A 72,089-nucleotide genomic window follows, 5' to 3' on the forward strand; every position below is an offset into this window, starting at 1 on the left:
TCCGGCTGTGATCATCAATGAATGTTACGAAGTACTGGGCTCCACCATGTGACTTCGTTTCTACCTGACACACATCAGTGTGCACCAACTCCAATGGTGCGCTACGTCTCGTCGGTGGCCTTGAGTGGAAGGAGGTTCGGTTCTGCTTACCGGCCAGGCAATCGGTGCACTTCTCCAGGTGCACATGCTTCACTGGAATAAGGTTGTCTTCTGCAAGCCTCTTCATCCCCTTCTCACTCATGTGGCACAGTCTTTTGTGCCACAGCTCACCGGCAGTGTCGGCTGCCACATTCAGCTCTTCCGGACATAACCGGGCATTCATCAGGTACAGCGTGTTGTCTTTCCGGGCCCGAGCCACTATCAGGCTCCCCTTGCTGAACTTCATTACGCCGTTCCGGATGCTACCTGTGTAGCCTTCATCGTCTAGCCTCCCAGCCGAAATCAGGTTCAATCGAACCTCCGGAACGTGTCGGACATCCTTCAGCAGCATTTTGCATCCGGTCGGGGTTGTCAACCACACGTCTCCTATGCCGGCAATCCGGCACGTACCTTCATTTCCCATTCGAACACAGCCATGCTCACCGGCTGTGTAGGATGAGAAGTATCTTCTCTCCGGGGTCAGATGGAACGATGCTCCGGAATCGACCACCCAGGTCGTCTCATCGCCGGCAATGTTTAGTTCACCTTCTTCGGTGATGAGCATGATTTCTTCCTCACTTGCCGCAAGTGCCGTTGTTCCTTTCCGGTCCTGCCCTCGCCGATCCGAACCTCTCCGGTCCGTGGCTCCCCGGTATGCATCGTTTCTCTCCGGTGACTTCTTCGAATCGGTGTCGTCGGCTCCGTTGTCTTTTCGGTAATGCCGACAATTCTTTCGGAAGTGCCCCGGCTTCCCACAGTGGAAGCATGTGGGCCTTCCTCTTGACTGCGACCGGGTCCCCGACTTCTCCCGTCTTTGCGGACTCCGGTTCCATTGTCTGCCCCGATCCGATTCGGTAAGCAGCGCCTTCGAGTCGGAGGCCGGTTCTTTATCTCTCCGACGCGCTTCTTCGTTCAAAATACTTGTCTTTACCGTTTGTAAGGACAAGTTATCTTCTGTGCAGGAGGTGCTGAGAGTCACCACCAAGTTCTCCCAGCTTTCCGGCAATGTACACATCAGGATGATGGCTTGCATTGCATCCTCCAACGGGAACTTGATCGCCGCAAGCTGATTCACGAATCCCATGAACGTGCTTACGTGTTCCACCATACTCTCGCCGTCCCGGTACTTGAGATTCACTATCTTCCTCATCAGGGAGGTCCGGTTCAACGCATTCTTCCTCTCATAGAGGCCCGACAGCTTCCGCCACATCTCATATGCGTTGGTGTCGTTCGCCACATGTTGTAGAACGCTCACGTCGACGTATTGCCGAATGGTTGCAACGGCTTTCCGGTTCAGAAGCCTCCATTCCGACTCAAGTACCCCCTTCGGTATTTCCGACCTGTCAATCGGTTCGTACAGGTCCCGAACAATCAGAAGATCCTCCATCTTGATCTTCCAGTCGGCGTAATTTTGCGCATTCAGCACCATCATCCCCGGCTGCCCGCTGCCGCCGCCTTCCATTTTCTGCAGCAGCTCGCTCTGATACCAGATTGTAAGGAATCGACGCTTCGATTCACCTTCACCACTCGGCCACAACCGAGTAAGCGCGAATCAATGCAGCAGAAAATAGGAACCACAGAGAGAAACACACGAATACACAGGGATTAACGTGGAAAACCCTAGACGGGAAAAACCACGGGAGTACAAGACTCCAAACCAAAACTATACAGAGAAGTATACAATGGCGAGCTGCAAGGCGACGACCTTGAGCTCGTTGTCCTCGCCACAGGTGGCGGAAATACACAGAGGCGTCGTCCTCTTCCTCTCTCACGCTCTATCTCTCTCTCTCTCTCACGGCTGCTCCCTCTTCACTCCTCTTGAGTGGAAAAACAGAAAAATGATCAGCAGCAATAAAACAGTTTGCCCTAAGTCATATTTATACATATATGACTTTGGGGCTATTTACAACTATAGCCTCAAGGGCCCTTAGCAAACATATTCACGGATATGTCCCCGCATCCGGATCTCTCTCCGGGTACATTCGTCATCCGGCTCCGAAGCCGGGGTCTTCATCATCCGGTTCCGAAACCGAAACCGGGCTCGTCGGCATTCATCTCCGACATCCGACCATCCCATCCGAAGGGACCGTAATCCCAACAATTTCTGCCCGTGGACCACCCTGCTGTCCTGGTTCCCCTTGCGCTTCTTCTTGGTTGGCCGAGGGAGGCTGTATTGACCTTTCCGGCTCTGGCGGAATGGGACTTGCCGGTGCTGCCGGTGGTGCAGGGGCTTTTGATTCCGGTGTCGTGCGCACCGGTTCCGGTTCCTCCCTTGGCGTGGGAGTCTCAGTATGGGGAGCCGGTGTTCCCTCCGTCTAAGGGTCCGAACGTTTCCCGGCTGCCTCAACGGTCCTTGCTGACGACCGTCGCTGGAGGTGCTCCGTAGGCTCCTCCTTTATTTCCTCTGCCTGAGTCCCGGCATTGAGTTTTGCCGCCAAGGGGTCCGCTTCTCTATTCATCGGTCGGCGGAGTGTAACCTTTACGGACCGTACCGGTGGTTCCTCCTACGCATCCGTTGGCCGCTTCCAGCTGGCGCTCTCCTTTCCCGCCTGTTTTGCGTCCGCCGCCTTCCCCTTAGTGGCCTTAGAGGCCAACATCTGTTGTCTTTTGGAAGCCGTCTTTGGGGTGCCATCCGCCACTCTTCCCCGCTTCTTGGGCTCGACAGGCTCGACAGGTGGCACAAGCAAGGTGAGCCACTACGTTACTGCGTGCCATATCCTCCGTCCTTCTCGGCCTTCTTTGTCGTCTTTTCCTCTGACGATCTCGATCACCGCACACAAACCGTATGCGATCAATACCGGCCAATCCACCTTGATCCCTTCATAGGTGGCGATGATCATCCCTGCCCGGTTCTGCGGCATGACAAGGGGTCTGGGGTACACATGGCCGTATTCGTGGAGCACACGGGCAATCTCGCGGAACAACATATCTCCGCCGCCCTGTGTCCGGTAGCCCTTGCTGGCTAGGGAGTACTCACCAAAATACTTGATGAGTTGCTCCGAGGTTGGATTGTTAATCGTGAATATGCCTCCCGTCGGAAGGCCTGTTAAAGCACGGATCGCCTCATTCGTTATGACCTCTGTGTCGATTTCTTTGATCACCTTGTCGGCTTCTTTGTGTGGCGGTACCTCCATAATCGTCAAGAAGCCCTCGAGCCCGTGTTGCTTTAGCCATTTCTTAGCGGCTTCCGACAACGTTTGCGGGTCCATGTCTGTGTCGAGGTCAGATTGTGGTGGTGAGGTTGGCTGGTGATGAGAGTGAGAGTGAGAGAGAGAGAGAGTTCAGAAGGCGGGGGTTCTCTGTGCGTAGGTTCTGGTCTGATGATCTTCCAGCGCCTTGGTGCTTCTGTGCTCTTGGGTTCGCGAAAGTAGAGGGTCTCCACGCGTAGTGGTTTTTCTCTGTGCATTTTGGCGCCTTTTTCAAGTGTGTGCACGTCGTGTACTAAAATAGGATTATGTCCTGTGGTGGCGCTTAAATGCCCACTACGTACCTTTTCGCTCCTCGCTCTCTCGTCCATTCATACCTCGCTTTTGCATGATTACTTTGCTTTTCTTTTTTTTCTTTTTTCTTTTTTGTGCTGTGAGGTTAGTTTTCCGGTGGTCCTATCGGACCCTTACCGGCCTCATTACGGTTTGCCATCGCCTCATTCTCCCCTGTTACCGGCTTGCCATCTCCTCCGTCTTGGTGGTTGCCGTTCCCCTCACAGGTTGTCGTTTCCTCACCGGTGTCGGTCCTTTGCTCAAATTGGTTCTTGGGCATCGGTCCTCTATATGGCTTCAATCGGAATCCGTTGACCCATTTGTCTAGCACTTCGCCGGCAAGTGTCCCTAACTGGTAGGACCCATTATACTCATGTGTCAGCCAATACGGACCGGTCCATCTAAACCGTAGTTTACCCAGCATCTTGCCCATCCGGGTCTGAAATACTAACACCGGCTTGCCGATTGTGAACACTTTTTCATTTCCTTTCCTATGCCGGTTGACAAATGCTTTCCGTCACCGTTGTTCCAATTCTAAGTGCAGGATGCTTGCCAGTCGTTGTTCCTTGGGTTCACACAACGTTGTTAACCGTATTGCCTTTGACTCCTTCTCGTTCAGCCGTTCCCATAGCTGGATCCGTAAGCTTGGTACTTGGAATTCCACCGGCATGACCGCCTCTAGTTCGAACGCTAACCGGAATGGTGTTGTCTGGATGCTCGTTTTGTATGTTGTCCAGTATGCCCAAAGCGCGCTATGTAGCTTGGTATCCCAATCCGTTCGGTTTTCGTTGACGATCTTCCAGAGGATATTCTGGAGCGTTTTGTTCTTCGATTCAGCTAACCCATTCGCTTGCGGATAGTATGGTGTGCTCCGTTTATGGACAACGACATAGAAGGTCGTCAGGCTTTCAACTACTTGGCCGAGAAAGTGTCCCCCTTGGTCGCTTATTAATTCGATTGGGCATCCGTAACGGCACCAGATGTGCTCGTATAGAAATTTTGTCGTTGACGCAGCGGTGTTGTCTCTTAAGGCTTTGGCCTCCACCCATTTCGTGCAGTAATCCTCCGCGACGATCATGTACCGATTACCTGTTCTTATTGCCGGTGGTTTGAACGGTCCAACAAAGTCCAGCCCCCACTTCTGGAATGGTTCGTGTGGTAGTACAGGCTGGTGTGGCATCCAAGCCTGCTCCGTTGGCTGGCCCATTGGCTGGCATAGGTCACATTCTTTTGCGTACCGTACAACATCTCTTAATGTCGTTGACCACCATAGGCCACTTTGCCATATTTTCCTAGCCGTCGCATCTCCGGCATAGTGACCTCCGGCAACTCCGCAGTGGGCTTCCCTCAGTATGAGGTCCTTTTCATCGTTGTGCACAGCCCGTCTCCATATGTCGTCCACGCCCTTGTGGTAAAGTGTGTCTCGCAGTAAGCAGAAATGTCGGCTTTGCACCGCCAGGCGTTTCCTTTCGTCCCGGTTCATCTCTTCCGAAGGCAGTCTTGTGCTCAGAAACTGGTGCATATTTGTGAGCCACTTGTCTTCCTGTGCCACTGTCTCATCTGTTGTCGTTTTCATAGTGACTCGAAACAGCTCCGCATCCAGAAACTCGTCCGCTACTCCGTCACCCGTCTCTCCGGACTCTAATCGGCTTAAGTAATCTGCCACGGCATGCTGTATACCGGGTCGGTGGAATATTTCAAACTCGAATTCCTGTAATAGTAAGGTCCACCGAGCCAACTTACCTGTGAGTGATGCCTTGGACACCAGGTAAAGGAGTGTCGAATGATCTACATGGAAGGAAAACTTCCTTCCCAATAAATAATGCCGAAACTTTGTCACATTGTAGGTCATCCCTAGAGCTTCCCGTTCCGTGGTAGAGTAGTTCCGTTCCGCTTGGGATAGCTTTCGGCTGGCATAGTACACTGGCCGGTACCACTTTGGCTCCGTAAGCTGCATCAGTACGCTTCTGATTGCGATGTCGGAGGCATCCACGAACACATGAAATTCTTTACTCCAATCCGGAGGTTGCACTACCGGTGTTTGCGACAATAGTACCTTGAGGGCCCTATACGCCCTATCCTCGGTGTCGGTCCACTGGAATGGTGTCCGATGTACGGCAACATGCAACGGTGTAGCCAGGTCGGCCAAGTATCGGAGCATCCGGTTGTGCCACCGGATCTGGCCTAAGAACCGGCTCAATGCCTTTGCCGTTGCCGGCGCCGGTGCTTCTAATATGGCTTTCACTTTGTCCGGGTCGACTGCAATACCTTCCTGGCTCCAATATGTCCTAATAAGGTTCCACTAGACACGCCAAATACACACTTTGCCGGATTCAAGCTTAGCCGGTACGCTCTACACTTTTCTAGACAAAGACGGAGGTGTTGAAAATGGTCCTCCTCCCGGCTATAGATGGCGAAATCGTCAAGGAAAACCTGCATAAAAGCCGAGATATATTCACCAAAGATTTCCATGATGATTCGTTGAAATGTTGCCGGTGCCGTTTTGAGTCCGAACATCATCACCACGGCCACAAACACCCCCCATTCGGTGACGAAAGCCGTTTTCTCTTGGTCATCGGGGTGCATCTGGATCTGATTATACCCGCTGAATCCGTCTAGAAAGCTATAGACCTGATGGCCGGCGACGGCATCCAACACTCCATCTGTGAACGGAAGTGGAAGCACATCCGTTACCGTAGCCGCATTGAGTTTCCGGTAGTCCACACAAACTCGAATTTTTCCGTTCTTCTTCGGTACGACTACGATCGGGCTCAGCCATGTCGCTTCTTTACCAGACGGATAAAGCCCACTCTTAGCAGTTTGTCGATTTCCTCCTTGACTTTTGCGGCATAATTGGGATTCATCCAATACCGTCTTTGTGCCACCGGTTTTGTGTCCTTGCTCAAGTGAATCTAATGCTGGTATAACTGAGGGTCAAGCCCTCGCATGTCTTCGTAAGACCAGGCAAACACGTCACGAAATTCCGTGAGAAGTGTGATCATCGTCGTTTTGTCTTCGGACTTCATCTCCTTGGCGATGTGCACCGGTTTTGCTTCGTCCGTGGTCCCTAGGTTCACCTCTTCAAGTTGCGACGCTTTTACGCGCTATGAAACGGCCATTTCCCGTTCCAACACTTCCTGCGCTTGCCGTAACTCTCGGATTGTGTCTTTATCCGGTTCTGCTTCAGTCTCTTCCGGCTGCGGTAAGTATGGTGCTACTGCTTCGGCAATGTCAATTTCGAAGAGGGGTACGATCTTCGGGTTTTCCTGCAAGTACTGAGCTTCTTCTTCGTCAGCTAACCCTTCTAGCATGTTGACGCACTCTACATACAACGGTGTACATTCCTTGCCCGTGCTCGTCCTTGGTTGTGTTGGTATGCGTACCTTAGCTTTTCCTCGCCGGAAGGTAATTATATTTTTCCTCCAATTCTGTTTGATATGTGTCGTTTTCAACCACGGCCGCCCCAGCAATAGCGGGTATGCGCCTTGTGCCTGTAATTGTAGCACTACTGCCGAGATGTGAAATGTATGACCACCAACGGTGACTTCTAATTTTCGTATTAATCCTGTCGGCCACACTGAGCTTGTATCGGCCATCCGTAACCAGAACGGACACGACTCCCACTCATGGATTCCCAGGGCATCACACGTCCGAAGGCTTATTACATTCACCCCGGAGCCTCCGTCTATTACTGTGTCGGGGAGTTCTTTCCCTTTTACAATCGCAGTAATTACTGGACTATTGGTGTCCACCACCGTTGGTCCCTCCTTCAGATTCGAGAAGAGTACCGGTGCCGGTGATGATTCTCCTTCCGTCATCGTTGTCTTCAGTCCTTCCACGAATCTCGGCATGAGCTGAAGGAGTCTTCCTAGTGGCAGCGTAATCTGGCATTCTTGCAACGCCTGCCATGTCTCGTTTCCGGCGTGATTGCCGCCGGCAAGCCCTACGGTTCTCCTTTTGCCGTTGTAAGTCTATTACGTTTTGCTCGTTTGCTTTCTTCACCCATTCCGTCGCTTGCTTCCGAATGGTCTCCTGCGTCTCCCATTCCTTGGCCATGTCCTTCGACCTTTGTGGTCACCTGCTGCAGATCTGCCACTTCAGGGACTACCATATTTACTGTCGGTCGTTTGTCATAGCTCTTCGCCGGGCATTGATTACTATAATGGCCTTCCTGTCGGTAGTAGTAGCAGTAGGCTTTCCGAGTATTGTTGGATTCGGCATTGTCTGTTGTACCCGAGGCCGGTCCTGTGGTAAGCGCGGGGTTTTGGGCCGGTTGGCTGTTTGAAGCTCCTTGTTCTGGATCCCATGGGTAGCCGCCTTTTTTGAAATGCCATTTTTTGTTATAGTTCTTCTTATTGCGGTACTCTTGACGAGGTTGGTCGTTATATCTGCCGTATTCCTCCCGTTGCTGACGATACCCGGGGGAGTGCTCCCGGTTGTAAAGTTCGTATCGTCTATTGTAATCCCGGTACCGATCATATCTATCATGTCGGTCGTAGTTATCCCGCCGATCACCGTACCGGACATCATTCTCCCGTCAATCGCCATACCGGACATCCTGTGTCGGTCGGTCGCGGTCCATTCGCCGCCAGCGTTCCTCTTCTTCATCCCGACTGCTGCGTGGCTCTATTTGTCGGACGGGCGGTGCTTGCTAGTTCAATAGATTATACTCGCACCTATCCGTGGTATGGCCCTTGGATTGACAAATTACACATTGCGTCCTCATAGTGCATTCTAGTGCCGAGTGTCCGGAATTCAAGCAGGTTGTGCACTGTATTGCTTGCCGAAACCGGAGGTCTTCATCGGACGGTAACGCCCGTTGGAGTGCTCCCAGTGTGAGCCAGGAGCTTGTCTTTTCCATCTCTCTCACTCGGTCAATGACCTGGTCGATGGTACTTGCGCGGAAGTCAATTACTGTGCACACCGTGCGTAGGGGTTCCCGGAGTGCATTTAGAAATATAGTCCGTAATTCCTCCTTCGGGGGTGCGCGGGCAAGCTGACTATGCATCCGTTGAAACCGGATGACAAACTGGGGAATGCTCTCCCCTGCCTCCTGTCGGATGGTATAAAACAAGCCCACCATTACTATTTGGTCCACCTCCTTTTGGAAAAAATGCAAGAATTTAGCTTTTAAATCTCCGAAGGTGGTGATGTTAGACGGGTTCTGCGTCCGGCGCCATCTCGCTGCCAGTCCTTCCAATGTGATGCCAAATTCCGCTATCTTAGAGCGTTCCTCTTCCTCCGGGGTCAATCGCTGGGACACATGGTTTGCTTCCCATGTCTATTCAAAGGCGTGAACATGAGCTTCCGCGTCCGGATCATCTCTATACTTGGAGTATTGGAACGGCATGTCGTCGTCCGATATCGGTGCGCGGGCTAGCGGTGTTGGTGGTCGTTCCTGGTTTTTCTCCAGCGTCGGTGGTCTTTCCTGATTTGTTTCCTGCGTCGGTGGTCTTTCCTCTTCTTTTGGTGACGGAGGCCTCTCCTCCTCGACTTCCGGTGTCGGAGGTCGCTCTTCCTCTACTGGTTCCGGAGGTTCCAGCCTTAGCACTTCCGATTCCGGTGTCGGTAAGGTGTCTGATCCTTCGTCCTCCGGTCCGCCCGGGGTGTCGTTACTGCTACGGTAGTTCGTGTGCACGTTGTATCCGTCTTCGGAATCCGATTCATACGCTGAAAAGGCTTCTGCTTCACCTTCTCTGCTTGCCAATGCCTGGGGGAGGGATTTGGTTTCCCGGAGGCTACTTAGGCTGCTGCCGTCGTCCGGGTGCGATGTTTGCTGTAACCGGAGGGACTCCTCTGCTACCCTCCGGATTACGTTGGAAAACAAGCGATCCGCTCTAATTTCCTACGCCGCTTGCTGGAAAGCCTCACGTCTCCTTTGCCTTTCGGCAAGGCGTCGAGTTCGATCTGTAACCAGGTCGTGCATTGATCTAGTCATCCATTCGTGCCGTCGTTCGCTGCAAAAACAGGAATCGTGGTCACCAAAAACTGTGTTAACTCTTAGGGCCAGACAATGGCCTAACACAGGATGTCTACGAAAGACACTTCACCAAAGGGGTGTTACGGACTCAACGATTAATCCGACTTAATTAGGCTACTTAACAAGATCGTCCTTAATAATCACACGCGTAAGATATAACAATGAATGCAGAACGGCAATTAACATAGAGAGATAACAACACTAAGCTTTATTAATTAACCGCTCCTCATTACATTGTATCCGGGCCTTTAAATAGGTTTTTGGTCTGTAGTACAAAACGGTGCCATCCGCACCTGTTCGGGATCGGTCCGGATCCGGAACGGCATACCGATTCTGGTCCGTCCATCCACACTCATAACTTACATACAACCATTCCTAATAATTAAATAACTCCTTCGTTTCACACTCTGGACTCCTTTGCCGGCCGGTAATAACAAATATGTATTACCAAATTCATGAAGCTACGAGGAGAGGCACCATACCATCCACTAGCTCTTACCATAGATGGGTAGGTGTTTTTCAAGATCTGAAGTGCTCTTAATTGTAAAGGGGTATTTAGAGGATACAACCTTTCGCCCTTTCGTCTTTTCGTCTTTTCGATGTGGATAACACAAATCAATTGTCTCATTCATTGGAAATGGTAATCAATTATCCTTATGCTACAGAACACAAGATAAGGTTAATAGGATATGTTGATCACAAATGGTATATTGACCCACCGATAGAGGACATAGGGTCACATTGGAAGTTGTGGGTGTTGGGTAACAACCTTTGTGCAGATTGACATGGAACCCAACTGGTTATCAATGGATGGATACATTTACTGTTAAGAACTTTAAAATATTCCAATATTCTATATAGTTGGAAATACATGTTTTGTCGAATAGACGGAATGTGTTACCAACTACATTTCAATGATGGCGTTAGCAAGGTATTACTCTAAAGTTTCTTGCTAAGTTATGGGTCAACCTATGTGAAAGAAAACAATCACGATAAATACTTCATGTACAGTGGTTACTTGTGCATCGAGCCTTGCCAAATGGCAAATGACTGCATAAGATGGGCATTGTCACGAATAGATAATATGCACAAGAAACTAGAAGAAAATTGAATGGATGAGTTGATGAATTGAAAGACTCCATAATTGGTACACATATTTATATAAGTTCCGAGATTGAATATCTCTAGAATATACCTGTTGAGAATATTTTGGAATGTACTATATGCTAGGTTATACAATACTAAATCATATACAAATCCACATATAACTCAAGAGTTTCTATATGGTTTATCTAACACAACACTATGTATTGGGTGTGTTCCAAGCATATCCTCTAGTTGTGCTCCTTGTCATTTGCAAGTTGAAACTCAAAAACATTGTCAATTAGACTTGAGATTTGAGTCTCAACCGGTATAGAAATGCCTCCTAAGAATATTTCCTAGCTACTTTGCCCCAAAGATATTCACATGAGACATGGTGGTTTGGACATTGCTTGCCCACTCTATTTTCCATGATGACGCTGAATCTATGGACCATAGTTTTGACACTAACTTTGGAATAGTTCGAGTACTTCCATTAGTGTCTATGCAGTTTTTAGGGAGAAGGAAGGAGGTACAACCATTATGGGAGATATTTAGTACAACTATCTATTACATGTGGACGGTCCGTTGATCTCTGGTTTTCATGAAGTTAGAGCCTCACCAATTGAATTGGTAAGTAACATTTGGTTGGACATGGTTCATACTTTAAAGGGACAATGGGATTGTATTATTGGAGGTTCCGACGATAAAGCTCCTCAGCGTCAACAATTTCTTACTCTGTGGAAAGCTACTCTCCACTTATGTCCTCGAATTTTTGGCACTTCCAAGCACCAAGATGGCTGTTCCCTCCGCCGATCATTTAAGATTCAAAACTATGTAAAATGAATGGATATCTTTTATAAACCCGAAAATCTGAAAACCAAAAACCGAAAACAAAAACCAGAAAACAAAAAACAAAAAACCAAAAAACCAAAAACCAAAAACCAAAAACCAAAAATATACGTACATTTTTGGAAGAAAAAAAATACTACATACATACATACATACATACTCCAAAAAGACATACATACATACATACCATACTCCAAAAAGACATACATACATACATATGAAGCAAAGATGGAGTGTCAAACGTAAATTGGGATCTGTCTGTCTGCTCTTCTGTGTCTGATTTTGGATTCATTCATGGACTGTGTGAGGAGGTGGTGTATCGGGAATTTCTGCTCTCTGTTCTGACCATAACGACGACGACGAAGAAGAAAGTGGCTGAAGAAGAAGAAGAAGAAGAAGAAGAAGAAAGTGGCTGAAGAGACAGACACGAAGGAGGTAGCGATGGCGGGTATCTTGCCCCGAACAGGGAGCGCCACTGCTCCCCGCATGCTCAAAAAACCTTCTCAGGAGCTTCTCGACGACTTGTGCAGGTTAGACCAATACCACATACTTCCTTCTCAACCTTCTCTCTCTCTCTCTCTCTCTCTCTCTCTCGTGTGCGCTTCTCTTTGAACAAGTTTCCAGCGCCTCCTTCCATTGTCTTTCTCCCACAGTTCCTTTCTTTCTTTCTTTCTTTTCTTTATTTCTCTGGCGTTTTCTTTCTTTCCCGTTTCTTTCTATGCTTTCTCGCTCCCGAAATTTCTTTCTTTCAGTTGCGTTATTCCTCTGGAAGTTTCTTTCCTTTTTATGCATTGTTTCTTCGTTGACATTCTCTCTCTCTCTCTCTCTCTCTCTTCTCTGACAGTATATTTGTTGATTTCTGATAGCCGATTTGTGCTCAATGCGCCTGAAGAAGAGCTTCAGTCTTTTGAACGGATCCTTTTCCTCATTGAGCAAGCTCATTGGTTCTATGAAGATAACACTAGAGAACAGTTTCCTTCACTAAAGTCACTGAACCTTCGAGAATTTACATCACTGAGTATCCTCCTTTTCCATTTCCTTGTAGAACTTAAAAATAGGCTGATATCATATATTGAATAGAGCTTTTACCTTGATTCTTCACTAGTGTTTCAGAGCTGCGCAGTATTGCGTCCTTACATTGCACACATTGATGGCATTTACAAAGATTTCACTTCATACAAAGTTCGTGTTCCTGTCACTGGTGCTATCATTTTGGACAACTCCCGAGAGAAGGTTAGTCTTTTGGAACAGTGATATCAGTCTTTTTGTTATTAATTACATATTTTTTATGATGGTTGTGTTATCTCCTTTAGAGTTGGTAGTATATGCATACTGGTGAAATCTCCTTCACTGTAATGATTGTATGATATCCTTTAAGTTGAAACTAATGGAATATTGGCTTAAGCTCCCTCATTGTCATGATTGAGTTATCTCTTTAATATTGAGATTATTTGCAAACCGGTTAAAGCTCATTCCTTGTATTGATTTTGTTATCTATCATCTTCATGATACACCACCTAAATTATCATTATCATCATGGTTGACATGCAACCCAGTTAAAGTGGCCTTAATTACCATGATTGTCTTATCTTTAAAGTTGAGCTGATATGTACACTGGTGAAATTGTCTTTTGTGTTACAAGGAAACACCATGTCTGTGTGTTAGTCTTGTCGCGTTCAGATTTTGTGAGGCAAAGTTGTAGAAGACTTTTCGAGTATCACAGGGTTTAACTTTTAAGAATAAAGACAATCTCACATTCTGATTATATTCTCTGTGACTGCGAGGTTGATTCAGCCCGTTCACATATAGATGTTATTGCAAAAATACTCAATGATAACCAGCTTTTGGAAATATTTACTTTTTAAAATCTCTCTTAAACTGAATTGAGATATCCTTGCTACAACATTCTAATCAATCAGCCTTAGTGCATTTCATGTAGTGTGTATTTTGTCAGTATGTATCTTCTATTTCTTATTTATTTGGTCATCTTGTTTTTCTATGGAATATTTGGATATGGATATGTTTTCTAATGGACATTTCATGTTGCATGGTTAACGTGGAAAAGTGACATATTTTGTTCTTTGATTGAGCCATTTTACTGTTTACCCCATCTTTGCTCATCCATGAACAGATGTCTCTTCAGATCCACAGAAAACCTCTTGCAAGATAAGTATGTTCTTATTTTGTGCTGCGTCAATTTATTTCAGTGTCTCTTGGTGAAAGGTTGGAAAGCGGGAGCAAGTTGGAGTTTCCCTCGTGGTAAGAAAAACAAAGATGAAGAGGATCATCAGTGTGCTATTAGAGAGGTAAGATTCCAACATTTGTCAAACATGTCATATCAAAATCACCTGCACTGTTGTATGAACCATTGTCGCCCGTTGTCTTTACCGAGGCTTTGTTGGTGATGTTTGTGCAACTTAGGTACAAGCTCATTGCTGCTAAGTATGTTACTGAGAGAGTCTTTAGGCAATAGAACCAAGAACAAATGCAAATCCAAACACACAATAGCCCTCCATATGGCTCTGGACATAACCAGGACATTCACAAACTGCAATTGGAAGTCCCATATGTACACATATTTAAAAATGTTTTAATCTTTTTCTTCTTCCTATCATTGAATACCATCTTTCCATGGCTGTTGGCATATATTTGCATTTTTCAACCTCTGTAAGAAATATAAACTGGTGTCCATGTTTAAATATGAATAATGTATCAGAATCATTTATAAGCTATTGGAAAGGACATGCATTATTAACCTGTGCCATTGAAGATCATATTAGTCAACCAATTGTGTTGTTAAAAAAGACAGAAACATTACACTTGCTTTGTTTCCAGATTCATGGTTTATGATTTAGATACTTTTTTACTGTATCTGTAGGTGTGGGAGGAGACAGGGTTTGATGTTTCTGCATTGTTGAAAGTAGAGGATAACCTTGAAGTCACTATAGGAGAGCAAAGGATACGGCTTTTTATCATTGTTGGAGTCAAGGAGGATACTGTATTTGCGCCACGCACTAAAAATGAAATAAGTGTATGTTCTTGCTGAGACTGATTAAGCTTTCTTCCTTCATGCGTACTCGCATTGTAATAATCTCTAGGAATGTCACGAACTTTCAAAAGAAATTCAGATATGCAATATGATATGATATGTATGTAGGAAGCTTTGGATCTAGCTTGTTCTAACTTTGTTATCATTTCATGCACAAATTGAGATATTCGCATTCGTGGGGCCTCCCCTACGAATGCATATGAATACAAATACAAATTCATAAAAAAGTATCCGTAAAAAAAAGAGAGAGTTCATAAACTCCCTCCTTTTTAGTCTCCTAGATATACAAAAGGGGACTTGACAATAAAAAGGGGACTTGACACTAATGATATTTTTATAATAGATGTAAAAAAGTATTCGTTTTATTTTTAATAAAAAATAATAAGAATAATAAAAATAATAAGAATAAAATAAAATAAAGGTTCATTAATTCCCCATTTTTTACTCTTCCAAAATTTCTTGATATTTTTATCTTATGTTAAAAAGGGGACTTGACACTAATCATATTTCTATAATAGATGTAAAAATATTCGTTTAGAAAAATAAAAAAATAAAAAAAATCAATAAATTAAAATAATCGTTCATAAACTCCCCAATTTCTTATGTGACACTAAAATGGAGACTTCACATTAATCATATTTTTATAATCTATTAATGAGTGATTGTTCGTGAATTAATTAATTCTATTTTTAATTTTTAATTTTTTGCAAAACGAATGGTTTTATAATATTCTTGGGGCCATTTCTTATTCTCGAATATTGTGAATATCATGCATGTGTCAATCTATGATTTCATGTTAGTTTCTAATGCAGAATAGCAGAACTTACTCAAGTGCAACTTGATTTGATTGGATCGTCAATATCCAACATGCAGCGTGGATTTATTATCATTGATTACATATAACCTTTTGCAGAAACACAATTGATAGGCTTTATTTTGGAATGTTCTCTGTAATGATGACATTCTTTAGTAGAGCAGAAGCATAACCACATTAGGTTCAATCCACTGGCAGAAGCCAATGCCCATATGCATGGAAAGAGAAGCTATGATAGCACACTTGATAATCTAGATCTAACTGTAGTCTACATTTAATTATATCTGTGGGTTGCGATATCTTAAAGGCAGTCCAGTAATTTGTGGTGTTGGCATACATATTACAGATGAGTAAATGACTTATGAAGTATAACTTTGTATCTGAGTATCTATAGCTTGAATTCACTTGAAGGCACCTTGTGATAATGTTTTTGCATATTTTTTTTTATTTCTGAACTTATTTGTATGTGCTTAATTACTCAGGATATAGCATGGCACAAGATCAGTGAACTCCCAATGGGTGGCAATGAACCACCTCATTCTCGTGGCATAACAGGAGTGAAGTATTACATGGTTAGCCCTTTTATAGGGTAAGTTACTTTATTGATTTTTTCCTTGGGAATGTGTTTTAACAGTTTTAAAAATACTTCAAATTTCTGAATGTTATCAAGGCCACTCAAAGCTTGGATTATTGGAAACAAGATCTCTAGCGGCAGATCAGATGCATTGTCCAAAGGTACATAGCCTTTACTGATAGTTGCGAACATAGAAATTGTATGATAATACTATTATGTTCATTGAACTAGTCTATATTTCACAAATTTCATCTATAGATGTTCTTTTGGAGGATGTTTCGACTCTCCTGAATTTATGGTAGATTGTATGTGTGTGTGTGTTAAACCTACTTAATCACACAAGAAAAAAATATACATATATTGAAGGTAGGAACTTGATGGCTTACATGTTTCCACATGGATCACCTCAAAAGATGGTTTTGTCCATAAAGTTATTCCAGCCCTTCCTACAGTCAAATAGAGACTGCTTGCTTGGGCTGCTGTTGCTCAAGCATTTTTCAGGCTGAATTGTACATCTCTGATGGCATATGTCTCAGAACAAATAGCCCCTGTAATGGAGATAAATGAATGCACTTAGTTCAACAGATCAATAACCTTCTCCCTCACCTGTTTCATGCCTGATGGAACAGGTAAAGGAAGGGCGTTGAGCATATTGGGAATTTATCATGTCAAGCATAATAAATTGACAGGTTGTCTCCTAGATACTGTATTACATCCCCACATAGCAGCTTGCTTATCCTGATCTCAACGTATGCATATACTCATATATTGTACAAGTTTCTAATAGAATGGATTTTTTATTGTCCATGAGGAGGGCATTTTTGACCTATAGGACCAAATAAACATATTATCTTGTATATGACTCCTACCAAAGAAGGGGGTTTACTAAAGAGTGGTCAAAACTCTCTATGCGAAGATAACGCATGCATATGTGCCCACCCATCTTGGAGGAGATTTGAGTATATCAATTGAATTATTCATGGCCTTCTAGCAAGGCATCATACTTCTTGCGAATTACCTTATATCCTCAGCATGTGAGAAGTAAGTGATATTCATCCTCCAGTAGGTTTTCATTGTCTACCTTGCATATTTTCATACTTAGGTGATGATGCTATCTCAACACCTAAGTTGTGCTAATGGCTCGAAGAAATGTGAAGACTCGTTGAGAGGGGGGTAGTAATATGCGGTTGGATATGTTCTCACATTTTTACCTTTTATTGGGACCACCATTGAGGGTTAACATTTGCAATGTAATTTTCCCAATTTGACATTTCACATCTTGCAAGTTCATCCTTAGTGCCTCTAATAATTATGGCTATTGATTGGGTCATCTTTGTGCTGGGCAAGAGTAGCGAGCTGGGTTTCCATTTGATTAGAGTCCAGTTCTATTGTCTTGACATGGTTTTGTGCAGATGAGATGTAACAAACAACAATGAAGGTTATATTGGCAGAGGGGTTCTGTCAACCTTGATGACATGAATCTCCTCCAGGTATTTGCTTGTGCATATCTGCATCTAGTGTCACTTCAGCTACACCGTACCCAGCTGTTTTAATCTATTTACTGCCAATCCACAATCTATGAAGGAATGTAACTCCAAAAATGCCGTAGAGATTTTGTAGAGGCTGGATCTCCATATCTGTGCACTAGGCAGGATGGTAGGGATAACAGGTGCATTGAAGAGCCATGAATTAATGATTGGTCACTAGGAACCCAATGACAGTACATCACTACATTGTCTCTCTCTAGAGACTACAGGGCGTCAAATCCTTTTGCAATCCCAGAGCATTCCAATAGGTGAAGGTGAGGAGTAGTTATTATTGGCTGTTAAAGTAGTGTGAATGATGTTTAAATAGGTGACTGTACTCTTTTCAGGACAGTAAAAAAGTTGAAAATAATTCGAGGATTATGTGATATCTTTGATGTGCAGAAATGTCTTCATCTGTTACTGTTCTTAAGTCTTCTGTATTTGAGCGTGTGGATGAGGCTGGAAAGAGTTTCCGCAATTTCCGGTTTGATTATCCACTGATACTACAAAGATTGGATGAGAAGTAAACCGTCATCCCTTACCTAAATGTATGCGCTGCTCGTGTGGTTCTTGTAAAAAAAAGCATGTAACATCATAGTGGTACTAGAAAAGCTTAAGAGACTCTTGTAAAATCCCTTCTAGATGGAACACTAATCTCACTACTTCAAACATGATATTACTAATTGCTAACTCAAAAGTGTTTTGGTACCTTATTCTGTTCTTTGTATATTCAAACATCAAGATGTTATGCGAATGAAGTGTAGTTAAGGTGGGGATAAATGGCTTTAAAGGCTTCCAATAATTTTATGATATGCTGTCTGTATGTATGATCGTAAAAAAAAATGACGTGCATTTTTTGTTGTCTCCACTATATCCACTATTTTACTAGGAAATGGAAGGATTGGAACACTTGAACCTCTGGTGTCTGCTAAACAGCATTAGCAACTGAGGTACAACCAGTTGGTGGTTCACTGCTTTGGGTATCTGTGCCATGGGTATTCAACTTGAATGGTTTTAACTTTAACCAATCTGTGGTTGACAGCCAAGGTCATGTCATTAACACCTGTGCTGATGTCATATACCCTGTTAAACCCACTTATGGAAATTATGAATCCTGCTTGATTGCATTTCCTTCCAGGTGGGACTGAGCATCAATAGCTATTGTTTGGTAAGTTATTTATTGTGATAGATTATTTTAAGGATCCCCCTGCAAAACCGCCCCTGGGATTATCTTGAGATGTGCTGTGTATGAACCCCTGGAAATGGGTCTCGTCTCTGTTGATCAATGTTTCCTTGGGTCAGGATCAATGGTAATTAATCATAGGGGTAGACAGACTGGTAAAAATGCCAACACAATTCTAAAGAAGAAAGATGGTACAAGCTTGATAAAATCTTATCCTTCAAAGATAGATTCCAAAGAACTATCTAAATCTGAATGTCCAAGTATTGTCCAAACCAGTAGATTAGATCCATTTGTGGCTGGGGGATGTTTGAAGGATTTTTTCTCTTGTAATGGGCTAATAGCTCACAGATAAGGTATTAGGCTGTCAACAGAATGTCATGGGTTCAAAGATAGAGTTTTTCCAAAGAACTATCTAAATTTGAATGTTCAAGAGTTGTCCAAAACCAGTATATTAGATCCATTCTTGGTTGGGCATATATTGAAGGATATTTCTCTCTTGTAATGGACTTATAGCTCACAGGTAAGGTATTAGGCCGTTAACACAATGTCATGGGACAATGTCATGGGTTAAGTTAGATTTTTTCCAAAGAACTATCTTATTCTGAATGTTCAAGAGTTGTCCAAAACCAGTAGATTAGATCCACTCTTGGTTCGGCATGTATTGAAGGATTTTTCTCCCTTGGAATGGGCTTATACCTCAAGGGGTACGGTTTTAGGCTGTCAACACAATGTCAAAGATAGATTTTTTCCAAAGAACTATCTAAATGCGAATATTCAAGAGTCATCCAAAACCAGTAGATTAGATCCATTCTTGATTGGGAGATTCTTTTCTCTTGTAATGGATGTATGGCTCGCAATTGTGTTTTGATTGTTTCACTCTCTTTATGAGCCACTCTTCTTACATTATTGAAAAGAAGTTCAACAATCAACAATAGAAAAGACTAAGATGCAAGAGGATATAGCTGAAGAGGATATAAATGTGTATAATCTATGCGATAATTATTCTTTCCGTGTTTCGTTTTGTTCTTCAAATATATGGTAAATTGATGTACAATTCTTTCTTCACGTGGGTTATAGTGTAATGTCCAAAATGATAATCTCTGTGTACTTCAAACCTCAAATGTGAGCTCAAGTTTCTTGTCTTGCCAAGAAATGCCATGTTAATGTGTTTTGAAGAAATCAACATTAAAGTCCTATTAGATCCCATTGAAAAAGTCTCAATACAAGGAAATAAAACTCTAGTTCAGAAGATGAGGATGTGTAATGTAGTTTATGATAAGCTTATATTTTACTCACTTTTGGGGGTTTTAAAACTCATTAGAAGGGAGATGACACTTTACCTCTTGATCAGGCTTGGGATGTATGCAAGCCTGGCATTTTGCCTTTGTAACATGCATTCATTTAGTCCAATCATGCACTTGACTATACTTAAGAAGCCAAACTTAAAAGATGCTATTGTGCCCTTTTTAAGGACTAGACAGACCATGCTTCTATTTCCTTCTCTATAGCTTGGGGTTTGTTTGGGATGTCTAACCAGTTATGTCCTTAAGGAATTGGGTCTACAACTATACCACTATGTAGAGGTGTGAGTGGAGGGGGGTGCTTGCATGATGACCTACATTCAAATCTAGCTCTTCTTGTTATCTTGGTTTCAACCATTGTTTGTAGGTTTTGTTTCTATATGTAGATTCTTTGGTGAATTGTTATTGGTTACTCACTAGGCAAGTGTTAATTGGGTGATTACAAGAAATAATCAGCCAATTATATTAAAAAACATAGAACAATCAACACAAATTAGAAATACAACCAAAAGAAACAACTACTAATTATGTTTAATAGATTTAAACCCCTTGCTTCACCCTCAAACTCTTATTGTTAATGCCTAGAATGTCCCCCAACTCTTTACCTTGATCTCTTCTCAAGGTAGGGTAAGCTTATCTCGAGAGCTTTTGGAGACTTGATTGATGCGTTGGTCTTAGGAGTCCTTGTTGGAAACTCTAGGCGTTACCACAAACCACATGTCTTTGTATTGGTAGAGTTATATCTCCACACCAATATCATTTACCAAGGGGTTTGGATTGTTGTATTCCCTATTGATGACTAGTTGGGCGAGAGTGGTTATCAACCACTCTTGAGTTGCTCGCCTAACTTACCGTAATCTAATGAACTCTAACTCACCTCTCTCAAAAGCTCACTTAGAGGGTTAGGTTGTAGAGGCATATTCGTTGTGTTCCACTTTGCTTGTTCTCACACTTGGTCCATAACACCATTGCCAATATGTCATCCTTTATGCCTTGCAATGACCGCCAAGGAAGCAATTTCATATCCTCAGCTAATTATTCTATCATTAAGTCACTTTTACGTGACTTAGACTTTATCTCCACTTGAGGGTCCAACTTAGCCTTCTTTGAACGTTGAGCTTGACCTCGTTCCGCTCCCACATACTAAAAATCTTCTCTTGATGGTCCCAAACCTCCCTAGTTCTAAAATGCAAGTTGAAACCATGAGTCATACTTTCTTAGGCCTTCAGATTTCGTGCTTTCGTCAATTGCTATCCCCACTTCTAGTAGACATTGTTGTTGCAATCCAGGATGCAACTTAGGACCATATCTCTGCAAAGCATCAAGGTACTCGTGATGAAAGAACCTGATGTGCTCTATACAAGACATCTTTTGTCTGTAATCATTGTCATTATTGCGGTTCCAAGTTAGCAACATGACCTCTTCATGTGTAAGACTGGCGTACACTTTACATTCTACATATTTGAAGAAAAGGGTAAGAGGGCATTCCTTGACAAGTTGACAATGGGCTTCAATGAAGTGGGATCCTCCAATGACATAATACGTATAATCATCTGCCGAACTGTATTTAAAGTCTGCTAGAGTTCGGCATTGATCTGGGTCTACCATGACTAGGAATGACACAATAGTAGCATGTGGATTGATCTTCATTTTGCTTTTCAAGTTCTGCACATGCATTGCATGGGGCTCTCTTATCTGTAAAGGCCGTCTTCTTATCACTGGATCAATGGGCGGCCCCTGAATTGAACAAATTGGTAAATGAAACAACTGTCCTTTACGAACTAGTTTCGTCTTGGCAATGTTTTCTCGTATTCGATTTTGTTTGGAGGTGAGGATCCCCGAGGCAATTTGCCCTCATGGAGGAATTACTTCTAACTGCGTATCTTCCTCCTCATCTTCAACGAACTCTATGTTGAGAATTGATCTGGGCACAACCGGTTAGCACGTATATGTATGCGGGTGCAAAGATCGAGAATAACAAGAAAAACATACAAGATAGAGGACACAAGAACGGAGAGACATGATTTTAACGTGGAAAACCTGAAAGGGAAAAACCACGGGAGTCAACAAACTCCAAATAGAATGACTAAGGTAGGAGGAGTACAATGAGAAGCTTCAAGGCAACGACCTTGGGCTCTCCTTCGTTTGACAGATGGTGGCAGAGTTACAATTCTCTCTCTCTCTCTCTCTCACACACACACAGTCCCTCTCTTAGTTACAATGGCAATAACCAACTACAACTTTTTCCACAACAATAATGATCAACAACATCTACTAACACTACTTTCCCTAACTATATTTATATTCACATACACTATATGAGCTATTTACAAATATAGCCCATTAAGGGTACATCAAGGCTATTTACAAATATAGCCTAATCAAATTTGGCCGATTCGGCTATCAACCAAATTAGTTATCTTTTGATTATCGGGCATTCGATCTTTCAGCCTCGACCGAGTTGCCTATTGACTCCATCTGGTTCAACTCATGCTCTTCCCATCCGGAGGGACTGGATTTCCCAACAAAACTCCCCCTTCACTCCGGCATGGGGTGCTTTGTCAATGTGACCGTTTGTCGGTAGCCTTCAACTTTTCTATCGACAACACCTTTTTCAGCATATCCGATCCATTGTCATTTGTATGGATCTTCATTAGAGCAAAGTCCTTGTCTTTTACCCTTTGTCACGGACGAGTAGACAATGCTAAATACCTAGAGAGAGAGAGAGAGCGAGCATAAGTAAGAGAACAAGAAATAGAGAGAGAAAATAGACAAGAGAACAAGAATTGATATTATGCTTCCGTAACTGGTGTTGTTCACCTTGACTAGGGCCAAGGTGAACCCATGTATTTATACATGTTTATGGGCTCTAAATGTAGTTCCATGTAGAGACTCATTTTCATGCACAACTTTCTAGAATGTTCCAGCTTCTGGAGCTTTTTGGAAGCTTCTAAAATCTCCTACACGTAGAATAGATAATCTATATGTATATTCACAAGTAAAGTAATAGATACAAAAATGTAGCATTACAAGGAATCACAACTGACTTAGTATGAAGTATGAGGAGGGTGCTTTATATATAGTCACCCTCTCTCTTCATTAACTAACTACAACAACCACTCTCTCTTGGGGAATGTGAAGACTCATAGTCATGGGGAATATGTAACTCATTAGTTATGTGTCAAAGAATATGATTCTATGACACATAGTTAATGTGTAGAGAGTAGTGGTGTGACTCTTGACCTTTGCGTAATCATAGATTCTCAAAAGGTGTGTTCGCACATTGCACTATGTTGAGTTTGATTTTCAACACGCCCCCTCAAGCTCAACTCAGGTCGGTTCCTTCTGATTGATGTCCGCTTCGGCTGGTATCCGGTTTAGACGATCTCTGGTGTCTTCTTCAGCTTGTACCCAGTTCGAACGGTATCCGGTTCTCGCTTGTACTCCCCCTCAAGCTTGGCAAGTCAAGGATCGTCAATCCAAGGTCGGACATGAATTGTCAAAGCTTGTTGGCTCCTAGGGCCTTGGTGAAGATGTCGGTTGTTTGAAGATTCGTGTTGATGTGTAGAAGATCGACATCTCTGGATTGAACACACTCTCGAATGAAGTGGTAGTGCACTTTGATATGCTTTGTGCATGCGGGAACACCGGGTTCCGAGTATGAATTGTCAAAGCTTGTTGGCTCCTAGGGCCTTGGTGAAGATGTCGGTTGTTTGAAGATTCGTGTTGATGTGTAGAAGATCGACATCTCTGGATTGAACACACTCTCGAATGAAGTGGTAGTGCACTTTGATATGCTTTGTGCATGCGGGAACATCGGGTTCCGAGCCAGATATATACTGCACATATTGTCGTAGTAAATGGGAGTCGGATCCTTGATGGGAATGCCCAAATCCTTCAAAATCCTCTTGAGCCATACGACTTCACATGCAGCTATGGCTGCGCCCCTGTATTCGGCCTCCGTACTCGAAAGAGCTACTGTTGGTTGCTTCTTGATACTCCAAGATATTGCTCCGCTACCGAGCAAGAACACAAATCCGGAGGTTGATCGTCGATCACCTCTGTAGCCGGCCCAGTCGACACCCGTGTACCCTTCAAGTCGAATTGGTGTGGCCGATGCGTAGAGGATGTCGTAATCCATTGTGCCGCTCACGTATCATAATACTCTCTTAGCACAATTGAAATGGATATCTCGCAGAGTTTGCATAAATTGGCTAAGGAGGCCAACTGGATAGTTGAGGTTGGGTTGCGTGATCCTGAGATAGATGAGGCTCCCGATCAATTGTCCATATTGAGTCGGGTTGCACTCATTTGTGCCGGAGTCGGCATCTAGTTTGAGGTTTCGATCGAGAGGGGTTGACACAGATTCGCACTCTGTCATCCCGAACTTGTATAATAAGTTGAGAATGTAGTGTCGTGGAGAGATCATAATGCTGGTCGGAATCCGAATTACTTTGATGCCTAGGAAGTAATGAAGTTCCTTCATGTCCGTCATCTCGAATTTGTTGGAGAGGAGGGATTTCACCTTGTGGTTGTTGACTAAACTTTCTTGTCCAATGATCAGATCATCCACATATAGGATGGTGACAATCGAGCTTCTAGAGTCAATTCGTACGTAGAGGGAGTTGTCGAATTTCAACATTCGAAAGCCAATTTGATGAAGATATTGCGTAATCTTTGAATGCTAAGCACGTGGTGCTTGCTTGAGGCCGTAGAGAGGCTTCTTGAGTTGGCATACGGCTTTCGGATGAATGTTGGATTCGAAACCGAGTGGTTGTACCATGTACACCTCTTCTAATTTGCCTTGAAGAACGACGTTCTTGACGTCCATTTGGTGGAGATGCCACCCTTTCGTCGTTGCGAGTGCGATCACAATCCGCACAATCGTCATCTTTGCCATCGGGGCAAATGTCTCTTCGTAGTCGACTCCATGCGTCTATGCATATCCTTTTCCTATGAATTGAGCTTTGTCGCGGTTTACAGAGCCGTCACGTTATACTTCACCTTGTAGATCCATCTGTAGCCGATCGCCTTCTTGTGAGATGAGTGGGGGACAAGATCCCATGTCTTGTTTTTGGAGAGTGCTTGCATCTCCTCATTCATCGCTTCAACCCATTTGGGGTCCTTCACAGCTTCCGAAAACACTTCCGGCTCTCGTACTGTCGCTACCTTCATCATAAAGGCGTAATGGTATGCCATATAATCATTGTAGCCAAATCGGTTTACATGGTTCTTTTCACGGGTGGATCGGCAGAGCTTCTCGTTTGCGGATACTAAGGCTTTCTTCGCTCCATTTGTCCGGATGTCAAGGCCTTCGAACTCACTATTGAGGTGTTAGGAAACAGGTCCCTCCGGATGGGAAGTGAGAAGAACAGTACTGATGAGCAAACTCGGCCGAGGCCGGTAGGCCGAGGCTGAAACCAGATGTGGAGTACCTGGCTACAGAAGACCCGGTGAGAACCGGATGACGAGTACCTGGCAAGAACTGGATGGTGAAGGCCCGGTGAGGAGTGCTCACCGGATGAAGGGACATATTCGTAAATATGTTTTCTGAGAGTCCATCGGGGCTATATTTGTAAATAGCCGAAAAGTCATATTAGTATAAATATGACTTAAGGCAAACTTAGAGTAAGTTGTTGTAGTTGAAGTTGTTGTTGTCATTCTTGTTGGCGCAAGATTAGAGTGCAACAGTGTACACAGAGAGAGAGAGAGAAAGAGACGAAGAGTTCGTATCTCTGTTGTAACCACCGCCTGTGGCGAAGACAGTGAACAAGAGGTCGTTGCCTCTGTGTTCATCTATTGTATATTGTTACATAGTGATAGTTAGCAGTTAGTGGACTGCCGTGGTTTTTCCCGTGTTTGGGTTTTCCACGTAAACATCCTGTGTACTCTTCTCTCCATTGTGTCGTGCATTCATTCCCATTTTTCTATGTTTGATTCTACGCTTGGTTGTGGCTGAGCGTTGTTCATCGGGAGCGCGTAGTTCCTGACAAAGTGGTATCAGAGCGAAACGACACAGAAAATGGACGAATCGTTGGGAGGCATGTTCAAGCTCACCGGCTCCAACTATTCGGTGTGGAAGTCGAAGATGAGGGACATGCTCGTGGTTAAAGATCTTTGGTTGCTAGTTCAGTTCGGGGACAAGAGACCAGACAAAATCAACGCCACGATATGGGAGGTGATGCACATGAAGACAACGACATACATATGGTGCTTCATCGACATGAGTCTATACAACAACTTCAATGAAGAGAGCAAGCATGAGCTCTGGGAGAAGATCAGCATTATGTTTCAAAACAAAAATGTTGTTAATCAAGTTTCAGTATTTCGGAAGCTAGTAAGACTCCGGTACCAAGATGGCTCTAGCATGGCGGAGCACATGAATGCCTTCCAGGGGCTGATCCACCAGGCAACATCATTGGAAGTACCTCTCGACGATGAGGTACTATCACTATTCCTGCTCGGTTCCCTCCCAGATAGCTGGGAGACGTTGGTTGTCACTTTGGGCAATGCCGGGCCGGAAGGGAAACAGTTATCCCTAGCAAGAGTGAAGTCGAGCTTGCTAGATGAGGAGGCGCGTCGGAAAGATAAGGATACGAGCTCCGACTCCAAAGCGCTCCTTATCGAATCGGAACACAGAAGACAAAGGAACCGTAGTCCTCAAAATCGGGAGAAGTTGGGGACACGGTCAAAGTCAAGGGGGGGCCTACCTGCTTCTATTGCGGCAAGCCGGGACACTTCCAAAAACACTGTCGGCACTTCCGAAAGGACAAGGAAACCGATGGCACCGATTCGAAGCAGACACCGGACCGAAACGGTAAAGACCGGAGGGGGACGGACCGGAAGGGAACGACGACAATCGCGGCAAGTGAAGAAGAGTTGATGCTCATCACCGAGGAGAGTGAGCTAAACCTTGTCGGCGACGAGATGACCTAGGTGGTCGACTCCGGAGCGTCGTTCCACCTTACCCTGGACCGGAAATACTTCTCATCCTACTCAGCCGGTGATCACGGCTGTGTCCGGATGGGGAATGAAGGTACATGCCGAATTGTCGGCATAGGAGACGTGTGGTTGACAACGCCAACCGGATGCAAGCTGTTGCTGAAGGATGTCCGACACATTCCGGAGGTTCGTCTGAACCTGATATCAACCGGTCGTTTAGATGATGAAGGCTACACGGGTAGCATCTGGAACGGTGTTATGAAGTTCAGCAAAGGGAGCTTGATTGTGGCTCGGGCCCGAAAGGTCAACACGTTGTACCTGATGAATGCCCGGTTATGCCCGGGAGAAGTGAACGTGGCATCCGACACTGCTGGTGAGCTGTGGCACAAGAGGTTGTGTCACATGAGAGAGAAGGGGATGAAGAGGCTTGCAGACAACAACCTCATTCCAGTGAAGAACATGCACTTGGAGAAGTGCACTAATTGTCTGGCCGGTAAACAAAACCGGACCTCCTTTCGATCGAGGCCATCGATGAGACATAATGCACCACTGGAGTTGGTGCATACTGATGTATGTCAAGTAGACACGAAGTCACATGCCGGATCGCAATAGTTTGTGACGTTCATAGATGACCACAACCGGAAGCTGTGGGCCACACCGTTGAAGACGAAGGATCAGGTGTTATCCGTCTTCAAAGAGCTCCATGCGAGAGTGGAGAGAGAAACCGGCCGGAAGCTGAAGGTGGTTCGAGCAGATAACAGAGGTGAATACCGGGGGCAGTTCGAGGAGTATTGTCGCTCGAAGGGAATCCAGCTCGAATTTACCGTGCCGAAGACGCCGAAACTAAACGGGCTGGCCGAGAGGATGAACTGAACCATAATGGAGAGGGTCCGGAGTATGCTAGCGCATGCAAAACTACCCAAGAAGTTTTGGGCTGAGGCACTGTCGAAGGCGACATATGTGATAAACAGATCACCCTCAGTACCCTTGGACGGAGACACACCACAGAGAGTTTGGACCGGTAAGGAAGTGTCCTACTGGCATCTGAAGGTATTCGGGTGTCTTGCATATGTCCATGTAGCTAAGGACCGAAGAAGAAGATAATGAACTCTGAGTCGACCGGTAAGGATCGATTCTACGATGAGCAGACCCAACCGGCAAGAGACCAGTAAGCACTCGAGGAACCAGCCGGTTACGGTGAGGATACCGAACCGGTAGAAGAAGAAGTAGAGGAAGCTGAAACCGGAACCGGCCAAGATCCCGAATCGGATTCGGATGAAGAGCAAATGGAGGACCCGGTTACCGAAGCCCAAAGACGGAGATATCCTCTAAGAGAGAGAAGGGCCCCTCGGAGATTTCCGGATGCAGAGCATGTGCTGCTAACCGATGAGGGGGAGCTAGAAAGCTTCGAAGAAGCGAAGGATGACACCCACAACCGCAAATGGTTAAGTGCCGATGGATTCCCTGCACGAGAACCATACGTCCGAATTGGTGGAGTTGCCGAAAGGAAAGCGGGCACTCCGAAACAAGTGGGTGTACAAGTTGAAACCGAGAGATGTCGGCAACCCCCCGAGATACAAAGCCAGGATCGTGGTGAAGGGGTTCTAGCAGAAGAAGGGCGTGGACTTCGACGAGATATTTGCCCCGGTAGTAAAGATGACCTCCATCCGGACGGTGCTGAGTATAGCGGCAAGCATGGACCTCGAGGTAGAGCAGCTGGACGTGAAGACGGCATTCCTTCACGGTGACCTCGAAGAGGAGATCTACATGTAGCAATCGGAAGGATTCATGGAGAAAGGGAAGGAGCACCTGGTTTGCTGGTTGAAGAAGAGCCTGTACGGACTGAAGCAGGCTCCCCGACAATGGTACCGGAAGTTCGACTCCTTCATGACCGATCAAGGGTACCACAAGACGCATGCCGATCATTGCATGTTTGTGAAGAAGTTCGAAGGAGGCGACTTCCTGATACTCCTTCTGTACGTGGACGACATGTTGATCGTCGGACGGAACCAAGCCAGAATACGGATGCTGAAGAAGGCTCTCAACCGAACTTTCGCAATGAAAGACTTGGGTCCGGCAAGACAGATGTTGGGGATGCATATCATCCGGAACCGGCCAACGAAGCAATTGTGGCTGTCACAGGAGAAGTACGTGACAAAGGTGCTTCAGCGGTTCAACATGTTAGAAGCGAAACCGGTCGAATCGACACTCCCGGCAAACTGAAGATTATCCGGTAAGCAAAGCCCGAAGATGAAAGCAGAGAAGGCTGATATGATGAAGGTTCCATATGCCTTTGCCATCGGGAGCTTAATGTACGCAATGGTGTGTACCCGACCGGATATAGGATACGCAGTCGGAGTGGTGAGCCGGTTTATGAGCAATCCCGGCAAGGAGCACTAGAACGCGGTTAAATGGATACTCCGGTACTAGAAGGGCACTTCAAATATGTGTCTCCGATTCGGCTCCGGAAAACCTCAACTTGACGGTTTCACCGATTCGGACATGTCGACTGATGTGGATACCAGCCGGTCTACATCCGGGTATGTAATGACATATGCAGGGGGAGCTGTTTCGTGGCAGTCGAGGCTGCAGAAGACGGTTGCGTTGTCAACCACGGAGGCGGAGTACATGGCAGCTGTGGAAGCCAGCAAGGAAATATTATGGATGAAGGACTTCATCGGAGAGCTCGGTATCCGGCAAGATGAATATTGGCTCTATTGCAACAGTCAAAGTGCCATCCACCTTGCTAAGAATGCGGCCTACCATTCCCGGACGAAGCATATCCAGCGAAGGTATCACTGGATCCGGGAAAGAGTAGATGACCAGGAGTTCGCGTTGACGAAGATCCACACGGCCGAGAACGGGTCAGATATGCTGACCAAAGTACTGATACCCAACAAGTTAGATGCATGTTGGAAGCGGATCGAACTAGTAAGACATCCCATGCCGGAGTGAAGGGGGAGTTTGTTAGGAAACAGGTCCCTCCGGATGGGAAGTGAGAAGAATAGTACGAATCCGGATGTGGAGTACCCGGCTACGGAAGACCCGGTGAGAACCGGATGACGAGTACCCGGCTATGGAAGACCCGGTGAGAACCGGATGATGAGTACCCGGCTACGGAAGACCCGATGAGAACTGGATGACGAGTACCCGACAAGAGCTGGATGGTGAAGGCCCGGTGAGGAGTGCTCACCGGATGAAGGGACATATTCGTAAATATGTTTTCTGAGAGTCCATCGGGGCTATATTTGTAAATAGACGAAAAGTCATACTAGTATAAATATGACTTAGGGCAAACTTATAGTAAGTTGTTGTAGTTGAAGTTGTTGTTGTCATTCTTGTTGGCGCAAGATTAGAGCGCAACAGTGTATAGAGAGAGAGAGAGAGAGAGAGAGAGAGAGAGAGAGAGAGAAAGAGACGAAGAGTTTGTATCTCTGTTGAAACCGCCGCTTGTGGCGAAGACAGTGAAGAAGAGGTCGTTGCCTTTGTGTTCATCTATTGTATATTGTTACATAGTGATAGTTAGCAGTTAGTGGACTGTCGTGGTTTTTCCCATGTTTGGGTTTTCCATGTAAACATCCTATGTACTCTTCTCTCCATTGTGTCGTGCATTCATTCCCGTTTTTCTGTGTTTAATTCTAAGCTTGGTTGTGGCCGAGCGTTGTTCATCGCGAGCATGCAGTTCTTAACACGAGGGAGTGAATCGATTCGTTGCCGTCGAAGTGATCGTCTTCATACTCCAACATTTTTGCCTTCCCTTTGTCCAGCTTCGGACTCGGTTGAGATGTGCTTTGATCGCTTGGAGGCTCTTGTGGCCCACTAAGACTTGTCATAATCGGGCTTTCTTCGAACATGTGCATGAGCCAATCTCCGGTCTCTATCTCTATTTCGGCGTATTCCTGGTCGAGCGGAATCGGAGTCGAAGTTCTCTGGTGTGTACCAAGATGCGGACTCGTCGAAAACGACGTCTCGACTTACTCGAGATTTTTGAGTTGAGGTGTTATAGCACTTGTATCCCTTTTGCTCCAGTGAGTATCCTACGAGGATACATTTCTCCGACTTCGGGTCGAGCTTTTGTTGCTTCTCGTCAGGGATGTGCATGTATGCAATGAAGCCGAATATCCGAACATGTGATAGGTACGGCTTTTTTCCGAAAAACTTCTCGTGCGGAGTAAGTTCGTGCACACCCGATGTCATACACCGATTCATGAGCTATACGACCATGTTAGCCGCTTTTGCCCAGTACGACTTCGGCAGGTGCTTTTTGTTCATCATGGCACATGCTACTTCGAGGATGTGCCAATTCTTTCATTCGGCAAATCCGTTTTGTTGTGGCGTATGTCGACACGAAAACTCTTGCTGAATTCCTTCTTTCCGTAGAAAAGCCGAAAATTCGTCGGAGAAGTACTCCTTGCCTCCATCCGACTGAAGACATCGTACATGTCGGCCCATGACTTTCTCGACTTCATTCTTAAATTTTTGGAAGTGTCTGAACACTTCGCTCTTTTGCCGCAGGGGGTAGATCCAGGTGTGCCTGGAGAAGTCGCTGATGAAGGCCACGTAGTATCTGCATCCGCCAAATATAGCCGTTTTAGCCGGACCCCATACATTGGAATGAATTACTTCGACTACGCCTTTTCTCATGTCCACTCCTTTGGAAATGGGTGTCGATGTTCCTTGCCGAATTGGCAAGTGGCACACATGCCTTCAATCTCTTTCTCCTTGAATGTCAGGAGCCCCATGACGACTCCTTTCGATTGCATTGCCTTGAGCTTTTGGAGGTTGATATGGCCAATCCGTTTGTGCCATAACTCTATGTCAGAATCGGCTTTCGTGCCCTTTGTGAACATGGTCGATTTCATCTCATGCGAGTCGAGAATGAACATTCGGCCCTCTCTTCGTCCGCGAGCGATGAGTCGGCCCTCTTTTTCGATGAAGGAACCGTCTAGATTAAATCGTACTTGCATCCCTTGCTCAACAATTTGGCCGATGGAGCCAAATTCTTCGTAATTGTTGGTACATGCAAGGCATTCTCAATAAAAGTTTGGTTACCTTCTTTGCCAAATGGGACATTGCCGATTTGTCGAATCGGATGCGTAGTGTCGTCTCGGGTTTCGACATAGCTATAAAACAAATGCGCGGAATGTTGCTCGGCCACAACCGAGTCTTGAATCACTTCGATGAGAATCAAACACAGAAATGGGAAGACTGAGATGACATATGATGTTTACGTGGAAAACCCTAACTAGGGAAAAACCATGGGAGCCCACAGAATCCAAACTATCACTATATGAGAAAGGTACAATCAGAGACTCGGAGGCAACAACTTCGAGCTCTATATCATCGCCAAGCGGTTGTTACAATAGAGTGTCGCTCTCTCTCTCTCTCTCTCTCTCTCTCTATACAATATCGTCTAAACAACAATTAACAACACTTTAAATGGTTTCTCTAAGTCATATTTATACTTATATGACTTTTAGGCTATTTACAAATATAGCGTCAATCGGCTTACTCTAACATATTTACAAATATGTCCTTGGATCCGCTTCGCACCGGATCCATCCGGATTCACTGGTTCCGGTTTCCGGATCTTATCCAGAACCCTTCCGAATTCGGTTTCTTCATCCGGCTCGTCCGATTCTCATCTGGATCCCATCTGGAGGGACCGAATTCCCAACAATAGTCGGGTCGTTCCGGCTCTCGAAGTTCTCAAAACCATTCTTGATGAGACGTCATATGGTTCGAGGCACTAGAGTTGACGACCCATACGTCTTTCGGACCAGAGGCACTAGTTGAAGTAGAAGCCGACATAGATTTTGCTCTATGTCTCATCACAAACATTCTGCCACGATCGTCATAGTTGGAGTTGGTGGCGTAATTGGTGAGTTGTCGGCTAGTGGAAGTCGACTCGGGCATCTTCTTACGGCACTCTTCTTCGTGGTGACCAATTTTTTCGCAATATCTGCATTTGACCGAGTTTTGTCGGCTCAGCCCGAAATGGAAGCTCCCCCTTCTTCCGAAACTTCCTCAATGTCTTCCGTCTTGATGCCAAAATTGCGAGTTGTTTTCGTAAGTCAGGCCTCATCCGCCTCGTCCTTGGCTGAATCAGCCTCTTCGTGCACGACCACGTCCTCTTCCTCCATCCGAGTGTCAGTAAAGCATGTGGCCTTTCGAGGCGTTGCTCCTTGTTCAAACATGGTTTTCTTCGACCAACAACATGGATTGAAGATTGAAGGAGGGAGGATTCTCCCGTGCTAATACGGTGGTCCTTATCACGCCAAACCGTGGTGCCAGGCTGTCGAGGCATATTTGCACCATCTCATCCTCGTCCACATTGACGCTTATCAAGCCGAGCGAGTCGCAAAGTTGCTTGATCTTCAAGGTGTAGTTCGTGATGGACATATCCCTTTGTTGGATGTTGTTCAACTCTTGGCGGAGTTGAAGCTTCCTCACAATTGTGTTGGTGACGAAAATCTTTCGTAGATTCTCCCACGCTTCCTTTGGCGTCTCGGCTTCTCAAATGTAGTTGAACATGTGGTCGTGAACACATGTCACCAAACAATACATCATTAGGCTTGCCGCTTGCTCCCATGTTGCGTAGTCAGCATCTTTCGGGTCGGGTTGGTTTTCTTGTGCTCCTCTAATGTAACCCCAATAGCCTTGGCCGACAAGGTATTGGTGCATCTTGTACTCCCAAGATGCAAAGTTGTTTCGATCTATAGCTTCTCGCTAGGGAGAGCACTCCCCATTTCAGATTTCATTGTCGATTAAGATTTCTTCCTTCTTTTCTTTTCCTTCTCTCTCGAATACGAGCTATGTAGTCGCACTACGATAACGATGGATCGGTTCTTCTTGAACGTCGGCGTAGAACACAACACACGCAGATGGGCTAGATCGAGTTACCGATACCATGTAAAGAATTGGGCATGATTCTTGTGTAGCAGAAGAGATGTGTGTTATGTGTATGAGTGAGAGGAAAGAGAGAAGAGAAGAGAAACACAAGATAGATTAGATAGAATGGGAACACAATGGAGTACTCAAGAAGAAGATGTATATTCACAAATAAAGTAATAGATACAAAAATGTAGCATTACAAGGAGTCACAACCGACTTAGTATGAAGTATGAGGAGGGTGTTTTATATATAGTCACCCTCTCTCTTCATTGACTAACTACAACAACCACTCTCTCTTGGGGAATGTGAAGACTCGTAGTCATGGGGAATATGTAACTCATTAGCTATGTGTCATAGAATATGATTTTATGGCACATAGTTAATGTGTAGAGAGTAGTGGTGTGACTCTTGACATTTGAGTAATCATAGATTCTCAAAAGGTGTGTTCACACGTTGCATTATGTTGAGCTTGATTCTCAACACTACCTCAAGACTTTTTAACAACACTTCCCCAAAGTTGTCATAGTTAATGTATTTTGCAAAATGTAGTGTTTGTTGCCAAACAACCAACCATACATTTGTTACAACCCAAGTTTCTTTATCATAACCACAAAACGAAGAAAAGCCCACAAGAGTTTGCATGGATTTGAAGAGAATATGAACTTGTATTGATACAACACTATAATCAACCATGTCCCCCCAAAAAAATCAAAGATTCAAACCCATATATGGCATTCCACTTAGAGATTGAAAAGTTACAAGTATTTTCTATAGGAGAGCTTATTGGGATTGTGCAAATAGAGGTCGCATCTAAACCTCACAAACTTGACAATTTCTTCATAGACCAATTTAATGGTCAAGATGAATGAAGCAAGGTTCGTTGTTGATTATTCAATACTATTGTTATCTTATTTTGTATGGGCAATGAAAGGGCTCCTATTGAGCCAACATCTTCTTCATTGGAAAGATATTGTACAAGAACATTATTGGTTTGGCATACATTGGCATCATTTTGTGATGAAAATTCCTCTGAACCTTGTAAGGAATCATAACGATCTACATTTACATGGGCATGTAAGGGCTCCACTATTTTCTTTGTTAATGAATGTTTTTTATCCACTAGTCTCCACCCCTCATCCTTGGAGGACCGAACATTTTCTCCATGTTCAGTTCTGACAACCATCTAAGATGGTTGCCCCTTTATGAACAATAGGTATATAATTCTGAGGCTTAAAGCCCTTCGTTTTTGGGCAATCTTTCAAGACATGGCCTTTTTGCTTGCAATAAAAACATTGTTTGGGCATACTAACATATTCCAACCTTTGCATGAACATAGAATTCCTTGAAATTGCTGATATAAGTACCTAAGTAGGTAAATTTTCCATGGAGGGAACTAAGATGTGAATAGACAAGAATCCACATGAGAAGATAGAATCGTATTGATTCTTGTTGCAATTAACAGAAGTAAAACCATGTATTCCTTAGGCATCCTATTAAAAGAGACGAAATAGGGGTCAAGAAGTGCCCTGAATTCATATTGTATATGAGATCAAAGCTTGGTTTCCACAACATAAAACAAGCATTGCCAATCACATTTCGTATGTTGATCATGTTTGTGTTCAACATCACCTCCATGGATTCAGTCGTATCCAATTACAGGTGACAGAAAGCAAATCCCATAAATTGTACATTGATAATTTTACCCATGTGATGTTGAAAAGCTGCTTGTAGGAGGTTGTGGAAATCGTCTTTGTTCAACCTTGAACCTTAACCATACACACAATTGAGTAGGTGCATAGATGACTTACCTCTTTCTGCAACAATGCATCTTCATCGAGTGTGAAGATGACGGTGATAGAAAACTGTTCAAGATGGCACTAACACAATTGAGTAGGTGCATAGACGACTTACCTCTTTCTGCAACAATGCGTCTTCATCGGGCGTGAAGATGATGGTGATAGCAAACTGTTCAAGTTGGCACTGCATCAAAGTTCCCATGGCCTGTCACGTTGGCCATCGTGCAATTCTCTTGTTCTACTTCGCCTTCTACTCTATTTTCCAACGCTCTACCTACTTTTTGTATGTAATGTATGTATGTATCTCTATCCTTCTTGTGCAATGAATCTCGTAAATCATGGGCTTCCTTACCACATTCACGATCACATTGAGCCACTGCAATAATTCATTGTTCTCTATATCATGCTTTGTGTTACCGACTGACATCATTTTGAGAATGCCTTTTATGTTCCCACTATTGCGATGAATCTTGTGGCCCTCGAACAAACCCCCAAAGTGTGGAATGCAAGTTCGCTTCGTCAAATGGGGGATGCTTCATTAAAGTTCTTAAGGATGAGCAGTAGTCACTAAATCACGAAAGAAGAGAAGAGGGCAAATGCCCAACCTTGAGAATCACATAATGAACTTCTATAACGTTCACTGAGGGGGGAAAGAGTACAAATAACATCAACTTGTGCCACAAGAGGATTGGGCACATCAACATACAAAAGTTGAGGATGACAAAATCAAGAGGATTCTTGAGTAGATTCCTACAACTCAAAGATGAGTAGTGTGTGTGAAGCATGTCAATTTGCCAATTTGGTTGGCAACACCATCATCCATTTTCAAAGGAGCGGAAAATGAGAAACAAGCTCCTAGATGTTTGGGATCCAACAAAAATGATGACATTGGCAAATATAGATATTGTGTAATCTTCATTGATGATTTCTCTTGGCACATATTGGTCTACTGGCCAATGCATGGAAAGAGCAAAATATTTTCCTATTTTTGCAACTTTAGAAGTCTTATGGAGAAAGGGATCAATCAAAATATTTGATATCTCCAATCAAATGATGGCGGAGAAAACTTCTTTGAGAAATTCAAAGTATTTGAAAGCAATTAATTCTTGGTCTTGTACACATATCACAACAAAAGGTGTAGCATAGCATATTAATTATCACATCATAAAGGCCGTTGAAGTTATGTCACATTCCCCATGTGTGGAAGCAATAGCTATGTTGGCTTACTTGATGAATCGTGGCACACTTTGAAGTTGGCAACAATAATGGAAATCAAAGACGACAACGATATCGAGCCAAATTGGAATACTGATTTTGAGTTTGGTGAACAATCTAGGAAACCCCTTCAACTTTCATTATAGTACTTTGCAATGTGAATACCACTATAGCCCATCTTGACAAAGGAAAGGCTAAACACCTAAGTATGAATAAAATATGGGCGTTTTGATGGTGAGGAAGCATGCTCCATCTACAAAATATGCTCCAATCCATTGAGTGTTGACATTATTGGTTTGCCTATCATGAGGAAACTTGGTGACAAAGAGACTTATTAAAGGCACAAAAGTAACCATGTTCATGAGAAGAATGTAGTTGCGTGATTTGGCTACTATACATAGCACAATACTATGCATTCACGATGAAAATATAATTGATCCCTGAGTCGGAAATTTTGGATGAAAAGATGCAAGCTCTCCATGACAAGGAGATGTGGGCGTTAATCCCAATTTTACCGCACTAGAAGGTCATCTGATGTCGATAGGCATCTAAGATAGTGATGAGAGTTCTCTCTCTATCACTCTTACTCCTAACTTCTCTTCTTCGATGAAAAAAACACAGAAAAGGTTATACAACAACACAACTCACAACAAATTTACTAGTTGTATTGTTTGTTAACGAGACTACCTATATCAATTGCATGTAAACACACACACACATTGATGGTGTCAACACCTCCAAAATGAAGGTTATTCTCATTAAGACTCTAATAAGGATGAACCGTGCATTGTGTATGATAATGGGCCACTTGAAACCATAGAAAGCTTCAAATATGGTTCTCTCTATCTACCACCCAAAAGAAGGAATTTGGGTTTATTATGTATTTGAGGGCATATCAAATGGTGGAAAAGTGAAATGTTGAATTTTGTCACATTTGTAAATTGTAACACTAATGCTTCTATATGGGGTTGAAGTGGGGAATGATAACATTATCAAATGGTGGAAAAGTTAAATGTTGAGTTCTCAATAAGTACTTAATTACCACATTTGCAACACCTATGTTTCTATATGGGGTTGAAGAGTGGGTTAGTAACATTCCCAAGTCTACTTTGAAAATTTCCAAAAATGCTTTCTTTTGAGGTTTCTTCAAGTCAAGCCTCGAACACCATACATGTTTCTACTTCCTCTAACACTATCAGTTCACATTGGGAATCGGGATCATAGCCATGGAAATGGTGATGAAGTACATGCCTAAAGTTAAATAATACTTCTTTTGAGGTATCTTCAAGTCAAGCCACAAACACCATACATGTTTCTACTTCTTCTAACCGTATCACTTCACATTGGGATCATATCCATGGAAATGGTGATGAAGTACATGGCTAAAGTACATGGCTAAGGTTAAGTAATACCCTCACATCAAATTACTAGAATCATACAGGAACTACACAAATGTAAAATTTTGAGTTCCAAATTAATAGTTTGGAAAATGGGATGTACCACATTTACTTCATGGTGCGTCAATATCTTTATTTGTGAATGAGGTTGTTTTGCAACACCAATGTATCACAACTTGGGAAAGACATGGAGGCTCACATTTTACACATTAAATATGTAACGTATGCTTCATAAAAAATACAAAACCGCCTTCTTCTTGGAGTGGGGAATCATATTCATCAATACATGCTAGAGCCCATCCTTATGTTTGCCATCCACACCATTGCGTCAATACGACTTAGCTCACATCCTCTTCAATGTGAGATGGAACATTAGGGGCATAGACGAGGAGACTCATCGACTATGCATATTCATCCTCAAACAAGTGTGGGAGTCAAAACCATCACACTCTGTAGTGAATTCAACTATATCTGATTTTGCTTCCCACGCATTATCGATCTGCCTCATTCCCTACTATATACACACACTACGGCTCACAATCACGATATGCACTCCCAACTGCAAAACATTTATTAGCAAAACTTTTGAATATCCACAAAACACCTACTCGATTCCACGCCTCTAAGGATGATAATAAAACCCTTGCCTATCTTGTGGAGAAATAATCAATAATCAACTCAAGCCACACTATCGTGAGATGTTCTCATTGTTGCGTTCCGTATCTCTCACATTGGATCACCAAGAGGAAGACACTAAAAATCTATGGGAGGTCAAAGAACAAATCATCTTGATTCCTCATCTATGTGTCAATGTCTGGTCTCATCATAACTTCTTTACATGTATCTAAGCCTATCTATGTTTGTATTTCTTTGTTATTGGCACATCCCCTGTCTCCATGGATGGATGGATCTCTGTTATTGCCACATCCCCTGTCTCCATGGATCCTTGAATGCTTATGATACCCTGCCATAGTGTCCTGCTCAAATGAAAGCTTGGATTCTATGAGTTGCAGGGCAATCGAATCAGGGTCCCTTCTGATCGGGGGAATTGATGGATATGGTGAGCATTGAAGAAACCCTCTCTTCATTTGCTCACACACCCGAGTCTCCTTGTCTAGAACCCATACTTTCAATCTTGCAGAAGTGCAGAAAACAGAGGAGCACAGCAAATGCCAGGTCTATATACACTTATATGCAAGAGAATAGTCTGGAAACACATAAAGTCTTAGGAAACCATCTCATTCCTGTGTTAGTTGAATGTGGCAGTCTTCCTGAGGCTGAAGATATCTTCAATCGCATGAATGGCTGTAGAAATGAGCATTCGTGGACATGTCTTATTGGAGAATATGCTCGCCATGGAAACTTATCACATGCTTTTGAGCTATATCATCAAATGCAAGATGAAGGTGTATACCCTAGTAATTTCACATTCGTTTCTCTTCTCAGAGCTTCATCACAGTTGAAACATGTGGCTTCGGGGCGAGAGATTCACTTTGAAGTTTGTATAAAAGAATTTGAGAATGATATTTTCGTTGGTAATAGTCTAATAGATATGTATACCAAATGTGGCTGTCTTCTTGAAGCACAAGAAGTGTTTAATACTTTACTTGTTCGGGATGTTGTTTCGTGGAACACGCTCATTGCAGGATATGCTGAATGTGGAGATCATGAAGAGGCTTTGAATCATTTTGACATGATGAGATTAGAGGGATTCTCCCAAGATGTTGTCACGTACATATGCATCCTAAAAGCATGTGGAAACATCGAGAGAATAAGCAAGGGACAAAAAATACATGTAGAGATCATCAAAGAAGGATTTGAAGACGAGCATTTCATTCAAAACTCATTAATCGACATGTATGCCAGCTGTGGATTGCTTGTAGAAGCACAAGATGTGTTTGATAATCTACAAGTGCAAGATATAGTTTCGTGGAACTCACTTATAGCAGGGTATGCTGAATTAGGGCTCTATGATGAAGTGATGAAGAGATTTTACCAGATGCAAGACGAAGGCATGTTTATAGATTCTGTCACATTACTTTGTGTCTTGAAAGCATGCGGTATGGTGAAGGAAATCAATAGTGGGCGAAAAGTACACATTGAAGCTGTCATCAGAGGCTTAGAGCAGGATCTCTTTGTTGCAAATACACTGATGGATATTTATCTTAAATGTGAATCCTTTTGTGATACAAAAGGTGTGTTTGATCAACTAAGTGTTCGAGATGTTGTATCTTGGAATGCACTGCTCACAGGATTTAGAGATTATGGTCTTATTGAAGAAGCTCTAAGTGGTTTTCAACAGATGCAAACAGAAGGGGTATCAGTAAATTCTGGCATAATTGTTTCCATTTTGAAATCATGTGGTATAACACAATCCCTCGACAAGGGACACGAAATACATGTATACATTGTCAAATTGGGATTTGGTCAAGATCTCTTTGTTGGAAACAGTCTGATAGATATGTATGCAAAATGTGGCTCCCTCATAGAAGCAGTTGCTTCATTCAACCTACTTCAATGTAGAGATGTGGTTTCTTGGAATACGCTCATTGCAGCTTACCTCGAGCATGGATTCCATGAAGAGGTATTAGACGTATTTAATAAGATGCAAGCTGTGAGCATACTTCCAGATGCAACCACTTTTGTGTGTATATTGAAATCTTGTTCCATTCTGAGAGCCATAGAAAAAGGTCAAGAATTACACAGGCAAATAATGGTAGCCGACCTTGAGAGAGTGCTGTTTGTTGGTAATAGCTTGGTGATGTTCTATGTGAAATCTGGCTGTCATGAAGAAGCAAAGGATGTGTTTGAAGAACTCCCAATTCGAGATGTTGTATCTTGGACTTCACTCATTTTGGGATACGCTGAGCATGGGCTTGCCCAAGAGGGCTTGGCTTTATTTGAACAAATGAAAACCCAATGTGTACATCCGGATTCTGTTATATTGGCTTCTTGCTTGAAATGTTGCGGCAACATAGGGGCCTTAGAACAGGGTAGAGAAGTACATTTGGCCATCACTAAATATGGATTTGATTGTCTTTGCAATCACTCATTCAATGATTGTTTTCTGTCTAATATGACTTCTCAAAATGTTGGCAATGCAATTATTGACATGTATGCTAAATGTGGGAATATGGTCGATGCTCAGAAGGCTTTCAGCATGTCTTCTGTAGGGGACAGAGTAGCATGGAATACATTGATTGCCGGATATGCTAGGCAAGAAGACAGTGAACTGGTTTTTCACTTAGTCCAGAATATGATGGAAGCCATGATCTTACCGGATGAGCTCACATTTCTCAGCATTCTTTCTGTATGTAGTCATGGAGGACTACTTAATGAAGGCCGAAATTGCTTTGAGGTAATCTCAAATTCCTATGGAATTACCATCACCATAGGTCATTGTAATTGCTTGCTGGATTTATTTGGTCGTTCTGGTCAAGTAGACGAAGCCACAGAAATAGTGAAATCCTTGCCTTTACAGCCAAATCTAGTGACATGGAGCACATTATTAGATGCATATAGGAAGGCAAGGAATGTGGAATTGAGTATGAAAGCATTTAAATCTGCTTTAAGATCGTCGCAAGAGAATATTTCAAGCTTTATACTGATGTCTAACATTTATGCAGCTGGCTGTTTAGACATGGAAGAGACGGAAGATTGATAACCATATATCAGCACCTTTAAAATTTTATACCTGGGGCTCACATGTGTAAGAAAAACTTCAAGTGGCAGAGTCTGGTTGAAGAGGTTGCTCTGTTTTCGGATAACCTGGCTTGGCAGAGAGTTCATTCAATTGCCCCTGACCCGCTATTAAGATTAGACAAACATGATTTGCAAGCCAGGCTCTGTTTTTTTTGCCCATCAATGCCAACAAATCACCATCACATCAGCAGTGTTATAAAAAATGCCATGTCTGGAAACTGTATTTACCACCACCAAAGGTTGTCTACATGATCGAGATTTGATCCATGGAAGAGAGTCAGATACAAATTTGTGTGCTCCCTTTTGCTGTAACAATGACCGCGATGCCTTGTTCACGGGTCAATCTTATAAAAGAATGTGTCAATCAATCATTAGAAGTAACCAACCGACAGCCATGCCAGTTGTGGTGAGAGTGGAGATTACATCCACAATTTGTGCTTCCGATAGGATTAAATTATGCCTAAATTTAACTCACCATCAATTGCAAATGTATCATTAAATAGGTCTCGTTCGAGACTCAAAATCATTATCACCAATCCACTTTGATTGGAATTCATTAAGACTCATACCCACCTTTGACAAACCAAACAATACCGAGGGCCACCTTTGACAAACCAATCAATACCGAGGGCAAAAAACCAAACTTCTTTAATATAACAAATGAAGCTTAATGTAATGGTATAAAAGTGGATGCTTCAAACAGTTAGTTATTTGCTCATTATTGCAATCATGCCATTGATATAAATGTTTGGCATTGTGGCTCAATTTTAACATTCACTTTTTTGTGTCTAGAATGTAATGTGGGCTACATGTCTATGTGCACCATCATATTTTTCATATGAACGAAATTTCTATATGTTGATGTGGTACATCTTTTGTCAGACTCTTCTATTTCATTGCATTGCCATCCCTAAATTTAAACATGTGAGTTTCTCCAACACGTAAAACATTTCTCTTTACTTGTAGACATTGAAATAAAATGTTATAGATGGAGATAAAGATTCCTTAAATGGATATAAGTCTTAATCCTATGCATAAAGAAAATTCATAATAGTAAAAAACCACCTTAGGTAGAAGATAACATATATGAGAAGTTAGAATATTTGACTAAAAGTAAGTTTTTTATGCACATTGTTACCGAAAATTTGCAAAAGTTTACTGATAATAAGAGTGACATTGTTTCTCTAGTGGAACTAGCAAACTAGCCATTAGTCAAAGGCAAGAATTAGTTAATGCATGTGTGAATGGTTAGATGCTCATAACTTGCTAGCAAGTGAAAATAAAACAAGATGTCACTCATCTTCTCTCCCCCACTCTAGGTAAGAATGCCAAAAAATTTCAAGTGCATTGTACTACCACCATGAGTTTTTGCTCTCAAAGAACCTTTTTACTTATTTGGTCTCGCTCACGCAAGTTAGATGTTGAGGTAACATCATGGCATCATCACCAAATTATGACGATATGCAAGACATACCATGAAAACCTAGTGGAAGATGGATAACACTTACTTCTTGCATGTTCGGTTGTTAGTCTAACTAATCAAGCAAGCAAAACATAAGGAATTCTAGTTCAATGAAAGGAAAGAGGGGCCCCAAACCACCCAACCACCCCCTAGTAATGGTGTGAGAAAGACATGAACCTCCTCGATATCCCATACCATCGAGGGTTGATGTGAGTCGTACCTTGGGTCGTACGAGGATTGCACAGCCTTAGCGAACAAGAGCCATAGCCACACTATCATCATCTCAACATAAGTCAAGTCTCTCCCGAAAAGAAGGTAGCTAGCCTTCTTATATAGGCGGAAACCTAGGCCCCTAGTGTGTTCACACTTAACTGCTTTATGTCAAGTGGTCAAGTGATAACACCATTAATAGTTATCCCACACTATAGAATTGAATATTATTTTTCATACCCGCGTTCCTTACAAAATTAAACCACATGCGCTCATCATAACATTAGGGAAAACTATGAAAAACCTATCTCATTATTAGTTATGGTTATGCACGTAATATCAACATATAATCTAACTTGTGAGAAATATGAAGAATTGTTAGATGGGAATGATAATATATATGCCATGCTTAAATCTCTTCAAAGAAGTGTGATCCCATATGTGCATGCATAATTTTCATATAGAGAGTGTTTATTACATAGTAGTAACGCCCCTTCTCAAGAAGGAGCCACATACACGATGCTATGTTTATTCAATCACATAGGTCAAAATTAGCCTCCTCATGGACGATAAAAAATCTAATCAAAATTCTCTTATAAAAGTAGTGTATGTTTTAAAACAAATTGAGAACACACAAAAAAAATCCTTTGCATTTCTTCCACAATGTTGAGAATTTATGGAAAGGTAAAACCTCAAAGACATCATAAGACTAGTTGACATAAAGACAAGTCCTCATGGACAAGGGGACAATCCAGAAAGGCTTTGATCCACTTTCTTTACATATCTGAATACATCAACATAAAACAAATGTTGTCGAGGAGATACTTCAATTAATTATCACAACCACCATATGAAGTGTCATGTTTTCTCTATACAACACAACCATTAACAAAGTGGCATGCCTATATAACACCTACAAATATGGCTAAAGTTCGATATTGGCTGAGTGTGCAATACATGATGAATATTTATAACTTATAATCATAACTCCAAAACAAGAGTAATTCGCAAAACATTTTATTTAAGTGTATTTAAGAGTGCACAAATATCGATTGTGCATGCCTATCAACCATCAATTACTCATAGCCAATGCATTTCTCTCATCCGTCACCCCATCTCCACCGTGGAGTGCACTAAAGCTCGAAACAATGTAAACATTAAATAAACATGTTGAGATGGAATCTCACCTTTTGAGTAGATAGAGTTATTTGATGTTAAGATTGCATAGAAAGACTTTTATATGTATTTAATATTGTCAAACAAGTTATATATGATCGATTAATGCATACATTTCAAATATCTAAGAAGGAGAAACACATCATTACCATTGACACCCTCATACAAAGCATCATTTCTCAATTTACGATTTGTTTAGCTCGTATATTATTATTTCAATGCATATCTCATTCTTCTTGTGATGAAAATGTTGTATATTCCCAAGTACTAGGAGTGAAATTTGACTTCTTTGTACAAATTGTGGATAGAATATGAGCATTATCCAAAGAGAGCTTCAATGAACATTTTATATTGGAGGGTTGTAGGGGAATGGTGGAACCATGTCCATGGTAAGAGGAATCCTAAAAGTTAGGAAAAAGAGACATGGTACCATAATGTAAATGTAGTTTATCAATGGTTGTTGAGAGAGAGACTTGATATTGAGACATAATGATTTTTATGTCATGGATGGCGTCATGATATTCACAAATCTAGAAGTGACCTCTGGGGAAAGGGATTTGAGGGTGGGTAGGACAAGGAAACTAAAATTTCAACGGGAGGGAGGGGATGGTCAAAAAACACTTGTGGCATATTTTACTCTCAAGAATGATAACTTACAGCGACATACACATATAACAAAAAACCAAAAACAAAGGGAAAGTCTACATTGTTTGCCTCTAGCATTGCTTTCCTTTACCTTGCTTATCCTTTTTTTTACCTTTGTTTTTTTTCGTCTCTCTATCTCTCTTGCCACCCTACTTCCTTGAACCTTAGCATCTAGTAATTTTGTCTACTATTTGAAATATGAACTTTGATTCAAATGGATGCATTCATTCCAATTCGAAATTTATCCCTCTCTATTTATGTAGGAGTCCAATGTTTAATCAATAAATTCTAAACCGCAAGCGATTGCACAAATAATTGTCTCTAATATTCAACACGGTGAGTCATGCACAACATACCTAGGTATGTAAAATTGTCGAAAGTTGTATGTTTCTCATAACATGGATTTCTGAAAAAATGATTTGCAATTTCTTCATTTCTAAATCCAATTTACCTTCATGTTCATGTGAGTGCAAGTGTGAAATTATGACATCGTCTCATTGTCCTCACATCCCTCTTGAACTACGACTAGATGACAATTGAAATTATATACTAAAGGTCAATCCAAGGCCTTACACATCTCCTGTGAATCACTAAATGTTTTTCTCTTTTATTGTAGGATTATTATCCCATTGGTAAATCCTATAGATCCAACTTTTTCCATATCCATATATGTCTTTTTCAACCCTAATCGACACTCTTAATTTGTATCAAATTGATGACTACATTATTCACAATCTTTTTCTAAACATCATACAAATTTGATACTCACATGGTTCCCAACACTTTCACTAATGAGTATTGCTTTGCTCAAAGATGGATTGAAAATATCCGGTTTGTATTTCAATTTTTTTGTTTACACTAAGTCATTAAGCTTAATAGTTAATAAACAACAAACAAATAATGGGTTGAACACTTTCCAATCTCAAAAAACTCTTGTGACAATTTTTTACACCAATCATGTGAAGCATGAGTCCTTTCAATAAACGAGTAGTTCTTCTTTTCAAGAAATCAAGCAAATGTTTTCTAATTTAATCAAATTTTTGGAGACTCCAACTTACTCATCATTATGATCAAACAAGATGAGACCCAATCAAATATTTGTCACTGTAAAAGGTAGATTTATACATACATTTATGTAAGTTGAATATATCATCGAGAGCTATATTGCACATGCTTCGACATATCACAAGGTTCAACTATGTGTAAAGCCGTCAAGGAATTGAAAATACTAGCACTAGATAAACGTGTTTAATGTTTTAGGCATTGGATCTATCCCAAAGAATACATGCATGAATAGGAAACGTGTTGTTAAAAGGCTTTCATGCCTAAAGGTAGCAAATTTTAACAATTGAGAAAACGTGATGTTTTTTTGGTTAAGAAAGATACAAGGTCGAAAGCATAAGCGTGGGGAAATATAATTTAACAAAGTAAAAATTAAAAGGTACATTCAAGTCATGTGTGTACTAACTAGTTAGCATGTTGATATCGATAAGTGTACACTCACATAGGTTGTCTCTTAGCCTCCATTTGTTGTGATTCGTGAATTATACATGCAAACATACATAGAGACGACAAAACGGAATGCAAGTAATAAGTAAGAGCCTTGTGTTTATTGTTGCAAGGATCAAAGTCACATACAATATGGATTGCAGGTGTGCCACCTGACCTTCCCATAAGTCATTTGGCCCTAGAGTAGTCACTAGATGGGGAAATGTTATAATGCACCATGAATGCAATAATACATGTGTTTCATGTGTGTGTCTGTGTGTGCGTGTGTGCTAATGCTCACACATATTGATGTTCATGTGTGTATCATATATCTATATTCATATGTGTGTATGTGCACATATATGCATACAATCAAATGGATGGACACACATAAAGCATAATGTGTGTATGTGTGCACACATACATACAAGCACATAATATGCTCGTATAATATACATATATATAGGACAATTAAGTGAAATACAGCTAAAGATTAGGGGTCTTGTGCCAAATGAATGTCGCAAATATGAAAATATACATAACTCTCATTTTTCAAATATTGAGTGCTAGTATGTCTTCCCAAAACAAGTAGTATGAACATTGATGAAGACATCTTTGGGAAATAAGTTTTGTTAAAGACCTTGTGCTTATCAACTTCATTTATTATATAAAAAACCAAGTCTCTCTTTTTCGGAACTTTGGATTTTTGACAAACTCGAAACATTGCTAAGTCATCATAAGTGTGCAAGTGTCAAGACAATGTTAATTACACCATGAATTGTATGGATGACTTTAAAAAGAAAATATATTAGTGGCAACCATGTCTAGCACAAGACATGTGCACATTGTGATTCTCATCTCCATATTATTTGTTTAATGTGGTGGGATCTAATTTACACCCTAAAAGCACTTGATTTTTTGGAGATGTCTAAAGTTCTAGAACGTGATCCGATTCAATTATCATTCAAATATATGTGTGTTTGAATCAACGAGGGGATATGTGGATTTTTATTGGCATTGGAACAAAGTTGGCACATAGAAAGTCCAAACGCGTATTGGTAATCACGTGCGTCATTGACTTGGAAGAGTCGTTTTGATGGCATATATCTTTAGCAAGCTTTAGAGTTGGTATAAAGAGGGATAATGACAAATCCTAGATGAGTGCACCGTCTCTAAACATGATCAAGATTTTCCAACATCATTGTACGAGAAGAATTGGTTAACTTTCATTTCATATTTTACCTAATTGAGAAGAAACGTATTTCAAGCATACTCTAGTCTATCAAATGCTTGGCAAAAGCATGGCTAATGTAATAGACATCCATGTGGGAGTAGAATAAAACATGAAAAATGTGACAACTTCAATCATCTCTCCAGCATGTGAATGCACATTAGATACACTTGTATAATAAACTTTGAATACTTTATTCAATCAATACATCACTCTATCAAATAAGCATCACTTCGAAGGAACTAAGGTAATTGATGATACCACTCCATAAGTAATAGGCACGCATGCATACAATGTCTTGTGATCGTAAGATACACATGTTGATTGCTTCTATATTAGAGATTACCTATGTCAATTCAACATCGTCTTCCATGTATACATCCACTAGACTGAGTGAATATGAAGACTTATCGATATTGATTCAAAAATGTCATTGCATCACATGAGGATCTAGAACGAGGAACCGACAAGCGCATGCAATAAATCTTATTCTGCAACATCAATGATCAATTTAATTTATCTCATAGATTTAGACCACAAATGCTCCATCCACAAAGAAAGTAGTTTCTCTATTCACAAGGATTTAAATGAATCATACAATAAGATTATCTTGACATGTCCAAGACCAACATTGTAAAGTTGAATTTGAATTTCATTATTCCAATAACGTCTAACAATCAAGGCAAACTGGACATTCTATTTACAAGTTGAAAATAATTCATAAAGAATATCAAGTAATTTGTCAATTGAAGCTATCAATCATCAACCTTCTTCATCGCTCAACATGTCATACAACTTGTTCTCAATTACTCACTCAAAAATGAACTTGTATGGAACTCAAGTTGATTCTTTTTGCCGTTTTTTTGTCCTTGTTCTCAAGTGAGGCAATAAATTTTCACCCCAAGTGAAACCACACCATTGGTGAACTTCACGTCAGGACATCCAAAATGCTGCTACTAGCCGCCTCACTGACACTTCCCTCCTAGCTAGCAAATCACCCATATTGCTTTGGGTGATATCAATGTCTAGTTGCGTTCAGAAGCTTGCTAGCTACGTCTTGATGCTTGTTGAAAAATAACAGGTTTTGTCATGCAACCGTTTGATGTTATGTCGACAACAATTGTCATCCCCCCCACCCCCCAAGACAATTTCTAAGGTGTCACACAACGATAGCCAAATGTACATATATGAAAGTGATTTGTAAATAGTAGGGTATCTATAGATACTCATAGTGTATGTAGCCTAATCATTATATGCAATTCACTGAACTAATGGGAAGCAATGTTTTTCTCGGGATTTTTTTTCACCCCAAGACAATTTCTGCAATTTCAAATAGGTTGCTTTGTGATACAATTAAGCAATGTTTATATTATAACACCATTTACATACACATATTGCTCTTTAACTTAAAGATGAACTATTGTAGCATACAAACATCATTATATCTTTTTCTCTCACAAAATATGCACACATAGTACTCTGTCACACATTCATATATGCTCAACGAGACAAGCTCCCTAGAATTAGTTAGGAGCTAAGGCCTTGAGTCACAACTCCTCAAGCACACCATTACAATCAAGATTAGAAGGGAGTTTCATGGGGCTCGAAGATCGATCGCCATTGACCAGTTTAATTACCTGTATTACCTCAGTTTAGAGTTCGTTAATTTTACATATTTTTGAGCAAGGGAACGACCTAATATAAAGAGTAGGGTTGTTTCGATCTCATAGGCCAATGTACACGCGCACGCACACGCACATGAGCAAACATAGACAAAATCTGTCTCTCTTTTTGTTTGTTGGCTTAGTGGTTTTACACTCTTTCGATCCTCGCCAAGGGGTACGCCCCGTATCATAGATCACAAATGGTCTTTCGTGGACATTCAAAAGATGTATCTTCTCTTTCTCTCTCTCTCTCTCTCTCTCTCTCTCTCTCTCCATCCATCAAAATATATAACTTTGTATGATTATATGGTCATGGGTCTCTCTCCATCCATCAAAATATATAACTTTGTATGATTATATGGTCAAGGGTTAGATTTTGGGTGAAAAAAGCTAAAGATACCAATACAAGCAAAAAGAAGAAGTGGTCCAAAACACACTTCCTTTTTTGTTCTTTATCCTTAATTGAATCAAGATATCAGCCTAAAACCCCAACAATTTTTGGAGTTAAAATTGTTCCTGTTTTTAATGTTAAAAGAAAAACCAACCGAGTTCTTGGATTGAAAACCCTAGAATCCGAATTCAAGACAGGGAAGCTTTTAAGCTTAAATATTGGGAGAGCAAGAGAGAAAAGATGGGAGATTTATAACAGATTGAGAAGCTGGCGTTCTTCAAGATGATGATGATGATGATGATGATGATGACCTTCTTGTTGTGAAGGCCAACAAGCCATGGAGAACTCAACACTGTCTAAACTTGTCAGTGATGAGCCCTCAGAATTTACAGAGAATGAACAGGGGCTGGATACCCTATTGTTCCCAGTCAGAGGTGAAGACACTCTGTTCTGGCCCTCATCATGTGGAGGAGAAGAGCCACCATGAGTGTACACCTTAGATCTCATCATCACACCATGGAAATTGTTGAGACTGAGATTCAACTCAACCCTCCCTTGCATATTCTCCTTGCTCATTGATTCCACAAGATGCATGGTAGATACTTCCATGTCCTCCTCAGAGCTAGGGGGTGTTTCACATGATGATGAGACAGGCATACAATTCGAGGAGACTACCACCATGGTCTCGTGGTGGTGCTCCATCATCGGCATCATCATCCGTACTCGGCGCGGGATGGGGGCGATTAGTTGCCCGCTGCCGATCGGATGCGGGGGGTGCGCCCTCCCCTCTTCTTGCTCGGGTGGGCTACAGATCTCTCGCTGCTCAAAGGTGTGACCGATTGTTGGGCTGCCATTAGCCGAGGGGGGATCCACATCCTCGGGACGGGGACGGCTCGGGCACGATTTGGGCCTCTTGGGAGGAGGAAGAGGAGTAGTTATTGTTGTGGTGGAGGTGATTGGGAGCATATAAGGTCTTTTCATAAGAAGGGTAGGGTGAGATGGGGGTGTTTCACATGCTGCGGCCCCGAGTGGCGGAGTTGCAGTGGTAGTGGTAGGGGTAGGGGTAGCGGTAGCATTCGCAGTAGTTGTGGTAGTGCTAGTGCTAGTGGTAGTGCTAGCCGGCGTCTTGTTGTGTGCTTCGATCTGGGCCATCGATTCGGATCCGGAATGTATGACGGAGGGTTTAGAGGGTGATGATACCCCCTGGTTAGTGGTGTTGTAGATGCAAGGAGACATTGGAGGGGGTTTTGAGGTAGGGTTTATGGAGGAAGGCAGGCATTGGGTTGCGGGTTTGAGTGTACCGCCCTTCAGTACCGTCTCGACCGCCGATTGACACACCGACCAGTTCCCGCTCCATAGCAAGCCCACGGCACCGAAGACGGGGTTTACCGTCCTCCCACATGCCTCATACAGCAGAGATTGGAACAAAGCTGCATATATTTTGGGGTGCAAAAAACCAATCAGACAAACAAAGCAAGCAAAAAAGAACGCACACAACACAAAAGGAGGTCATAGTTTAACACCACCACCATGGGGTATCTATCTCTGTCCATCATCATTTACCATTGGTTCTCCATTGTTTGTCCATATTGTTTATCAGAGGGAAGGTTTAGATTCTACTGGCTGGATATTGTTGGGGAGAAACATGAGATGGGAAATGGGATGTTTTCCCACCCCATGGGAGGAAGAAACATCTCCATTGTTACCTCCAACTATAGGCATGGGGACAAAATAGCCCCCCTCATTATAGGAACATATAGACATGGGCTAACTATATCTAGCCACACATGGACATTGGAGGGGAGAAAAGCTTATCTAGCAGCAATATACAAAAGAGCCCATCATGTTGGAGCATTGACATGAGAAACATGGGGCTCTATATCTCTCCACATAGTGGGGAAGAACAGAAGAAGGCTGTAATCTCTCACATTAGCCCAAACCCCAGATACACACATAGATGTATGTATATATATATATATATGTGCATTGACACACATATTATGAATGCATTTGGGTTTCATTCATTCATTCCTTCCTCGGTCTTACCTGGTCTCTGGCTTTCGGAGACGGCGTTGATGAAGCTAATCATTCCGGCGCGGCCGAAGAATTTGGCGACGAAGACGGTGGCGTGGCCTTGGGATTCAGGGGAGTCGATCCATTGGAGGGAGGAGCGGAGGATGCAGGAGTCGCTGCATCCTTTCCTCAGGACTCTGCAGCCATTGCAGCTCATGGTGATTGGATTGGATTGGATTGGATTAGGTTGGATTGGAGAGGAAAGATAAAGAGATTGGAAGGATTTGAAGTTGGAAAGAAAGGGGTGGGGAGGAGGAAGGTTCAGAGAAGAGGGGAGAGAGGCAAAGAGGGGTAGGAGAATGGGGGCAATGATATATAGATCTAGAGAGAGAGAGAGAGAGAGAGAGAGAGAGAGAGAGAGAGAGAGAGAGAGAGAATATTCTAGGCTTTTTTAGAGAACATGGATTTAGAGAGGAAGGAACAGGGGATGAGAGAGAGAGAGAGAGGGGGGGAACAGGGGATGAGAGAGAAAGTAGAGAGAGAGGGAACAGGGGATGAGAGAGAAAGTAGTAAGAGAGGGGGAACAGGGGATGAGAGAGAAAGTAGAGAGAGAGAGAGAGGGTGGGCGCCAGGAAGAAGGGAGATGCGGCAAGCAGACGGAGTGTGTTGGGTTGGAGAGAAAATAAATAAAATATATTTTAATTAATTAATTAATTTTTCAATCGATTTTTTTGGTTTTTTTTTAAAAACAAAAATGAAATTTCTCTTTTTTTGGAGGGGGGTTAAAAAAGAAAAAAAAAAAAGAGAAGAAAACAGGGGGCAATTCCTCATGTTTTGATGTGTGGCACCTTCTTTTTCTTGTCTTTGGTTTTTTTTTTTTTTCTTGTCTTTGCTTTCTTTTTCTTCTTTCTCTCATTTTCTTTATTGTCCCCTCCCCCCCAATTATTTGTCCTTCCTTATTTTCGTTAGATCCAGTGCACACGCCCAAACACACATACACATTCATTCATTCATTCATTCCCTTCCTGTTTCCGTCGCCTATTATGTCCCCTATCATATTTCATTCCACCCATGTCCGAACTCTGTGGGCCTCTCCAAGGGCCAAGTTCTAGAATTATCACCCCCCCATCGCCCGACACCGATCGATCGCCCAGATGACGACATGTTGCTTGTATTACCCCAGGGTAGCTTACCCTAGTGATAAGTTGTTAGACTACTAGCACTACGTCTTGGGTTTGAAACTCCTCTCTCTCCCTCTCTCTCTCTCTCCCCCCTAGGTAGAAACCGTGCCTTGAGAAGTTGGTACAACGTGTCCTTACCCTCGTCTCGCACTTTCGTCTCTTGACGTGTTTTTAAATATCCTAGTAAAATTGGCATTGTAACCTTTGTTGGCTTTGCCTTATCCCTTTACGCTCTCGCAACTCGAATTCGTAGGAAAAGTGGTGATGCAATCGGTCAAGTTTGGATTGGACCGTACATGGAACCATCTTCAGACGAGTTTCATAACCTGCCACAATGGGAGTACATATGGCTTTTGTTCACGTGGCTTTCACACTCGTTTTTTAATCTTTTCTTAAGTGGAAATGTGTCTTCCATTACCATAACATTTCTCTCACACACAATGTAACTCCTTCTATTTTTCTTTGTGTGACTATACGATCAAATATGAAAAAGGTATGTTTCCTATACCCAAAATTTTCCCACTAAGGTGTACAAAATGGTGGGGCTTGAGATAAAAGAAGAAGAAGAAGAAGAAGAAGAGAAAATGTACGTTGTCTTTGATTTTTATAATGGATCTTGTGAATTTACGACCTCCAATTAGATAAACGCATACATTATCTCACAATGAGAATCTAACCCACTTTCTTAATTATGATGATTCTATTGCCATGGTTTCTTGTGGTTCAAATAAATAAAAAAATTAAGTAAATATGATAAGTGGCACACATCCCTCCATCCAAATCAATCGTGAATAGCGTATCATAGCATGGGTATTGTCGCCTTGCTACATTGAAAAGCCTAACAATGAGTCCTTCAGTACTTTCCTATTATTATATTCTATAGTATTATAACCTTCCTATATGGGCCACTTGAAGAGTGGGAATATCTTAGTTTATTGTGATTATCCATTCCAAACTAAAAAGTTTTGTTAAACAGTTACACTTTGTTAATGACAAAACGTTACCTACAACCAATATCATAAAAGGGGGGAAGAGAAATGGGTACCAGGTAAATTAACCCCGTCAACAATGTGACTCATGGGTTTAAAGTCTAAGAGGCAACCTCAAACACGATACTTCTTAAAGATATACCTAAAAACTTATGAATAAGTAGTGTTAATAGATTGAAAAGTTTGAGATATGTTTTTTATTTTCATAAATATAGTAAGAATTGCTCTATATTTGAGATATAAAATCTGCAACAACCTTGTTTTGGGTACGAATTTCAAATATATCTCCTTGCATAGCGAATAATATAAGTACACATCGTAGTTAAGAAAAGATCGACTAACCAAAAAGTTGATTCATATTAATCGTAGATCAACATGATTATTGATGTATAAGTTACATGATAATCGACAAAATGACAATGTGGTATGTTGATGAATATTGGATTAGCACCCACACATTAAGTTATAATAACATGCACATAAAGGATTATATACCACTCACCTTTTTTTATTGCCTAACACAAGGGGTGCATCTAAATAATCCCCTTGTTTAGAGTAGGCTTTAAATAAGGGCTACTCATGTACTAACTACCATAAAGAAGCTTACTTTTCATCAAATGAGGGGTGTAACATAATCTTCTAGGTAAAGAATAACGAAGTATGGTTGAATTGGAGTCCTCATTAGTTAATAGGAAAAGTTGTCAGTTTCAACAAGGCTTGAACATAATGTGTGATTGTCGCATCTAGTTGTTCTTCAACCCATGTGTGGTGAACTAACTTACAATTTTTCTCTCTCCTTTATTCATGGAAACAAATATTTAATGTTAGCATTATCCATGGTTTATCATATCGACAAAGAGATGTTTCAATTCAAAGCACTGTGAGTAACATTTGCTTAGAGACATGAATTATTGACATTGTTATTGCATGGTTGTATGCCATTCCTAAACCAAATCTACACCTTACGAACTTGAACATCTTGGAGAACCTAGGATTATGTATTTGTGCAAGTTCCTTATTGTTTTTGTATTGATACTCATTATAGAGACTAGTGTAGGTAGTTCGCACAATACAATTTTTATCAAGTATTTTTTTTACATGTTAAGCCTACAAAAATAAAACTAAATTCACTTGCTGCTTTTGGGAGAAATGGCAGAACACGCCTATGGTGACACAAGGAGGAAGTGGCCCGAGGTGGAACTACTAGCCCCATGCTGGCTGTTTCCAACTCACCTACCACCCTCCCTTCGTTGTAGGCCCCAAGAGTTGGCTCGTACTAGCCAACATTGAAGGGCACCATTTTTAGCTATAGGTATCTACTTACCTTAAGTAGTTAGTCTGAATGGCTATGTAAGTAGTCTCACTTTCTTGAACTTGATCAGAGGGAGAGTCCCCGATTTGTGTATAAGCCTCATTGTACAATCTCTTTGTAATAATCCTTCCTAACTAATGCGAAAGTAGCTTCATTTTGGGGAAATAAATAAATAAATACTAAATTCACTTGCGATCATTATTTTTAGAGGACCACTATCGGTATTCTAACAAGTTTGTGTTATTGCAGACAATTCCTTGTCCTAGATCTATATATGTTTTCATCCACAACATGGATCTATAAGCCTTCAATGTTCTTATATACATCACATATATGTGCTCAAAGTTGTAATTGAATACAATTGTAGAGTGCATGTTTGTTAATATTAGCATCTCTCGCAACTTAATGCCTATTTACTACTACTCTTTTTGCCTTTAAATTTTGACCCTTTAATATGTTATTTGTGACTTTTCGTCCTGAATATAATGGTTGCATAAATTCATTATGCATTATCTCACTTCGAATGTGCAAATGCATATTAGGTCAAACTCTTACTGAATGCATGGTCATGACTAATTATAAGGGAATTTCTATTTAGCCCATGATTCACTAGTGTTGTAAGTTTTTCATATGCCCACCAAAGGCAAGTGCTCTAAAACTTTTTAGATAAATGTTTATGTTGTATAGTTTTAGGCTTTGGGAATAGTAAAAAAGATTATACTTTATCCCGCATCCATGCATCCATTGCTAAAACAAGTAATCCAAAAAAAATCCACATGGCAACAATTTAAATAGATTTCACCAACTTCACATGTTATATTATGAGGGTATGCAATACAACCTCGGTTTATAACTCATTCAATGGAGGCCAAGAAACAAATACACATAGCAAAAAGAGTTGGTCAAATACGAATATTTTGATGTGTGTCCATGTTTAATATGACATTATTATGTGCATAAATAAGCATGGTCGGTCGAGTATTAATCTCTGAAGTTTCGATTATATGATTATTGAGTGCTTTTGTTTTGTTCGGCACATTGTTGATCAAGTGGTATGACTAAATGGTTGGGATTGAGATAAAAGAGACAGCGATGCAAAAGCGCCGCCTAAAGTTTATGAACCTTCTTAGAAAACCACGAAAAAGAATCTAAATCCAACCAACCAATGTATGGGCTTCATCATTCATGGGAGAGAGGGCGAGGGAGGGGATGGAGCTGTATAAACATAAATAAATGTGCATTTATGCATATGATGTAGATTGTATATGATTCGTGGCCCTTTCATCAAGTGAAGGGACAATATAGATAGATCAAAGTCAAGCAAGCATAACTTAGCTCCCTTATCGAGAAACAACAAAAGCATATCATGGTCTACAATACTCTTTTTTTTCTTTTGGGTGGTGGTGATGGTGGGGGGTTCTTAATTCTTTTTCAAATGATGTTGCAAAAGTGTATGATAAGAAACCTTCATCGAGAAAATAAAGGTGAAACGAACCATAACATGTACACGTACAACACCTTAAGTTGTTCATAAAATGTATTCCCCATATGTTGCACTCATATTAATAAATCTTAGTTGCACTCAACTTTATAATGCTCAATTCCAAGCATGTTGAAGTTTAAAAAGTTATGACTTTTGAGTAATTATTATATAGAAAGGGGGGGGGGGGGGAGGTTGCTCTCTTCTTCATATATAATAAAGTGTGTGTTTCTATATATCCCTAGTATTCAATCAAAATCTATGAAATTGTTGTCATATGCGAAATGTGGTGGTGGTGGGCGAGACATACAAAAATGTTGGTTTCGGCCAAGAAACATTAAGAATTTCGAGGTTCCCAAAACAAGGGAAATAAAAATTGAGTTGCAATACATACATACATACACACACACACATAAATACACACGTATGCATACACATACACATACACATACACACGCATACATACATAGTACAAGAAGCTATATATGTTTGCCCTAATCACGAGAAAATGATGTTTAAAATGCGTGAAGAAAGTAGAGCATGTACAACAAAAGTTCTAGTTAGGTTATAGAAGTAATTTTGAGCTTTTGACAACTTATCATGTAACATGGAGATCATTTTTAACATGCATTGTTTACGAAATGTTTATGTTATAAATGCAACGAGGCTAAACAATTTATAATGTCATAGTTTTCATTAAATTTGCTCCATATATGTATAGTTAATGGTTAGTTCTAGATCTTTGTGTGTACCTACCTCTTAGACATATTTCCCATTTGTTGACCACTTGATTGCTATAGTCTTAGGTTTAATTTATATGCAAACTTGGTGCCAAGAAAAACAATAGATTGACGATGGGCAGGTGCGATGTGCTTTGAAGTATATATGACAGTACATATATGCTAATGAAGTAAATGCTCGGCTGGATGATAATCAATAAAATCTGCCATGCATATGTTGATTGTTGTAGACGTTATACTTTATGATGCGAATGCACCTCATCATTACGATAATGACAATGATATGTATTCATTTAGTTCATGTATTTGTGACATAGAAAATGGAGGAGAATGGTTATCTTGATGCTTGAAACGATTGACAATGGATTTTCTCAATAAGTTTTTGCAATTGTTACAATAAAGACATTTTGCCATATCTATATAGTTAAGGCAAGGGGGGTACAAATACATGACCTAACATTGTGATATAACTATACAAAATGAGGTTAGAACATGATTGCAATTCCCATGGGACATTCCTAGTGTTGATGGTATCTAGCCTTTAGAAAGAGTGACCCTCATGTCACCACACTTATGCAAAGGGTGAGGCAAAAAATGGCATCTTGATTCATATGATCATTGGGATGTTAGTAAAGTATGCTAGCAAATAAGCAATGACTATTGAGTATGATTCCATCTATTAATGAATAATCTCCAAGTAATGATCATCGGAAACAATAAAAATGTTTGTTGACGAGTTTGAAATAAGTGCATAAAATTTAAAATAGACATACACACACAATTACACAAATGCTAGATTAAACATTGAGGGCTTCAATGTGAGTGTTCATGCATCACTCAAATTCAAAGTGTAACGTGCCTTTTCATTTCAAATATTTAATCAAGATGAAGCTTTCCTTGTCCTATTTTTGGTGATAACAATGTGAAGAACTTTGTGTTCGTGGTAATATGTTTGAACCTAAAACAAATAATATTATTTAGGCATTAAAGCAATTTTGCGACATATTTTCAATTTCTATCATTTTGATATTTTCTACCATTGTACTAAAAACTCCGTCATATTTACATTGTTCAATTCTAGTCCATCATTGAACAATATTATAATTGTGTTACAAATGCTTGAATGGTTTTGGTGATTCTTTAACTTTAAGAGATGGACAAAACTTATTGACATGATTTATAGATAATGTAATACTTTTGGTTGTCATATTCATTATTCTTGAACATTGAGAGTCACTACTCACTTTTACATGTATAATGTGAAAGTGTTATATTTTTTGTCTCGTAGGACATATTTGATCTCTTGAAGAAAATAATAAAATCTATCTATCTATCTATCTTTGTTTCATGGTTTGCAAATGTAGCATAAAAGTGAGAAATTTGAGAGAAACCAAGTTTGATCCATGCCATAGCTCAACCTCGTTCCATAGATTGTATTTAAAGTTCTTGTTAATAAAGTTTTAAACATTCACTTTCCCTTGTTCCCAAACATAATAAGAAGAAAGGAGAGAAACTTTGCTTAATTGAGTGGTCAGGATAATAAAGAGAGTGACGTGATTACATCCATTCACAAGTTCTGTAATCAAATGACTAAGATGGGCCGAAATTGATATTCTTACAGTAAGAATACAAAACAACATAGTTATGTTCCCCCATAACTATATTATACATAATAATGTATATATTTAAAGAGACGCCTTCACATATTGGCATCGTTTGCTAACAATATGTGGGTTTTTCCAACTTCCCAAAGGTTCCTAAGGATGTGGAGATTCCCTCTTATCCTAATTTCCAATTCCCTAGCTCTTGAAATCATCTCGATTTGGCAGCATACATCTCTCTCTCCTAAAGATCATAAATTTTAGAAAATCCAAGTTTGGTTGAGCTCCGATCCCTCCTATAGATTATATTTTTGCATCTCATGTGTGCTACACTCCCCCCCCCCCCCCAAAAAAAAAAAAAAAACCCATCATTATCTCTCTTTCTCATAGTTAGTGGTAAAGTTCATATACCTTCGTTGTAAATTAAAGAAAAATGTTCGGTACCACTCATTGTCCAAGAGTAGTTCATTATCACCGACAACCCTATGGTGTTGGACATGGAAAATATTTTTAATACATAGATTTCATAATTGTAAATATTTCCCTTTTCTTTCATAGATGCTATGTAAACCATTCATGAAACTGGGGCATGCCATGATTATAATCGACTTTGTGAGGGCATATTCATATTCTAAATTAAATTAAAGTCACTTCAATGATCACATGTGATTGTTTGAAATACATACATACATACATGCATACATGCATACATGCATGCACACGTATATAAATATATATTCTCTCTTGCAATTTGGTACAATAATGGTATATCTAAATATTCAAGGGTTCACAATAAGTCATCTCATCTCTTTTGAACAACAAAGTGAATCGATGCATTATGAGGTACCAAGGAGTTGGGCTACAAGGGGATTATATGTGGAAGTAATATTGGGGTCCACAAGCCCTTTCAAAGAGGGTTTCTAGGAACTATACAACACTAGATAACTTAAGGTAGAGTCGCTCATTGGAATCATTTATTTGGCTTTTTATATAGATATGGTTTTCATGTTGCATTGGAACCAACCAACTAAATATTTTATCATTGCCTTTTCTAGTCTCTTCATTTTAAATATATTTTGCGCATAAACTCAATAACAAAAAATCAAAACAACTCTAGACACTAAAACTAGAACATTGAGACTAGCAAATACTACATATGAATTGTAATTTGAACCTAGTCGTGGCATAATAACTTTGCAATAAGAGGATACCTATATTCAATCATGGAGTCTTCACTTCATGAATAATTCTTAAGAAATATGTTACGGATTCCGTCCATTTACTTAATATAACTTATCCTAGGCTACAAGATTGATTTTTGCATCTAAATACATTTATTCATTCCATAGCCACTTAACAAATGTGTCGAATAACCATACATGTCAATGTTTTTATTCTTTTGTTGTACATTGATCAATTGGTAATTAAATATATCTAACCTTCAAAGGAAAAACAAGAAGATTAACATATAAAGCTTCTTGTTTTTAGCCATGGTTGACCTATTTTAAATACACAATACAATAGATGGAGTTTCCCATAGATAGTTTATGGTTTGTTGCAAATTTGATAAGTTCAATCATTTTTCATCAAGATCCTCTCTAAATACTATGCATGTAACAAAACTAACTCTAGCTGGGCATACCTTTACTCTAGAATGAATAAATTGACAATATTGTATGTAATGGGTATCATTTTTTGTGTGGATATTACAAATATAGGAGATGATGGATCAACTTGCTAACAACCATGTATAAATATAAAGCTTGTATGAGGCTCACGTGGAGAATATGTGTTCGAGTAATGCTATACACATAGAATGATGTGGTGTTTTGGAGTTGTTTTTTTATGTTGTTTCATCTACACATTGTTTTCCTTTGACATGCAAGATGTCTTGTAAGATATGAGTTGTAAATGATTCCTTTGTACATTCTTAACTAATGGAAGTAGATGTTTTTGAAAAAAGAAGAAGAAGAAGCTTGATCTAGCATTAATTATATAAATGTATGCTAGCCTACGCCCTCAACAACAAATAGGGCATTAACACATGACATTTGCATGCACGCATAGGGGTTTCTATGCCATTTTAGTAGGGATTCCATTTGTGTATACCTAAATATCAAGACGCCAACATGCTCCTTATATTGTTTAAAGAACAAATCGTTGTTTTTCGTCGATATTAAAATATGTTAAAGGTCATTCAAACTTGAGCAAGAAGATTCAAGATTCAAGATTCAAATTTAGGAGTTCTCCACATATGTACATGTTTTTCCTTTTGTGCATAAAAAGTTATGCCTAACTATATGAAAGGTAGGGGCAAATTTGATTAGTTTACACACATTTTGATTTCTTTGACATACAAATATACATTGTTTAAATGCAATCCTATGGTTTTATATTTGGAATTCTATACAAAACTCTAGACAACATAAACTTCATAGTTTTGCATAACTAACCAATAATGTTTTTTCATGCATGTAAACTCTTCTATCATATACTATACCTCTAAGCTCAAAAGCTGAATGATTCATCTCGAAGATATATATTAAACCATTATCCCATTCAATGCATTGTTTTTCTGTGATTTTAAGAAGAGTTATAAGTATAGTTGTTAAGAAGATTATGGGCTTCAATATCTTCCCATTATGAACAAGTAAGCATTAGTCTCCTCATTTGTTTATTTGAAGAAGTCACATGCTATCTAACATTGTGAAAAGTCATGGAAATATTGAAACATTCCTTTCATTTTCAGGCAATCCTTTTGTAGACCATTCTTTAGTAACACCTCAACGATATTGTGGATGATGTTTTGATAACAAGGACGACGAGCCAATGACACATGAGGCATACAGAGTAGATGACTTTTGAGGCTTTGAACGAAGATAAAAATGTACAAGTTAATATAAAGCACACGCATGATGTTCTTATATGTTGTAAAATATATACTATGGTGAAACCTCATTGTGAGGTGAAAACTCACCGACACAAGAAAAAAGCGCACACAATGTTTGAATACTGAATTGATGTTTACCACTTCCAAGTTCCTACCTTTCGATCGTAACTTGTTTTATCCCACAAGTTAATATTGTTTTGCAAGCTTGAAAAGTTTTATTGTTCCAAAAAAATCTCCGTTTAAGCTTGAAGTATTTTACTTTATGAGTAATAAAAACAACTACTTGAAATGATGTTTCGGTGGATGCATGAATGATGAGCAACTCTGACGTCCGTGCTACTTAGTATTCAACAACCGTGTGTGTGTGAAACATGTATGCATTACTATAAAGAAAAAGTGTACGACTTGTGTGTCTTGTATGTATGTGCACATCTTAAAGAAAAGATGGGATAAATAGAAGTTTATCTCCCAGTGTGTGGCATGTATGCATCGTTAAACAAAAGAAAAGAAATGAAAAAAGCGAAAAGCAAAGAAGAAGAAGAAGAAGAAGAAGAAGACAATGTGTGACAGGTGTGAGTGCACACTTAATAAATGATTGAGGGGATAGTGATAAGCATGGCATCGACAACGAGAGCTTGATTGAAGTCGATTCGCCGCACTATGAGTCTATGACATGTATGATTTTTTGTAAGAAAGGGGAAGAAAAGAAGGATGTGTGGCAAGCGCGTGTTGGGTGTGTGTGAACCTTGTGGTAAAAATTCTTATTGAAAATATATGTATATATATTGAAGATTCATTATTAAAAGTAAAAAATAGATGTAAGGGTCGCCGCGTCTCCTCGAGAGTCGGAAAGAACAAAAATAAAAATCTTTCTACAAAAACAAAACCATCAATGCCCCACCACCAACTTTCCTTTTTCAATAAATATATTTATATACACTAGGTTGATCTTATAAAAATATTTATATTTCCTTCTTATCATCAAGCTTGATCTTATCCCACCTCCAATCCTATTCTAATGTTTCAATCGTCATTGCCTTCTTTTATAAACTGACTTTCCATGGCATCGTGCATTCATGCAAATGAGGTGTGCCATTGTACTTAGCTATGTTGGAAAGCCAAGCTTGACAAACCTATGCACTCCTCGTACTTTGCCACATTCCATCATGTGTAACCATAGAAACTCGTAATTATTACCATTGTGTAGTGAAAATCGTAATATGAGGCATCTGTTTAGTTCACTACAAAAATTAGCGATTTCTTTTTTTGAGAACCATCATTATGGTCACAAACTCCTTGCTTTTGCAGATGTGTTGAAACCATTGCCAAAAATCTAGACCTACAAGTGCATTTATATATTTATCTATTGTAATTCTTAATCCGTTGCAAATTACGATCTGAATTTCATGCCTCTAGTAGATAATCAATCACACATTAACAATGTAACTTCCTTCCACTGATAGAAGGGAAAGGGCGTAACAACTATTTGGTCATTGAGAAAAGTTTCTCATCTTGATCCTAGTACAACTACTTGCAGACCTGTTTGATGGAGCTTATTGATACCTTGTTTTGCATTGTATTCTCTAGTACATTTGTGTTTGTACTATCCCGACAAAAACCAACACCACTACGTCCAATATTTAAAGTCACAAAAATGATTGACTTTGATTTTTTAAATGGTAAATATAAGGCTCAAAGGAATTGTAACTTGTTTCCTTTTTTCATGTGAAGCAAATTGTCATATAAAGTTAATATATGCGTAACAAAATGTGCCGCGATGTATTTACAAGTGGAATGTTAAGTCATGATTTCTATCACTTATTAAAACTATCATTGTTTCATGAGACAACTGTGGCTAGATAACTCATGATAATAAAGCATACGACTAAAATTAGGTTTAACAAGACACTGCTTGCTAAATCACGAAATGGAATATACATGATCACTTGCCAACTCGAATTGACAAATGTATTCATAAATGTTCAAGAGGTTCATGACTAAGATGTATAAATGGAAGCAAGTGCGAACATGATGTCATGGTGGTAAAACTCGTGCCTTGTAAAAAATTAAGGTTGTGAGTTCAACTATCGTGCAATGGCTAAGCTTGTCACCATTATATACGTATAGAGATGCTTCCTAGTTTTAGTAAAAAATTAAGGTTGTGAGTTCTGTGGGGGTAACGAGTGCGATTTGCGGAAACGTGTATGGATCTGTTGTCGGTTCTGAACAACAAACAAACAACGCAGACAGAAAATAGAATAGGCGTGGACTTACACAATCCAAGCTCTAATGGAAAGCTTTATTGTTTCTTTCTCACTCTCTCTCAGAGATACAATGCACAAACAGTTCGTCTCTCTGTCAGTCTTCATTCTATACAATGTTAGGTATTCGCTTATATACTAAGCCTTAACTTATTGACGAGTTCACACTCGGAGGGATACAACTTGGAAGGAGTCGGCCTTTTATGCCAACAAACTCCCCCGTATAAGGACTACTCTTTCTTGCATGTACAAGTATTTGGGGTTATCTCCCCCGTAAGCCTAGATTACAAAATTGATCTAAGTTTATATGTTACAAGTTGGTCGGCATGCAGCCGAGTCGGCAGATGTATAGGATGTGTCGTTATTGTTCTGATAAGATCTTACCTTTTGCTCCTCGTTCGGCTTTCTTCTGCTCGGTCGCTTGTCGTAGCCCCATTTTTGTCCTTAGTGCTCTAAAGCGTAGATCTGGGAGTGGCTTCGTCAGGCAATTGGCGATGTTCACCTCGGTGTCGATCTTCCGGACTTTGAGTTTCTTTTTGTTTACGAGCTCCCGGATATGATGATACTGCACCTCAATGTGCTTCGTCTTTGCATGATAGATGGGATTGTTGATGAGGTGTATTGAGCTCTGTGAGTCGCAATAGCTGGTCGGCGTTGGTTGGTCGTTTCGGCTTGTAGTTCCGAAGTCGGCAGTCAGTCGATGCAGCCAGATCGCTTCCTTCGCTGCTATGTACTCGGCTTCTGTGGTAGACAGAGCCGTGCACTCTTGAAGTTTCGGCCTCCATGATATCGCCCCGTCACCATAGGTGAAGATGTAGCCTGATGTTGATTTCCGATTATCTACATTTCTAGCATAGTCGGAATCAATGTAGCCTTCGACTTCGGATGAGGTTGTCAGTCTGAAAGTCAGCTGTGCATCTAAGGTTCCTTTTAGATACCTAAGGATGTGCTTGACGGCATCCCAATGCTTCTTTCCTGGGTTTGACATGTACCGGTTGACCACCCCTACGACATAGGCTAGGTCGGGTCAGGTCGCCACCATTGCATACATGATACTTCCTACTGCCGATGCGTAGGGTATCTTTCCATTAAGTTCTCTCTCCTTGTCCGTCGAAGGAGAGTCTTTGTCCGATATTCCGATCGACGTCAGAAGCGGTGTCGGTGCTGGCTTCGTATTCTCCATGTTGAAGCGCTTCAGCACCTTGCAGATGTATTCGAACTAGGAGAGTCGGAGAGTTTTGGTTGTCTGATTTCGCTCTATCCTCATGCCCAGTATGTGTCTGGCTTGTCCGAGTTCCTTCATCACGAACTTTGCGTGAAGGCTCTGCTTGATAGCTTCCTGCAATCAACATATCGTCGACGTATAGGATTAGATAGATCTTGGACTCGTCGGCTAGTTGCCGAACATACATGCATGGGTCGGAGTTTGATATGTTGTATCCAAGTTGCCGTATATAGGAGTCAAACTTCTGGTACCACATTCTCGACGCTTGTTTTAGGCCATATAGACTTTTCTTTAGTCGACATACAAGGTGCTTGTCCTCCCCCGTCGCCGTGAAGCCTGCCGGTTGAGACATGTATATGTCTTCTTCTAGATCTCCGTTTAGGAATGCCGTCTTTACGTCCATTTGCTCGAGCTCTAGATCTTTTGTCGCCACGACTCCTAGTAGGAGTCGGAGGGTGGTCATCTTGACTACTGGTGAGAATATCTCGTCGTAGTCGACCCCGTATTCCTGTTTGAATCCTTTCACGACAAGCCGAGCTTTGTACTTGGGTTTCTCTAAGTCAGATACATACTTGTATCGGAAAACCCATTTGCAAGGTAGCAACTTCCTTCCAACTGGTAGTTTGACCAACTCCCATGTCTGATTATGATGAATTGAGTCCATTTCTGATTTCATGGCTTGTAGCCATGTTTCGGCGTCCGGTGCGGCCATAGCTTCTTCATAGGTGCTTGGTTCGCCTGCATCCGTGTAGTTGACGTAGTCGAGGCCCGGTTGGTAGAACTCTGTTTGCCTTTGAGCTCGTCTAGATCTCTTGTGTGCCGAGATGTTTGGTTCAGATCCTTCGATAAGCTTTGTTGGTCGATCGGTATTAGTTGAACCATTTGTATCAGGAGTCTTGTTAGGTGTCCTGTCCCTAGATTGGGATCTCGACGGTGTTTGGTTATCCTCCCTTGTGGTTGTCGTCGACTCTTTTCTTACTTGTCTCTTGGTGACTTTGCCTTTATCGATCCTTGTCGATTCGGCTGTGTCTTTGATGACTTTGTCTTTGTGTTTGACAATAGGACTTGTTGCCGATTCGGTGTCGGCAGGGAAGTTGACAGCTTGTTGGAGTTCGACTGTTTGTCAAGTTTCCGATTCGGCTTGGTGGGTCGGTCCTTCTATGACAGTGCTGTCATCTTCAAAGGATACCTTCTTACCAACAATTTTTTGTTGGTTCCGCTGAGAGAAGATGGAGTCTTCATTGAAGACTACGTCGCTGCTCCGGATCAATTTCTGGTTCTCAGGGTCCCATAGCCGGTAGCCAAAGTTCCCATTGGTTCCATAACCGAGAAATATGCAATTTGTTGCATGGGGTGCCAACTTCGTCCTTTTGTCCCTGGGGATGAATGTGTAGGCTTCGCATCCGAATATACGGAGCCTATCGTAGGTCGACTGTTTGCCTGAGCACAGTGCCTGTGGCACTTCGAGCCTGATTGCTCTTGATGGCGCCAGATTTATCAGGTACACTGCCGTTTGCAATGCCTCGGCCCAAAATTCCAACTTCAGTCCGGCTTGTTGGAGCATTGCCGTCACTATCTCTTGGATCGTCCTATTGATCCGTTCTGCCACTCCATTTTGCATGGGTATGTAGGGAACGGTCTTTTGGTGTCGGATCCCTTTTCCGGACAGGTACTGTTTGAAGGCTTTGGAGGTGTACTCACCTCCATTGTTGGATCAGAGTGTCTTCACTCTGTATCCTGACCGGTTCTCCACTTCAGATATCTATCGAGTGAAGATCTCGAGCGCTTCATCTTTGGACTTGATGGAGTATGTCCAAACTTTCTGTGTACAACCATCTACGAATTTGATGAAGTACCGAGAGCCTCCTTGTGATCGCTTCGGCATGGGCCCACATATGTCTGTGTGCACGAGCTCTAGGGGTTGTCGTACCGTCTCGTGGTGGAGAGAGTGCGGACTTCGAGTTTGTTTCCCATATCGACAATGCTCGTAGAAGTCCGTCTTTGCCTGGAGTTTCGGGATGTAGCCAACTGACATCAACTGATCAAGTCCGGCTTGAGACACGTGGCCAAGTCGGCCATGCCATAAGTTCGGTTTGGTTTTCTTGGCTATGTTCATGGCCCCTTCAGGGTTGATTGCCATCAATGGGTATAGATTATTATACTTGTACCCACTACTGATTTTGAGGTTTCCTCGGATGATCACCCATGTCGATTCGTGTAGAGTCGTTCTGTACCCGTCTTCGGCTAACATGCTGATGGAGACCAGAATCCTTTTTAGATCGGGTATGTGCCGAACTCGGTGCGGGGTTATTGTGTTGCCATTTGGAAATCTGATGGGAACCTCCCCGGTTTTGGCTATCTTGCACTCTTGCCTGTTTCCCAGTCGGACTGTGCAGCTAGCGTCGACTGAATAGTTCAAGAACCATTCAATGTTGGGGGTCACGTGAAATGTGGTGCCAGAGTTTAGTAGCCACACGTGTGCAACTTGTGCACTGTAGAGGACGTCTCCGATCATTGAGTCCTCTAAGGAGAGGATTTCTCCGGATCGGGTGTCAACAATGTTGATCTGGTTGCTGACTGGAGAGTGATCCGAGTCAGAATGTCCCCGATTCCGCTCGGATCGCCGACCACTCTCTTTTCTTATTAATGACTAGCAGTCGAAAACATTGTGGCTAGCTTTCCTGCAGTGTGTGCAGTACTCGCTTGATCGGCCCGTTTTCGACTTCGACCACTGTCGGTCTCCCCTTGTTTTCGATCGGCTGTAGTGTTGACCGGTTCTGTCGGCTTGTTCTTTCGTTCTACTCTGTCGGTCAAACGACTTGGTCGAGTGATGGGCTTCTGCCGACTCATCGATGGTTAGTCCCATCGATTTTCGCTTGATGTCCTTTGTGAGGACTTGGCCGATTGTTTTGTCCAAGTTTAGGATTGGTCGGCTATTGGCGTATGTCGTGCAGAATACCTCCCAACTCGCTGGCAAGCTCGATAGGAGGGCAAGGGCTTTCACTTCTTCTTCGAAGTTGATCCCTTGTGACGAGAGCTCAGACAATACCTGGCTGAAGGTGTTGATATGGGAGGTTGCCGGATTGGTCTCTCTCATCTTCATGTTGAACAGTTGTTTGATCAAAATCAATTTCGAAGATGAGGACTTCTTTTCATAAACGGCATGTAGCTTCTCCCACAATGAGAACGCTGTCGTCTCTTTCGCCATGCTGAAATAGATGTTTTCGGCCAGATGCATTCGGATGGTGGAGTGTGTGATTTCGTCCGTTGATCTCCACTCCTCGGTTGTCATTGAAGCAAGTTTTTTGCTGTGCAGAATGGCTTCGACTTGTCTTCGAATGATCAGCACATCTTGCATCATCTCCTTCCACAAGGAAAAGTTTTTGCCGTCGAATTTTCTGATTTCAACTCCTGTCCCGGATGTTGAAACCATATTCTTTTCGTGAACTTGGGATTTCTGACTTGGTTTTTTCTTTCAGCTTCTTCTGTTGTTTGTTGCTGCCGAACAACAAAGATTCGCTCTAATACCAGTTGTGGGGGTAACTAGTGCGATTTGCGGAAATGTGTATGGATTTGTTGTCGGTTCTGAACAACAAACAACGTAGATAGAAAATAGAATAGGCATGGACTTACACAGTGCAAGCTCTAATGGAAAGCTTTATTGCTTCTTTCTCACTCTCTCTCAGAGATACAATGCACATACTGTTCGTCTCTTTGTCAATCTTCATTCTATACAATGTTAGGTATTCGCTTATATACTAAGCCCTAACTTATTGACAAGTTCACACTCGGAGGGATACAGCTTGGAAGGAGTCGGCCTTTTATTCCAACAAGTTCAACTATCGTGCAATGGCTAAGCTTGTCACCATTATATATGTATGGAGATGCTTCCTAGTTTTGGTTCAAAATTATGTGCCCTTATTGTCTATACAATTTCACATTCAACGGTGTCTCCTTATAAAAGCAAACGTTATAGTGTTTTCCAAGACAAGTTACAATACTTGGAGAGGAGCCTCTTATGGTACATCATTGTATATAGTACCAATTGTCATATTTGGAAAATTTTCAGTTTGCAAAGTTATACAACTTCACATGAACTTTTCACTTAGAATAGGGATAAATATAAGAACACAAAAGGGTTACATTTGACAACATCATCCAAACATAAATTAGAGATTTTAAGCCCGTCAAGAAGAAGTCTCCCCATTTACACTTTTCGTATGTCCTTGTTGTCACTTCTTGAACCACAAAGTATTTACACATACACCTAAGAGTTGATGTCCAAGGTGCTTTGCTATAAGTTTGTAAGTAGCATAAAAATGATAACATGTGACTATGAATTGCATGCAAACATGGTTACATGTTATTTGCTTCCTCTATAGTGTCTTATGGTGAAAAATAAGCTTGCATGAATAAATTGGCTAACTTTGTCTAAAATATAAATTCTCATTTATGGAGTCCAACATTCTTAATGGTAAAAGGATATGAAAATTGGTTTGTGTAAGTGATAGGTGTAACAGAAGGTGTGACATCAACATTGCCTTTGCTAGCTAATAATATGCATGGAAGTCTCATTTTATAAACAAAACCAAGATTCAAGAAAAATGCTATGATTGGTGTTGATCTTCTTGTCAAGATCAATTAGGGTGAAAGCCCCCCTCTATATAACTATTATGTGAATTGCATGGCTAAGAATACCACCTCACAACCACACATTTGTCAAGACTCTTAAATTCCCTTTCTATCTTTTCATGTATCCTAAGTTTACATAACCTATGAACTCATTCATTTACCCTCACAATTCCTTTCTCATTGGTGGTAGAGACATCATCCCAACCTCCATTGGTTTTCTCCGAATCGGTGCGCTTCTTCCAGGACTCGCTCTCCTTGTGGCCTTTCTTGCCAGAATACCAGTGTTCTGCGGTGAGTTTCCCTTGCCGCTTCTCATCGCCCCCTGCTTCCGAAGAGTCCGGAATTGCTGTCGGCATCAGCACGATGCCTTCTTCCTTGCTCCCGTCGGCCGCCTCCATTGCATGCTGATTCACCTCGTCCACCATGACCACATGGCCTATCTCCCTCTGTGTACAACATCTTGTTGTCGGCGTGCGTACTCGTCGACGCACCCGCATGATTCTCCTCTACATGGAGCATTGACTGCAAGTCGAAAAACGACGACGTATTCTCCCTTGTACAAATAGTAGTTCGGAATGCTCCGAACTTCGACGCCAATCCTCTGAGGCAGATCTGCACCATTTTGCCCTCCTCAACATTCACATCGATGGAGGCGAGGGAATCACAGATATCCTTTATCTTGGAGGTGTAGTCAGCCACCGTCATGTCGCGTTGACGCACATTGCTCAACTCCTGTCGGAGTTGGAACTTCTTGGCTATGGTGCTTGCGGCGAAAATCTTTTTGAGATTTCCCCAAGCATCCCGAATGTAGCTCAAGATTTGTTCACTCACATAGGATACAAAGCAGTAGAGAACTCTGCTCGCCGACTGTTCGTTCGACGTTCTTGCATCCCGAATGTAGCTCAAGATTTGTTCACTCACATAGGATACAAAGCAGTAGAGAACTCTGCTCGCCGACTGTTCCCAGGCCGAGAAGTCTCTGTGTGTCGATTCGGGTGCTGCATCATTCGCTCCATCGACATAGCTCTAGTATCCATGTCTGAGCAGGTACTGGTGCATCTTGTATGACCAAGATGCATAGTTACTTCTGTTGAGCTTCTCAGTTGGAAGCGAACTAGCCATACCTCTATCCATTTTTTCCTTTTCGTTCTTCATTGAGATTAGGTTTTTATTGTTGTTTTGAGCTGAAGTTAGCTGTAGAGGTTCTCAACCCTCGTGCTCTAATACCATGTGAAATGAAACGTGCGGAAGCTATACGAAACACAGAATACCGACAGAGAAAAAATAGGTTTAATGGAGAACTTAAGACACTATGTATGCGAGAGAGACAGAGAGGGAATAAACACACAGAACAACTAAAATCAAAATAATGTGTAAACTCTGTACATAGGATGTGCTCAGGAAGCACTTCAATGCTCATAACTGAGCTCCTACACTAACTCCCAAATATATTCCCTCGCAGAATATCTGTTCAACGACCTCCCGGTTTCCGCACCGTTACGGCCTCTCGTTGCGCACCCAGTCTACGCACTGGTTTACGCCAATGTTGAGCTTATACCTCAACAAACTCCAGGGC

The 72,089-nt window shown here is 41.5% G+C and overlaps 3 protein-coding genes and 1 long non-coding RNA gene across 4 annotated transcripts; 2 read left to right on the forward strand and 2 right to left on the reverse strand.

Moving 5' to 3' along the window:
- Window positions 1-11,889: 11,889 nt before the first annotated feature.
- DCP2 (decapping 2) lies at window positions 11,890-18,246 on the forward strand. Its single transcript, XM_087317634.1, has 8 exons — window positions 11,890-12,059; window positions 12,396-12,547; window positions 12,635-12,762; window positions 13,737-13,835; window positions 14,408-14,560; window positions 15,875-15,981; window positions 16,063-16,127; window positions 17,895-18,246. The coding sequence occupies exons 1-8, from the start codon at window positions 11,971-11,973 to the stop codon at window positions 18,017-18,019; spliced, it is 918 nt and encodes a 305-aa protein (XP_087173760.1). The 5' UTR covers window positions 11,890-11,970; the 3' UTR covers window positions 18,020-18,246.
- A 20,883-nt stretch (window positions 18,247-39,129) lies between these two features.
- LOC147864960 (pentatricopeptide repeat-containing protein At2g39620-like) lies at window positions 39,130-42,264 on the forward strand. Its single transcript, XM_087317635.1, has 2 exons — window positions 39,130-41,578; window positions 41,847-42,264. The coding sequence occupies exons 1-2, from the start codon at window positions 39,272-39,274 to the stop codon at window positions 41,856-41,858; spliced, it is 2,319 nt and encodes a 772-aa protein (XP_087173761.1). The 5' UTR covers window positions 39,130-39,271; the 3' UTR covers window positions 41,859-42,264.
- On the reverse strand, window positions 42,091-42,601 carry LOC147864961 (uncharacterized). The gene is made up of 2 exons (XR_015529601.1): window positions 42,527-42,601; window positions 42,091-42,495 (listed from the first exon to the last, which is right to left on the reverse strand). It is a non-coding gene; the product is annotated as an uncharacterized LOC147864961 (long non-coding RNA).
- Window positions 42,602-50,128: 7,527 nt separating this feature from the next.
- Window positions 50,129-52,457, reverse strand: LOC147864962 (uncharacterized). Its single transcript, XM_087317637.1, has 2 exons — window positions 52,236-52,457; window positions 50,129-51,619 (listed from the first exon to the last, which is right to left on the reverse strand). Exons 1-2 carry the CDS (start codon window positions 52,417-52,419, stop codon window positions 50,439-50,441), a joined length of 1,365 nt encoding a protein of 454 aa, XP_087173763.1. The 5' UTR covers window positions 52,420-52,457; the 3' UTR covers window positions 50,129-50,438.
- Window positions 52,458-72,089: the final 19,632 nt, after the last annotated feature.

The sequence above is a fragment of the Azolla caroliniana genome, unplaced genomic scaffold, assembly GCF_043228905.1.
Source record: "Azolla caroliniana isolate FFs.n. ecotype wild unplaced genomic scaffold, voAzoCaro1.0.p SCAF_4, whole genome shotgun sequence".
NCBI lineage: Eukaryota > Viridiplantae > Streptophyta > Polypodiopsida > Salviniales > Salviniaceae > Azolla > Azolla caroliniana.

Coding starts and splice junctions, on each gene's coding strand:
- DCP2 (XM_087317634.1), top strand. CDS start 11,971: ATGGCGGGTATCTTGCCCCGAACAGGGAGCGCCACTGCTCCCCGCATG. Junction 12,060..12,395: donor CTTCTCGACGACTTGTGCAG/GTTAGACCAATA, acceptor GATTTCTGATAG/CCGATTTGTGCTCAATGCGC. Junction 12,763..13,736: donor TGGACAACTCCCGAGAGAAG/GTTAGTCTTTTG, acceptor AATTTATTTCAG/TGTCTCTTGGTGAAAGGTTG.
- LOC147864962 (XM_087317637.1), bottom strand. CDS start 52,419: ATGAGCTGCAATGGCTGCAGAGTCCTGAGGAAAGGATGCAGCGACTCC. Junction 51,620..52,235: donor CTCCGAAAGCCAGAGACCAG/GTAAGACCGAGG, acceptor AAATATATGCAG/CTTTGTTCCAATCTCTGCTG.
- LOC147864960 (XM_087317635.1), top strand. CDS start 39,272: ATGGATATGGTGAGCATTGAAGAAACCCTCTCTTCATTTGCTCACACA.